Source organism: Dioscorea cayenensis, chromosome 10 (assembly GCF_009730915.1).
Source record: "Dioscorea cayenensis subsp. rotundata cultivar TDr96_F1 chromosome 10, TDr96_F1_v2_PseudoChromosome.rev07_lg8_w22 25.fasta, whole genome shotgun sequence".
Taxonomy (NCBI): Eukaryota; Viridiplantae; Streptophyta; class Magnoliopsida; order Dioscoreales; family Dioscoreaceae; genus Dioscorea; species Dioscorea cayenensis.
This window is the reverse complement of record NC_052480.1, coordinates 3,058,292-3,130,380: the sequence shown is the minus strand read 5'-3', so window position 1 is coordinate 3,130,380 and position 72,089 is coordinate 3,058,292. Positions and strand designations below refer to the sequence as shown.

Here is a 72,089-nt window from a genome sequence, read left to right as displayed (position 1 = left end):
ATACGGTGACCTTCCCAAATTTTTACCCCAAATAAATCAATAGTTCATTGACATAAAATAACACATTTTTGTGTTCATGTACATACATACATATCTAACTATTTTAATCTAATAAAAAAATAAATTTAAATGATTCTCTTTTATTATTTTGTAATGTTAAAATATTACTCTTCAGCTCCTTTTACTAATCCATTTGAACCGATTCACACCAATTAAAAAAATCCATTAAAATTAGTTGATATATTAAATTTATAAAAAATTATATCAACTTTTGAAAATTACCCCCATTTAAAACTCATCAAGATTTCATTAATTACTCTTTATAATTTAATGATATTTTTTATTCTCTCTCAACATAGTGGTTTAGTTTTCAAAAAGTATTAAAAATTATAGTAATATATTAAAAATAAAATTTTAAATTAAAAAAAAAACACTATTTAATGATGGGTAAAAATTTTAGGAGGCCACCGTACTATGACCATTTTTCACTTTGCTCACTGAATTTCAATTTGTTTCTTTTTAGTCATCCTACACTGATTTTCTTTCACCGGGAGGTCACCCATAAGAATTCAATCAAAAAAGCTGAGCTTGCCGCCGGAATTGGCTGAGTTGGCTTGGTGACGTGTCCAAGCCAACTCAGCCAATTCCGGTGGTCAGCTCAGCTTTTTTGACCGGATACTTATAGGTGATCTTCCGGTGAAAGAAAATCAGTGTAGGGTGACTAAAAAGAAACAAATTGAAATTCAGTGAGCAAAGTGGAAAATGGTTATAGTACAGTGACCTTCTAAATTTTTTACCCATTTAATGCTTGATAAGTTTTTTTAAATGGATGTATAAAAAAGACACTAGCTACAACAAATTGTGTTTTTAGTGATAACAAAAGTTATCACTAAAAGCAATAATTTTTGTCACAATTAGTAATAGCGGCAAATTTTATAAGTCGTCATCTTTCGTAACAAATACTTCCGATGCTAATACAAGAATGACCATTTCAGACAAATGGTCACAATTACTCCATATATTTGTGACCAATTTTATTACACTAATAAATTTAATATTTGTGACAAAATGATATGGCTACAATAACCTTATTTATTTATGTCAATTTTGTTGTCACAAAAAAATTTAATTGTGACCAGTTGTCTCGATTTTGTTAACACAAGAAAAATGCTAAATTGTGATGAAGAAGCCGTCACAATAATCTATTTTATTGTGACAAAATTGTTGACTTTGAAAAAAAATTTAATAGTGACAAAACTTTTTTGTAAATAGTAATATTTTTATTGGTGACCAATACTTCATCACTAATGTTACTTTGAGATATAGTTATGTGTTTGGGTAAATTTTTTAGTAGGTCACTAAGCTTTGACTAATTTTCACTTTGATCATTGAACTTCAATTTGTATCAATTTGATCACTCAATTTTAATTTGATTTCAGTAGGTAGTAAATCATGGGATTCCAACCCTCAAATGAATGATGTGGCTCTTTTTCAATAACATAGACACCTCCAATAGACTTAAAAATGTGTCATGGGGAAGACTAATTCGGATTTTCAGACAACCATATAATCAATTGGGGGTTGAAATCCTTGATTTATAGTCCGGTGAAATCAAATTAAAGTTTAGTGATTAAATTGATACAAATTGAAATTCAGTAATCAAAGTGAAAATGAGCCAAAGTTTAGTCATCTAGTAAAAAATTTACCCTTATGTGTTTATATTGTCACAAATAAAATTATTAATTTAAAAATAATATAGTCACTAAAATAAAAATTATGTTACGCTAATTTTTCACTAATATAATTAATTATTTTTTATCAATATAAAGTTATATTTTAGATACTTTTTTAAGACAAATTTTAGTAGTAAAAATATTGTCATACAAGCAAACAAAGTATTTAATATATTATGAAAATAAATAAAGAATATAATCAAAATATACAAATTTGGAAATTTTGATATCCAAAATACAATTATAAAATTATCCTTTAATAAAATTATAAAATTATCCTAAATTTAAAGATGAAGTACTCCTTTACGTATTTGAATCTTCTCTTTTACTTTTCAGCTTCAACTTTTGCTAAAATTTGACTCATTTGTTGGGACTTTAATGTTATTACCTTTCCTTGATGCTTATTCTGCACATTTAAGAAAAAAAAATAGAATCTAATGAAATAATTTTAAAAATTATAATTTAATTACAGCTTTCATATCAATATTATTTCTTCCCAATTGAGACAAGTTACATGTTGCATTTGGCTTTTGTGAATTCAATAGAAAAATCATCAAAAAAAGAAAAATCACATAATCAAAATTTAAATAACATATTCCTATGATGAACCTAAACCTAAGATTCAAAGTATCGAAAAGAAACACTAACAAACAATCATCATTGAAAAAATTAAATAAACTTAACTTTGAAGATTAAAAAAGATAAAACAAAAAATAATTATCTCGTATCTATTGTATAAAATAAGCAAAAGAATTTAAGAAAAATAAAAATAAGCAAATATTGTGGCTATCAATAATATGTGCCTTTACATCAAGGTCTAGTTGAGTTACTTTAATTCTCCGAATCAAATGAAGCCGAACCCTTGCCATCAATCCCTATAGACACATAATTACTCGAGACATCACTTTTTTTTATGTTAAATTAATTGAGGATATATATCTTTTTAAATTTTATTTTTTTAAAATTATATTATCTAGATTTTATTTTGTGAGATTTGGTAAATCTCTATTTAATTTTAATTTTTAAAATCTTTCTCTAATACTATAAATCCAAGGTATGATTAAAATTAAAAACTTGTTTTTTATCTCTTTAAATATCAATTTTGAAGATTGGGTAAACAATAACAACTTGCAAAACAATGAATTCGGAGAATATTTTTTTACATCTATTTTTATTTTAAATATAGACACACACATATCAAATTTGATCCTAAAATATATTAAACATACTTTAGATTTTTTTTGTGACAATATTTAGTAGATATTAATAGTTGAATTTTTTGTGACAAAAATGAGATCACAAAAAAATAAAATGACCATTGGCGAAGAACATTTTTATCACAACAAATGAAAATATAATTTACGACACTATAGGTATATTAATAGTTAATTGTAAGAGATCCTAAATCGTTACAAAATATAATAGTTTTAGGGACAAAAAAATCATCACAATTAACTTAAACAATAGTGTTAATTAATTTTTTTATCACAAAAAACTTCATATTTGTGACAAAATGATTGATAGTTAAAAAAAATAATAATCATGATGACGTAATTTTTGTAGTACAAGAATAATTTACTTGGTATATTAAACTAGATTGGAGAATGCCAGGCCTATTTTTATACTATTTTTTAATATTTTTTTGTTACTTTTAGTATTTTTATGTGAAAAATAGTTGTTTATTTGGTAAATGATTGATATATATATATATATATATATATATATATATATATATATCGAATATTTTTCTTTGCATTGTAGATACGTCGGGGACTACACCAATGCGATGATGATGATTTAGTATTTGGGCATTGTTTCTTTTAAATGTTTTAATACATTAATATTTTGGCTTAATAGAACAAAATTTTTTAGTATCTTATAGGTTATTTTGAAGTAAATAATAATTTTGTTTGATAAAATTATCTTAAAATTTAATTTTAAAAACCTTTTAAATTTTATCAATACCTAAATTATCAACACAAAAGGTAAGATTTATAATTGTGATGGATACTAAATTGTAATAGTGATAAAATAATTAGATGTCACAACTAATTCAAACTATTGTGTCGGTTAACTTTTTAAGCATAAAAAAACCAATAACATTGTTAAGAAATTTAATTTTAGTGACAATATTTAGTGGGCACTAAATGATTGAATTTTTTGTGATAAAATTGTTGTAACAAAAAATATATGTTGAGTGATGGAGAATACTTTCGTCACAACAAATAAAAAATTATAGTGATAACAATATTTTTTTTATCACAATTACACATCATTCTCATTAAAAAATTTGTGACATCAAATCTTGTATGCTTTTAGTAACGAACGTTGGACACAAAAAAAAATTGCGACAAAAACATAAGTTATCACAATTAAGTTAAATAATAGTGTTTGTTATCTTTTTTGACACAAAAACCTAATATTTGTGGTAAAATAACTGAGTGACACAAAAAAGTTGTCACTAAAAATCTTAATTATTATAGAACTAATAGAATGGGAGGGAGAATTTTTACAAATGATAATTGTTTAATACATTAAAAAAAATCAATTTTTACACAAGCAACTATGTAATCTATTTTCTCTGAAAAAATTATTAAAAGATAATTTTTTTATTCTACAAAGTAAAAATATTAATATTTTTATAAGTTACTTATATAATATACAGACAATACATCCTCTATGAATGTCCATAAATAAAAAATTACTGTTTATCAATATTTGCCGTTGGATAGAGATTTAATGTCTGATAATGGACGTCTATATATTTCTTATCTATGGACGTACATAGATGAATGGTTTTCTAATAAATATATATAAATTTTTTTATAGCAACAAGGATGACTTATAACCAGAATTCGAACCCGGATCTCTAAGTTCAAAGGAGATGAGATAATAAACTACCTTATATGTAAAAGAAAAAAAAATTATACCGTATATGTACCTACATAATATTTAGTATATATAATATAAAGATATTAATAATTTTTTTTTGGGAAAATTACTTGCTCACCCTCGTAATTTTCAAAACTTCCCAAAAACCCCCTCCTACTTTTTACACACCACTGACATTTGCTTCCAGTTAGTGTTTAACTTCCCTTTTACCCCCTACCGCTCACTTCAAATGGGTCCATGTTGTGAAATCCCATTTTTGGCCCCGAAAATGGTGGGAAAGGAAAGCGCCAAATCACATCATGTTCAACCTTTTTGAAGGGCTTTCTGCTTGGTTTCGATAGACAACGCCAAGGAGTTGCATTACATCTTGTTGTTCTCCCTCATTATCATACCCGAAATATATAAATCGGTTTCTAACGAAAAATGAAATTGATTTCCATCGGATCGGGTCAAGTGCACTTCATCTTCAAATGAGTCGTGAGTCGATTTTATTGTCGAGCGCAGCATGCGCCATTGTCGTCTTCTCATTTATGGTTGTAAAGTTGTATTACGACGAGAAGAACAGTAATTACGACGAGTTCATTTCGTTGTAAAGTTCTTCTCATTTATGGTTATCTATTTGTATATTTTTAAATAATGTTTAACTATTTTGCTATTATCCGCTTAAATATTTTTACTAATATGTTTAATAATTGTCATATCCGCTTTAATACTTCCCATCTCCGCTTTAACATTATCTTTACATGTATAACTATTCATAAACGTAAATTCTCAAAGTCTCACGTAAAACGGTGATCTTTTTCGCTTTGATCCGAATTGTTGGCATGTGGCACGTGGCGTGGCAGAGATAGGGTATCCCGCTGCGTAAGAATTAATGACGCATTAATTCTTATGCACGTAACTATCAAATTTCCGAACACCCGCTCGTTCTCATCGACCAATGTCGACCATCGCATGCGTTTAACTTTTTTCTCGGATACTGAAGAGTCGACCGCTTGTGGACTTCACACCATAAATAACTGTGAAGAACCCTCCCCATGGACAACCACCTCGTCGTCCTCATCATCCTCCTCCTCCTCCTCCCTCTTCCTCCTCTTCCCATCGGACAACCACTCTATCTCGAAAGGATGTTTCGTGAGCCTTCTTCCCTTATCTTGAGAATCGATTAGCCGTAATCATCGAACTAGTTAAACTATCTTTTTCTCGCTTGCCGAAATCCTCTCATAATCGCCCGAATGCGCAGGATTCTCCAAATGATGGATAATGGAAAGCAATTAAGAGAGCATTTCGACTTGGGTAAGAAAAGAAAGTTTTCACGTATTGCGTGATTGCGGAGGATTCTCTAGAGGAGGGAGATCATGAAACATCCTTTAAGACTGGGTTGACATTTACCACTCGAGACTTTCTCATACTCGCTTAAGAAAAATGACGTCGATGTACAAACTCATTACGTCTCGTGTTTAACTATCGGGATCTTCGTTTAAGTCCTACCACGACACATTGATTAATAGTCGCTTTTCATGAATGTGTGTTGTTTAACCTTTTTAATGTTGTACTTTTTGCGGGTTCAGTTGATGCGCTTGTTATGCAAATCACGCGAGCATTCGAATGTCTGACACTTGTTTCGATTATACGAGGGTCGAGTCATGAGTGTCCCAAAGTCCGAGCGGACGTTGTAAATGTTGTAAATGTTGTAAATCTTTGTAAATGTTGTAAATGTTGTAAATCTTTTATAAATAAAACGAAACAATCGATTTGATCGTGAACTTCGGGAAATTTAAAAGCGAGACCTAGTAAAAAACAATGTGGGAAACAAAAAGCGTCATTGTAAACAATAGAAAAAAAGTTAAACAATACTCAAGTTACTCTTTAAACAATGACAACGGTGTTTAAGAAAAATACGTAAATATGTTTAAAGCAGATGACTCGAGAGGTACCCATCTAGCAACGCTGATGTCGTTGAAAGCATTCAATTTAAACAATAACATATTATTTACATGATATAGACTTTAGTTAAAGCAGTTAACCGTTATTTTAAACACTATATGTATCCTGTTTAAACATAAAAAGCTTGACGTTTACATAGAGACTCATGTTGAGTTGAGAACTTTCATTCGAACGATGACAATATGTCTTCCTCGCGACAATGACATATATTTCCCTTTTTCGCCCTTGGGATGGAGGAAAAAAATACCGCCCAATCACATCACGCTCTAGTCTAACCTCTATGCATACAATCGTGCACTTTTTTTGTTTGCCTTTCCTGATCATTGTTTGTTCTTTACATCTTCTACTTCTTCTTCGTCGTCTTCTTTTTTGTTCTTCATTTCATTTTGGTTTGTCATGATTTGGTTTTCAATCGAGTATATTATGGAGAGTTTTTTGTGGTATTGCTAGATTCAACGGGGAGGAAGAGTGCTAATGTTCACGGCTCAGACTTCTTGGGAATTGGTGTTAGCTGAGATATGTGAGCGATGGGGTCTCGAAGCTGTCTCTTATCGAGGGTTAAGTTCATCACACCGAGATGGATATAAAACGGTTTGCCCAATAGAAAAGCGATGTTGACTTCCAGATGATGTGTCACGTCCACTCCATCTTCAAATGTCTCTGTAGTTGATCTTGTCGCCGAGGACGGAAAATGTGCCATCTACGAATCCTAATGAAAAAGCGAGGTTTACTCGTCAGAAGTTCCTTTTCTTTTAATTATTCCAGCTTGTGCGGGTCATTATTGTTTAAATATGTCCGCTCAACTGGTTAACATATCAGTACTAGTCCTTTACGTTATTAGTTAATTGTTTAAGTATTTAATTTAACGCTTTAACTATTGTCATTATCGCTTAAAACATTATATTCTCCGCTTTAACATATTGATCTTTTCATTCGATCGAAGTGTCAGGGCGAGAATTGATTCCTGCAGTGCTCCCATTCATCCCCATGGTGACCACGGGACGGTGTGGATGTCTTCCCTTCCTCGTCCAGATCATTCCGAAGTGTTGTCGCTGGATATTGGACAACGCTTTTGACGGTGTCGAACATTTCAGGGATGTACTTCAAATCATGCAATCAAAAGGAATTTTTGACTTCAAATTCATAAAGAACGAAAAACATCGAAGTGATCGTGGAATGCGTGCCGATGGTTGTCGTTGGCGCCTTCATGCATCAAAAGAGTATAACAAAAATACTTTTAGAATCAAGACAATCAACCCGCCACACACTTGCGGTGGTGGCATAGGTTCGACGTCACATCCGAAAAGCGCCCAAAAATGGGTTAGCGCACGAGTGATTCGAAGCTCAAGGACCGTCCCCTCGTACAAGGCCATCGACATTCAGAAGGACATGCTGCGGGAACATGGTGTCCACATACCATACAAGCGAGCTTGGTTGGGAAAAGAGCATGCCGGGTGGTCCTCGACGAGCCGACATCTCCGCGCATGATCGTTAGCTTTTGGTATGTGGATAAGGTGGCTGAGACAAATCCCGGCGCGTGCGATCGTGGAGAGAGACGTGATCGTTTTTAAACATGCATTCTTTTCTTTCGAGCGTGTATTGCTGGGATTCAAGAGGGCTTGCAGGTCAGCTTCATTTCTCGATGGTACCCACCTCCTTGGAAAAATATCGGGGTACACCACTCGCCACAGGAAAGATGGTAACAATGGTTTTTCCACGTCGCCTTCGGTATAGTCGACAACCCGAGGACCGATGCCAATTGGACTTGGTTCAGTATCTAAGTTAGGGCGATGCCTTATACGAGGGTGGAGATTATCATGAGATAATTACCTTCGTGTCCGGACGGGTCCAAGGGCCTTGTGAGCGCAATTGCAGAGTCTTCCCTCTTCGCCACATGCGCATCGCTCTTCTCGACATTTGGAGGCCAATTTTATGAAAGCCAATGTCGACTTGGGAAGGCATTGAGGGAGGAGTCTTGGTCTATATGCTTCCGCGATTGCGTGGGCATCCACGGCTAAAGATTTCGATGATACTCGTGAATGAACTGCAGCAGCCATATCACCAAGCTCATCACTGGTTGATTAATAAATCGGATATGGCATATCGTCGAATTATCCGACTCGGAGGTGATCGTTGGGGTGAGATGTATTCGAACGTCGGCGAGTCGCTCAATGCTTGGATCAAGGAAGCTCGTCATTTACCGGTGGCGAAAAATGGTGCGACTCCATAAGGTCTCAGAATGTTGATTTACACTTAACATTTAGTATTACCCTTTAAACATTCTCAATCTTTTGTTTAATTACACTTTTCCGACTTTTAAATATTAATCATTTTCGTTTAATTAATTACAATAATGTTTAAACATGTTGACGAATTATTTAACCATCACCGCCTTTGTTTAACCTTATTTGCTGTGTTCAAAGTTGATGCGCATGTTATGTAACCCGGGCGTGAGCAAGCGACCAAATGGGGAGACCCTACTTATGCCCGAGACATACATTCGAGTTAGAGATCATTGTTGAGGACGACCCGAAATCTTCGTGCTGGTCGTTAGTGTCGATGATCGTTACGGGTCGATCGACCAATGCAGACGACTCCGCGGATCTCGCCATCGGAACTCTGTTCATGTCGAAGGTGGCAAGTTTATGGTATCCCTTGCAAACATGCTTGCGCAGACAATAATGCATGACACCAACGTATAGTCGATTTATTAGCGGGTACTTCACCGTCGACAATTACAAACTGGCATACAAGGAAGCTATATTCTCATACCCGACGATGACGGGCCTTCGACGGAAATCGCGAGCTTCGCTATGCGACCGTTTTCGTGATTAGAAAGGCGCCCTGGGCGGCCTAGACGAAAAAGAGGATCGAGTCGCAAGCGTTTGATGTCCGCTGAGTTACATTGCGTCCGCGCCAAGGATCCGGTCACAATCGACGATCTTCAGATGAAAATCGTGACGACTAGGGCATTGTTAATAAACCGAGCGATGACGAGGAAAACATTGTGTATTTACAACGAATTGAATGTATTTACACGGAGACATTGTTATTTTTAAAGCGGATACTATCGTAATTTGAAATATTTCAACCGATGTTTTAAACGATATATGGTATATTTAAACAATGAAACGGAAATGTACACAACTACTAACGTAAATTAAACAATGAAATGAAACTGAATGAAATTTAACCCGCCTTACAATTGAAAAACAAACAAAAATTTACATTGAGATATACAAGTCATGTTCTTCAAAACAAAAACAATGAATTGAATTTAGTGCAGTCGCCTCCCTCCTTACGTATGACGGGTAACATACCTTTAATCGAAATATTCCTAAAGAGAAACATTGTTTCTAAAGAGAAACATTATGTATTGATGGGCAACTTTCCATATTTAGTTAAACAATGAGTGCATTTATTTAAACAGTAGATGTGTTATTTTTAAACGGTACAATCGTAATTTGAAATATTTAAAACCCGATGTTTAAACGATATATACTATATTTAAACAATGAAAGTGAAATGTACACAATTACAACGTAAATTAAACAATGAAATAAAACCGAATGGAATTTAACTCGCTTTTATAATTCAAAACAAACAAAAAATTTTACATTAAGATATACAAGTCATGTTCTTCGAACACGAAAACAATGAATTGAATTTGTCCGATTTACATTTGAAAACAAAATCGATGATCGAGATATCAGGACATGTTATTCAAAAAGCGTAATTTAACCCGCTTGTGACGACCCCCTTTGTCATGGACGCCGGTACGCCTCCCCTCCTTAAGTATGCGGGTAACATACCGTATCCCGGGAGGTAAGGAACGTCTGTCTGCTGGTAGCCGTAACTTCTCACCCCACGGAATTGCTCGATAAACCGTGACGACGTAGACGCGCAGTAATCGACGCTTCCTTGTTTTCGCGTCGGGGTTTACGCTGCGACCCAGCTGTACTTTGTGCCGTCGCCGACTCGCCTAACTCCATATCGACACAAAGGTCGAATAGATTCACGGTCGAGATATGCAAGTCGAGATTAGAATACCGATTTAAATACCAAACGTATATTAATCTGACATAATTAAAGAACTTACCATGTCCAATGCGTCCTTATCGCACTCTGACACGAAGAATAACGCATGTATTCTTGTTTATCATTGTCGGAGACTTACTGACATGGAAGTGGCCATTCATGATTATCGGGAGGATGACAATTTGAACTTCATGCGTCGCGCATGCATCCCCGATCATAGCCATAGTGTGTCGTGTGCGTCGTCCCGCTGACATAAACAGATGCAAGCGGTCCGATGATGGAGGCGCTTCTTGTAAGGATACGGCTCTCTCGCCGACTTTAGTACATGATACGAAAAGTCATTCATCACATCATCGACTGACCATCTCCTTCCCTCAAAGCGCGTGTGTATAACCCGTCATGCGGTAGTCCGACAACGTCATTCTTCCACACGCAGTGCCGAGGTTAAACGATAATGATATTAGAAGACCATATCAGTAAATATTTAAATGATATTATCAATCAGTTACATGATATTATATATAATTAAACGGTAAAGGCGAAAAACTTAAATGATAACATAATGGTATTAAACACTATTAGGTAATAGTTAAACACTATAAGAAACCCTTTAAACAATATCATAAAAAACGTTACACTTACCCGTCCATCAGAGCGCTTGAGAAAGATCCTCATCAACTCCCTCGTCAGATTTGTTAAGACGACTCAGCCAACCCATTTCTTCTTCTTCGAATAAAAAGCTTTCCGAGCCGTCTCGGGTCCAATTTTTGATCGGGCCTTGATCATCTCTCGCTGCTCTGGTCGGGTCTTCATCAAAGATCTTCCTTCGACGCGGACGATGGCGACAAAGATCAACCGCAGCATACATCCTTACATCGTTGTTCTTGTTGTGGGATCGCTGTCTAGCTCACGCGGGACGACAGCGATGCAGATCAACCGCAGTACACTTCTTTACATGGTTCTTGTCTGTGGTGGGATTGTGTCCCTTGGTCCTGGTAGATCGCCGGCACACTGGCCACGGCCACTGCAACGGATCTCGACGATCTTCTCAACCGCGGGCCATGACAACAAGATCATCTGGAGACACACCCTTAACTTGTTCTTGATCTTCGTGGATCGCGGCTCCATCTGACGCCGATATCTCAAGACACGGTTCCACCGGTCGACGATTTCATCGAGAGAGTCAACGACCTTCTCAACCGCAGGAACGGCCATCATCATCTACGATGTCCTCCACATCATCGTAGCCATGTCATCAATCTGAGCACAGACTCAAGAATGTAAAGATCACCACCGATGGTGTCACTATTGTTTCATCGTCACACCCACGGTGGAGACAGAGGCGATTGTTCTCCCTTTTTCGCAAGTCTCTCTCGAATGTGGCCGCCTTGGAACGACCTTCCCGACGATGCCGTCGGCAAATCTCGACGCCTCGCTCGTCCCGGTGCTTGAGCTGGTCGAGGACGGCGCACGGCCACTAACGTCCCTTCCACGGCTCCACACGAGCGATGTCGAGGAAACTCGGTCATCAATATCCGCACGCTCGCGATAAGAGTTGCGGGTCGACATCTCGCCCAATGTCACCGGTGGGCCGCCACGGTCGGAGGGCCGCCATGGTCGGGGACCGTGCGTTGCCGGGTAGGGCTGTCTGCAATCACGGGTAGGGAGGGCTCCTAGGCCGAGGAATGCGTGCGCGTGATGGCTGGAAGTAGAGAACGGGCGCTCCGCCAAGGACGATAGAGGTCGCCTTCTCATCCCGCCCTCGAGCAAGTGAGTTCCCGAGCAACGGCATCCATCCGCTTCTGGCGCCAACAAATATTTCTTCTTCAAAGATTCACGGAATCCAAATTTCGTGAAACTAACATATGTAAACCAAACAATTTCAATGAGATCATTCATTTTAAAACTATAAAAAACTATATTTAAGCAGAGTGTTTATATATTTAAACGTTATAGAATATAATTAAACGGAGAACAAAATATTTAAACCAAGATGTAATAAGAGTTAAACGGTAAATTCTAAAGTTAAACGCTAAATAAAATGTTTACACATTAAAGACTTATGTTAAACATCGTCCATGATTTATTACCTCTTTTCCATCGAGACGACGACAAGCTCGTTTCACCGCTCGCTTGCTTCCTAGTACTTTCACCGTAGCACGCAAGATCCTTGGGATCTCGCCGAACGGACTTTCTTCCCCGCTCCGGTCAACTCAGTAAAACCGGGACGTTAAAGCGCGACCGAGCAACCCCTTAATGCACTCGTGGTTGGTCTCTTCCCTGCAGCATCTATCTTGCACTCGGTCAAACTGGCTGGAATATCCTCCATAAGCCACTTGTGCGGCCGCCTCGCGCCTCACGCAGACGCTCCCATGGGCTCGGGTAGATCATCGACGTAATCAACGATCCGGACTCGGAACCGAGCATGATGTATTTTGGGAAGAGGATCGTCCCCATGAGGTACACCATCGTGAGTTTTGACAAAAATTATCTTCTTCTCCCTCTCGTCGAACAAGTTGCACCGAGTGCTCTCGATGGAGTCTCTGCCTCTCGTAGGGTCTTTGATGAGATACCGCCTTCGAACGCCGACCGGTTTTCTTCTTCTGAAGACCACTCGGCCGCCATCGCAACGCAGACTCAAGAACGAGGGCCACATCTCGAGGTCCCGAAACTCAAAGCAGCTTTCCCCGATCCTCGAATTTATCAGCGACCATCGTATCTTTGCAAAAAGAGAATCAAGAAGGGCCCTCTCTGGTATATGGCTTCCAAACTCAAATGAAGCAGTAAACGGTGTCCTTCGAATAATCTCCCAGGTCGAGGGTCATGTTAACTTTCAATTCGACTAAGGTCTCCACAACCGTGTCAAATAGCAACGCCCTATTAACTAGGTCGACCGCCATAATCACAAGCTCGCGACAATAACAACACATTCAACACGCAGATTGATAAAAAGTTTGCTTTGAAATATAAAGTTTTAAACTAGAAAATCTCGCTTATTAAACAGAGATATAAAATGTTAAACAGAGACCCATTTTTGTTAAACAGTAGACGAGAATACTTTAAACAGAGACAACAAATGTTAAACTCAGAACATCTCATTTCTTAAACGTCAACCCTCATTTGTAAAATCGCAACTATATCAAACGAAACGGAAATGTACATTATACATATTACATAAATCATAACAATCGAAAAACTATTTTCGATAGTGATATACATATGAAAATGCAAAAACAAAAACAAAAACCCTAGCTGAGAAATCTCCCCGCAGACTAACAAAAACCCCACTGAGAAATCCCTGCAGACTTCAATATCTTCCAACAAAAACAGGAGCACAAAACAAAACCGAAAAATCTTTCTTTGTAACAGAACAGTTAACATAAAACCATACTCAATACCTTAGATTGCAAATCGATGAAATGCCAACTAGTTCACAGGGGGACTTCTCCTTCGAGATACCCGAGTGGAAAGGGAAAAGTCGATGAAACGCTAATTACGGAGGCTTCACGTAGAGACAACTCTGGAGACAGCTTTTGAAATGGAAAAAGTCAAGACGCGAGTTGAGAAAAGCAATTAAACGGCTCCAATAAATTGCTCTGGTTACCCTACTGAAAAACCCCCCACTTCCTCCTCAAATCGAGATGGTCAGCAAGTCACTGACTTCCCATGCAAGGGCATTTTTCAGTCCAAAAATTTTGAAACTCACTCCGCTCACATCCGTTCTGAGGTTCGGGGTTCAAAAAAATAGACTTTTAAAAGAGGGAGTTTTTGTGATCGCAAAACTAACGTGTGTTTTTTGCAATTTTACAAACTTAAAGCTCGAATTTACACTTTTTTCATGAAAAAGGTTGTCTCTTGAAAAAGGTGGCCATCAAAGATGCAAGCTTTGCGTCTCACTCTCAATCGACAAGACTCCATTGACCATTGCTTCTCTCTCTCTCTCTCCCAAGCTCTCAAGCTTGAGGGCCACTGCCATTGCCAAGATCTTCACCTCTTCCTCCATTACTCTCAATCTCCACATCTTCCGCTTCTCTTTGATCTTCTTCACTCCCACTACCCTCACTGTTGACCCTCAAGATCCACCATGTTTTTCAGCTAAACCTCCAATCTCTACCCCTTCCACCGCTGCCTCTGCCTTCATTTCCGCCACTTTGAAGCTCTCCAATTGCATCACAACCAGAACACAGCTCCCCTTGTTGTCCCCCGCCGCCGCTCCACTGCTAGCGCACTGTCCGGGCTGTGATTAGCCAGGACGAGAAGGGCGTCGGGACTGCCACTGTTGTGGGTGATAGTGATTCTCTTGCTTTGTCGCCGAAGGATGAATTGGATGTCAGGGTGGTTCTGACCATACGAAAAAAGATGAAGGAGAAGCTGGTGGAGAAGATCGAGGATCAATGGGAGTCTTTTGTTAATGGCATCGGCTGTGGGATCGTTGTTCAGCTCGTCAGTGAGGAGATCGACCCTGGTTTGTTTCTGATCCGTTACTCGTTTCTTGGAATTTCGTTGCTTCTTTGAAAAAAATCCTTGATTTTGATTGATGATTATTTGCTTTGAAGACATATATACTGTTCCGTTCCGTATGTGTTGTTTGTGAGCCATTACTCATTAGGGAAACTTTGTGATTCTTTTTTGTCTTTTTTTTTTCACATCTCTGAACTTCTTTATTCTAAAACTTTAGAAAAGTATGTCTTTGTTTAACTTGAAAGATAGATCATTTTCTTTTTTACTTCTTTACTTTTTATTGTGTGATATATGGATTCATTTATCTTTTTTAGATATTAGACATTTCTATCAAGTATTTTCTTCCTTATGGCGGTGTTCAAGCATCTTATGTTCTTCGTTTTTATATGAAAATTGTGGTATCTTATGAGCATTGTTTATTAATATTAATTTCAATGTCCTGTTTCATCCCTGAGCTTTTCTTCAATGATATAGAGCTGTAACAAAAAGCTGGAACTCTTGAATGAGAAGTCATAGTATTCCTGGGTGGTTAAAAATATTTTGAAAGAATTGTTGTTGCAAGTTGTTTGAAATTCAGTTTATGTTTGGAGTAATGGTTTAAGCATGGATTAGTCTTGTCTATATGGTTATAACACTTTCCATACTTCGCTTGTATTTGTTAATATATAGTTAATTATCAGATTTATACTTGCATGCTTCTCTTTTCCTTCACCTTGGCTAATCAGTCTTTTACATTGTGTTGATCTCATCCAGTCACCAAAACTGGGAAGAGAAGTGCAGAGACTCCAGTGAGGAGTTGGTTACCCCAGGCATCAGGCAATCCATTGCTTGCTGAGTATGTCGCAAATCTCACTGTCCAGTCTGATTTTGGCCTGCCTGGCGCCATTATCATCACAAACCCTCATAGCAAGGAGTTCTACCTGATGGAGATTGTAATTCATGGTTTCAGTGGGGGCCCTGTCATTTTTCCGTCAAATTCATGGATCCATTCTCGCAGTGATAATCCTCAGAGCAGGATTCTCTTCAGCAATCAGGTTAGGAACTCTAATAATTGTTGGGCCATTGTATCTCTGTTGATATTATATGATCAATTTTGGTGCCAGCCAGTTTATCAGCCAATTGTAAGTGACATATTTAGAAGATAGAACATATTCAAATATCTCATGTAATATATATTTGTAAAAGAACTGCATCTAAATAAGATATAAACAACAATGGGTCTAAGAGCTTGTTATTGGTCTGTTCACAGTTCCACTCAGAGCAACTCTAGGATAGTGGAGTTTTGTTTCTCTTTGCCTAGAAGTTTTGCAACTTCAATATCAATAGAATCTACTCGGTATTTGTATTTCTTTGTCATTGGTTTTGTGATTGTATCAAACAGGCATACTTGCCATCTCAAACCCCCAATGGTCTTAAGGACCTTCGACAAGAAGACCTGATTTGCCTTCGTGGTGATGGGCAAGGCGAGAGGAAAATGTTTGAAAGAGTCTATGACTATGCCACATACAATGACTTGGGTAATCCTGACAAGGGTGAAGATCTTGCTAGGCCAAATCTAGGAGGTAATCAGAAACCATATCCTAGGCGTTGTCGTACCGGCCGACCACCAGCTAAGTCAGGTATATTTCTCGAGAATGTATATGATGTTTCATTCTTCATGCTTTATATACCTTATGTAGAAGGAATAACTTCTGTAATCCCTTTGTGTTCTTCAAAATGAACTTCTTAATTATGATGCCCACTTTCGATTATAAAGATCCTAGATCAAATCTGGTTTGTGTTTATCTCTTGTTTCCTGTAACTCTTTAAGGATGTCTGATAAAGACGAGTGTTCATTTGATTCTTTAGTTTTGCACAGATTTTTATTTGATCAAATCCTTCTATTTGTATTTAAAATTCTTTTCTAGTCAGTAGTCGCATATTTGCATTTGTGGTAATCAAAACATGTTTTTTTTTTAACCATTAAATTTCAGATGCTTTTGTTTGTACTTGGTGACCCTCTATCAAGCTTCAATTCAGAAAAGTAATATTTTTGATATATGAATCTAAGTCTTATCAGTGCCATTGTGTTGAACTTCAATCAGATCCAACAGCAGAGGGTCGGGTAGAGAAGCCTCATCCTATATATGTCCCTCGCGATGAGGCATTTGAGGAAGTCAAGCAGACCACATTTTCTTCTGGAGCTTTAAGAGCATTACTTCACAATCTGATACCAGCCCTAAAAGCTGCACTTTCTAGATCTGACAAACAGTTCGAGTGCTTCTCTGACATCGACCAGCTATACAAAGTCGGGGTACTACTCCAACGTGATGAACCTAAAGCAACCACCAAGCTTTTACTCCCATCAATACTGTCAAGTATCATGAATGTCGGTGAAAGATTTCTAAAATATGAGGTTCCATCTATCATATCAAGTAAGTCTTACAGCTACTTTCATATGAGCAAGAGCAAACCTCTTTATCACTGAGATGCTGTAGCATCAGTCTCCCATTTACTGAAGTTGTTGTTAAATTCTCTCCTTGTTTTGTGTACTAAACTCGTCACATATCTATTGGTGATATGTTGTCCACAGGGGACAGTTTTTCTTGGTTGCGGGACAATGAATTTGCCCGCCAGACTTTAGCTGGTGTAAACCCAGTTGATATTGAAAGACTGAGGGTATGGTGTAAATTGACGTCATGAATAAATGTTTGATATAATCTTCATTTGCATACAGTAACGCTTATTTCGAGTTTATCAATGCAGGAGTTCCCTATAATCAGTAAGTTGGATCCTGCAGTTTATGGTCCTCCAGAGTCGGCAATAACTAAGGAGTGTATAGAGCATGATTTGAACGGAATGAGCCTTGAAGAGGTATGCAAAGGTACATGTGAAATAGCATAATCTTATTTGGTGCATTGTTCTTATCTACTTGTTTGTAACTCATGGTGCAGGCAATGGAGAATGATAGATTGTTTATTCTTGATTATCATGATCTCCTTCTTCCATTTGTAAAAAAGATCAACTCCTTGAAGGGAAGGAAAGTTTATGCTTCAAGAACAATATTCTTCCGCACCAGATTTGGCACTCTTAGACCAATCGCTATCGAGCTTAGCTTGCCACCTACTGCTTCCAATCCTCCTAAAAAAAGGGTATATACAAGAGGACATGATGCTACAAGTCATTGGATTTGGAAATTGGCAAAAGCTCATGTCTGTTCAGTTGATGCTGGGGTCCATCAACTAGTGAACCATTGGTAAGGGGATTTCGATCAATTCCTTCTTTTGCACAAGTGCAACGGCAGGCTATTTATGATCCTATGCCACACACATGAACTTTTGAATTCAACATTTGAATGCAAATAAACACTTTTTCTTCGTGTATACTGAGAGAGATGCTTTAGGTAACTAATGTGGTTTTGAATTTCTAGGTTGAGGACTCATGCATGTATGGAGCCCTACATAATTGCTGCTCATAGGCAGCTTAGTTTCATGCACCCAATTTTCAAGCTGCTGCATCCACATATGCGATACACAATGGAAATCAACGCATTGGCACGCCAAAGTTTAATAAATGGTGGTGGCATTATTGAGGCCTGCTTTAGCCCAGGGAAGTACTCATTAGAGCTTAGTTCAGCAGCTTATAAGAGCGTGTGGCGATTTGATATGGAAGCACTGCCGGCTGACCTGATCCGAAGGTAAAGGTTTTGTGTATTCCTTGCAAAATCCTTGGAGCAGTCATCACTTTTCTTTAAAATTCAAATCTTCAAAGGCATTTGCAGTTGTTGTTGTTGTTGTTATTGTTGTTGTTATTATTATTCTTCTTGATGTGGTTGTCTGCATAAGGTGATAACTATTTTGATCACTTTCATTTTCAGAGGCATGGCTGTAGAGGACCCCTCGATGCCTTGTGGCATAAAGCTTGTCATAGAGGACTACCCTTACGCCGCAGATGGTCTGCTCATCTGGTCGGCGATACAAGATTGGGTCCGCGACTATGTGAACCATTTCTACACCAAAGCCGAAGCTGTTACTTCCGACACAGAGCTCCAAGATTGGTGGGATGAGATTAAGAACAAAGGTCATGCGGACAAGAAAGACGAACCATGGTGGCCAAAGTTAAACAACCAAGAAGACCTGATCAACATTCTGACTATCATGATATGGACTGCTTCAGGACAACATGCAGCTGTAAACTTTGGTCAGTACCCATTCGGAGGCTACATGCCGAATCGGCCTACTCTAATGAAGAAACTCATTCCACAAGAAGATGAGCCTGACTACGAGGACTTCATATTGAATCCTCAATACACTTTTCTGTCATCGGTGCCATCTCAACTTCAAGCTACTCAAATAATGGCAGTCCAGGACACCTTATCGACGCATTCTCCTGACGAGGAGTATCTGGGTCAGCTGCACAATTCACACTCTCACTGGATCAAGGATCGGCAAATAGTGAACTATTTTGAAACATTCTCCGCAAAATTGGTCGAGATTGAGGACATCATACACAAGAGAAACAAGAACTTCCATCTCAAGAACAGAAGCGGAGCTGGTGTACCTCCATACGAACTTCTCCTTCCTACCTCCGGTCCCGGTGTGACGGGCCGTGGCGTTCCGAATAGCATATCCATATGAACCATTGGCTGCTTGCATTGTATCTAATTGCGCACTTATTGTTTGAAATTAGCTCCACAGATTGATATTGTTTGCAAGATTTGCACAAGGTTTGGCAACTGGCAAGTCCTATTGTTACAGTATATGTACAAGTAAAAATTTGTGAGGCCTCTAGATTGTGTTGTGTAGTTTATCATTGTTCTTTTCTTCAAATGAAAGGTGTAGTTTATCTTCAAACTTTGTGAAGAATTGGAAGGAGAAGCTTCGGTTGGCTCAATTTGTCGAAGTCATTTCATTGTAATAAAATTTTAGATCAATTATAAATAGGTTGATATCAAGATCTAACTTTTCTGCTCTTTAAATGCATTCTGATCACTTGAAAAATAATAATTAAAACTCTCAAGGACTATGTCAAGTGGTTTCCATGCTTCGCCACTCTCAGCAAATAGTTTTGAAGATAAAATAATAATTTGAAATTTTGGTTTGTGTTAATTTGTTTTTTATGTTTCAATTAAAAACAATTTGTAAAGTTTATTTTAAATAATTTTGTATTCAACCAAAATTTTTAATTGTTAAGCTTTAATTCATATATCAATATCTTATGAGTTGCACTTGGTTCCGTTTTTTTTATTTCATAATTTTAATCAAAACATTCTTCTGCTCAATTATTAATTAATTAATTAATTAACTGTAAGGAATAATTTCCTTGATTTATTTTGAATTTAAAGTTATAAAAATTAATCAAAAGTTTTAACATTTTTTAGAAAATATTTATTCTCTGTTTGGATAGGCCAAAATTATGTCATAATTCGTATAATATGCCATAATTTAATATTTTCTGAGAATTATACCATATTGGTTGTTTGGATATTTATTTAAAATACTAAAATTGTCATAATATAGGTATTATAGCATAAAAAAAACATTCTACTAAGAGTGGAATAGTTTTTTCATTGTAAAAAGTCTCTTTTTTCATTCAGCCACCGGTCCACTAGTGGTCCGCCCGCCTCTGATGACTGCCCACTGGTTCGGCCTGTGGTCCGACCATCAGTCAGTCTGCCACCGGTGATATGCCAACGGTCCACCGGTGGTCCGGTCGCCTACAATTTGGCCTCCGGCAACTGACGACCGGTCCACTGATGGTACGACCATCAGCTGGCTGGCCTCTGGTGACGCGGTGACGGTCCACTGGCGGTTTGATCGGTCTCCGGTGACCGATCATTGGTCCATTAGTGGTTCAATCACTAATCGACTGATTTCCATAATTTTATTTTATTTTATTAACGAAAAACTCATCTTGTAAGAATAAAATATGTTATAGTTTTTTCAATAATCACATACACTTCTTACATAATTCTCATACGAAGTTAATCTCTCAAAACATATACATTTGTCTTATGTGAGAAAAATTTTGAACCCATTTTTTCTGTGAGACACTAATAATATTTTATATAGCAAACTTGATGTAAATATACGAATAGATTACAAGTAATATTTAAATATTTTTATATCCGTATTTATTACTTATTATTTTTATAAAAATATTTAATATGTTAAAAAACGTACCCTTTTTTAAATTTTTTTGTCCTTTGAAACTTGGCCAAGGACTTTGAGATGGCGTTTTCTCTCTGGCATATACATATCAAAGTATGGTCAATTATTGCAAACCATTCTCGTGAAGCCTAAATTATTAGTACTTTTTTCCTTACCTTTAAACAGAAAATTTAAAAAAAATAAATAAATAAGGTGCTGAAAACTGAAAAGCGTCAGATGTTACCTGCCATTAAAAGAGGACAAGCCTTTTTTTATGGGATGTTTATTTGGTAGTATTTAAAATTTTTTGTAGTTGGAATTATAAAGTTTTTTAAAATAATTTGTTTTGTTTGGTGGATTTTAGCTGGAGTTGCAAATCCTCTTTGATTGGATTTTGGTGGATTTGGAGCTACACTCAAATTGGGTGTAGTTCCAAATCCAGCATTTGGAATTCCAATTAAAATTATTTTTTAAAAAACTAAAATATAGTTAGAATACAAACAAATAAAATTATATAATTAATTAATTAATTAATTTGACAAATGATATTTTTGGTGGTATATAATTGATATATTATATTATATTAATTATAAAATAATTAATATATATTATATTTTATTATAATAAATTAAGTATATATTAATTATATTAATTAATCATAATATTTAATATTTAATATTTAAATTCATATTTACTTAAAATAAAAATAATTTATATTAATTATTACATCAAACCAGTTTTCTAAATCCAAATTTACAAATACCTCCAACCAAACATAAAATTTTATGATCCAGTATTACAAGTACATCCAACAAAACATTGGATTTGACTCTCCTGGTTTTTCAAATACAAGGATTTGTAAATACAAATCCACTGTATTTTCAATTACATCCAACCAAACACCGATATCAAGGATAAATTTTCATTGTCAATGCTTTAAAAATGAAAATTTATGATATAGATCTTTTATCTGGTAGTACTGATCTTATTGTATAAAATTTGATTTTTTTTTTTAATTTTTTAAATTTGAAAGTACCGAATATAATGGTACCTAAGATTGATGTCAAAGATCTTGATTATAAGAGCATGCTGACAGCGAACGAGCTACCCATTTGTTCTAAGTTGAGATAGAAAATTTTTATCATCTTGAGTTCAAATTTTTTTTGTTGTAATCGGTGATTTTTAAGTCTTTCACGTGAGCTTAGACTTATCACTCTAGCTTTCCATCTCAAAATGAGAGTACTTGGTTGGATGTCCAATTTCTAATACTATGCATATTCCTACTCATAATTTAATCACTCCATTAGCAAAATAAAAATACATAAATAAATTATTATTTTTCTTATGTGCATACTTCTAAATTGTATATAAATTTTGTTATATTTATAAAAAAAATTAAAATTTATGTATTTGAAATATAATTACTAAACTGTCCTACCATACTTTCAGTTAAAACATTATATCTTTTGAGTTTCGAATTTATTTATTTATTTTAAAATAGATAAATATTAAATTAGACTTACCCACCAATGTATATTACGAGATTTTTACTATTTTCATGAATGTGGTTATTAATATTTTTAGAAAAAAAATAATAATAACAACATCTATTTATTAGTTAAAATGTAAATTTAAATGTTAGATTATTTATTAGGCAAGAAAACGTGTATTGAAGCTTGAAAGCACTCCCCTCAGTTCCTTGCCTTAAATTCTACATGAAATTATTTTTATTAATATTTACAACTCATTTTATTTTACTAATTAAACAAGCGTGTTATTTTACTTTCTAAATTATATAAATTTGTTCATGCTTTAAAATTTATGTGATTAGACATATCACTGTCACGTTAGTAATATATTTTATATAATTTTTTATATATATAAATATATATGAGAGGATCATCTGAGTAGGTTTGTAGATTTTAAAATCTACAAAAGTTGTTATCTTGGATTTTAATTTAATGGTTATATACTGTTTATTTAATAGTTTTTCTGATCTGAACTGTCCAATCAGTTTATGCACAGTATCTAAGTCTTAATCATTCAATCCTATTTCCACTAGCGCTATAGTAACTATAAAAACTAAAACTTAAAACTCATTATAGTTATTTAATTTTTACTGTGCTTAACTACGGATGTTCTACAAATGTCCACGTTGATGTTTCTTCCATCTATACATGAGGAGGCAATTGCCCCTTTTTTAGTTTTGAAAAAAATTTATTTTCTTTTAAAGTTTTTTTATCATATTATATAATATATTTTTTTAATATTTTATTTGCCCTCTTCTATTTTTTTTATAAGTTATGATAGGAATATTTATATTTTCACCCCTATAAAAGTATATAATTTTATATACGCTTTTATAAAATTATATTTACATATTCATCCTCACAAGTCACAAAACATAAATATTTATCAGTTACCCTTTACTTTTCGAATTTTTATCCGGTAGACTCTGGCGTGGTAACTATCACGGAATTAGAAGTGGCTCAATCTTAGCTATGAGTTTATAAATTTTATTTTATTTTTTATTATATAATCTAGGGATATATTGGTAATTATCTTAAAAAATCCATGCCCTTTACTTTAGAAGTTATTAAATCGAGGTAATCCAATGGATGAGGTTGAGCCACATCTCGGTTCTATAGTAACTATTGTGGGACCGTTGGATCATCTCTCTTATTTTTCTCTTTGAGAGTCTTTGGAAGAGAAAGCCAACGAAGTCATGCTCTCGTCTCATCTATAGTAATCTTTGGGCATTTGTTTCTCATCTTCACCTTGATTTCTCACCCTCATCAGTCATTACCACCAAGCTCCCGCTATCGGTCTCCGGGATTTGGTACACTATCTCCCTCATTTTTGACTTCAATTAGGGTTAAGAATAAAGTTATAATCTTCAATTAGTCACGCTATCATCTCATCCATAGGAATCTTTGGGTGTTTGTTTCTCATCTTCACTATGATTACTAGCCTTGATCACTCATCAGTCATCACCACCAAGCTCCGGCCTCTGGGATTTGGTACACTATCTCTCATTCTCTCTTATCTTTGTCTTCAATTAGGGTTAAGAACAATGTTTTTTCTCATTATTTAGATTTTAGGGTTCTCATCATTAGATTCTTTCACACGTTTCTAATTATTCTTTGATCTTGTGTTGGATTTGGGTTAATTGAAATTTAATTATAGGAATTTTGTGTTGAGATATTTCAATACAATGAACTTTACTTTTTTTTTTTATTTATGTAGCGATTTTATGGAGCGGTATTTCAAGAAAAAAACAACAATAGACTTAGAAATGTCTCAAAAAAAAAAATGAAGAATGGCAAGAACAAAAAAAAAAATATATTTTATATCCGTTAGTTTATAGGTTTATAAATCTAGCTCTAATTTTTTCAATTTCAACTGCAACTGTGGAGAGGGTTTTCTTTGCAATGAAAATTGTGAAGACTTGATTGCGAAATAGAATTGGTGATCAATTCTTAGCTGATTGCTTGGTGACGTACATTGAGAAAGATATTTTTGATTGAAACTATGATTCATTGTTTTCAAAATATGAAAACTCGTAGATGTCAATTATGAATTTGTTCTAGTTAATGTTTTGTACTAGTTGTTTATGTAAAAGACTTTAACTAGTTATGATATTTTAACTTGTGTTATTATATAATTTTGATTGTATTCAAAATTTGATTTACAAGATTTTATTTGCCCCTTATAAAAAATTTATAGCTCCGTCATTGTTTTATATATAAATATATATTAAACTGTCAGTCGTGTAAATATCTCAAGAATCCTTTTTTTATTAAAAAAAAGACTATCTAAAAATTATTATTTTTTAAAACCATTATTATTATTATTATTATTATTTCGTGAGGTAAAAAGATATAAGATATCAATCTCCCTAATAATAAAACAATAAATTTATAAAAAATAATTTAATTAATAAAAAAATATTGGATTAAGAGAAAATGTTTTGAAATATATATACCTATAAATTTTGTTTATAATTTTATGTAAACTTAACTTGAAGGTCATTCCTAAATTTCAAAGAAACTTTAATTTTTTTTTATTCTAAACAAATTTTAAAAAAAAACCTCACTCAATATATACAAACGAAGTCATATATAATCTGATAACAACTAACTATACTTAACATTCTCTTAAGGGGCCGTTTGGTTCTCGGTAATGTACAAAAGATTACTATGTGTTACGTGGTAATCTGAAAATATTACCACATTTGGCATTGCACCGGTAGTAATGTGGATGGTAATATCACATTACCAACTTATAAATATTACCAATAAAGTGGTAATCCTATTATCACCAAATTTGGTGTCTATCTTGGATTACCATGGTAATCTTATAACTTTTTATATTTTAACAAATTGATTACCATGACAACCAAACACGGTAATGAACTATTCCCGGTAATAAGAGTTCCTAACCAAACATGTTTATATTAAATTACCGTAATATTCCCAACCATATAACATTCCCACTCATATTACCATGGTAATCTCGTTACGTGGTAATATATCATTACCACGAACCAAACGACCCCTAATAGTGTTAATATACAATAACTAACAATAAATCTATACATTAACTCTACAAATACCGAACTCACTTTGATATGTGTAAATAAGTGTAATAATGGTTCACTCTAGTTTTGCTAAACTATTATTTTGTATTAACTAAATCAAAATTTACTTATTGAAATAAAAGTTTTCTATTAATACAGTATTTTATAAAAGAATTATAATATTGAATTTTTAGCCCCAATTAAACACCAAGAAGGTATAGTGGGCATGTACAACCTTGACAAAAGAATTATAATATTGAATTTTTAGCCCCAATTAAACACCAAGAAGGTATAGTGGGCATCTCCAACCCAGCGTCACATTTGACGCTCTGGGGTTGGATTTGGCGCCCAAATTCTCCAACCAAACATTATTTTGGACGCCAAAATGAGATTCTCCTACAGGATATTGCGCGCCACTGTAGCAACGTTATTTTCATTTTTCATTTTATTTTTTATTTCTGTTTTGATTTTCGGTTTTGATTTTCAGTTTTTTTTAATTCTTTTTTAATTTTATTTTTAATTTTGCTTTTAATTTTTTAAATTTATATGTTTTTATTTTTATTTTTTTATTTTTTTGTTTTGATTTTTCGGTTTTGATTTTTTGTTTTTAATTCTTTTTTAATTTTTGTTTTTTAATTTTACTTTTAATTTTTTTAAATTTATATTTTTTTATTTCTATTTTTGATTTTTCAGTTTTTGATTTTTCTATTTTTTTAATTCTTTTTGAATTTTTAGTTTTTATTTCTTTACAATTTATATTTATAACTTTATAATTTGATTAAATTATAAAGTTATAATTTAATTTTATATTTTTTAATTAATAAAGACATATCAAATTAAAGAAAATAATTTCACTTTAATTACAAATTCATTAAATTAACGAAAAATTACATAAACGATAAGATAAAAAAACATAGAAAAATAATCTTAAAAACATACACTATTAGTGATATATTAAAAAAAACTACAACACCCAAAATAAAGTTTAAAGTAGATGGGGCTAATAGTCCGGCATGTTATCGCCACTTCCACCAATATCATGAAGATGTCATTAAACATATTAGATCCGGAAGGAGGTGGTTGTTGAAAATGCCCTCTTTCGTAAAAATTTCTTGTTGTTGTGCTTGTATACAAAAGCACGAATATTTCGGATCGATGATAGAATTCAAATCTCGCATCAAGATTTTGTCCTCATATTTCATTTGTTGAAAAGCAAGATTTTTATTCTACATTTCTATGAACATTTGTCGATCACCATTAGTCTTCTCTAACATCTCCATAATCTTAGAGTTATCATCTTTTAGACGACTAAGAGAAGTTGCCACTTCATCATCCATTTTTTTCTTCAGTTTGGCTTTCTTCTAACCGATTGGGCGTTCAGAAGGTGAGCCACCAACACTATCATCTAAGTTAAGAGAAAATTGAGAAAGTCCAGGAGATTCCGGTGCATGCGATTCTGGCATGGGATTTTCAGATTGTGACGATAAATAGTCAAATGCATGCTTTCGAGAAATTTGTCTAGATGTCATGACATTATCTTTAAACTTCTCAAATTTCCTCACAATGTGCCACACATGATCAAACTTAAACCCTTTCTTGTAGTTAGGATCATCCAAAAGCATCCTCTTTGCTCGATTCATCTATAAATGATTTCAGAGTTATGTATTTATAAAAATATAAACTTTTGAAGAATAAAATATATAAAATACTTACAATATCTTGGTCTGATGCACCACTTGGATTCAAATTTTCCACCTGTCGAATACATCCGTTCAATTTTTTCACTGCCTTTTCTAATGTTTGCATTTGACATTGTAAAGACCGAGCAGAACGCTCCACCCAAGATTTATCTCTTGTCAGATTGTATTTTTCCTCAACTCGAGCCCATAATTGTTCTAAGGACTGGTTCGTACCAATAATGGGGTCTTGAGTCATTTCCATGTAAATTTCACAAAGGAGGACATCTTCATAAGGAGAGTATCCCGAACTACGAGATTGTTTAAACATTTTTTTCGTGGGTTACAATGAAAGAGAGATTTTTTTATAATAATGGTTGAAATGAGAGATGACATGAAGTTGTTTATATATAGGCAACACAATAATTGAATAATGTGCTAGAATATAAGCAATTTGAATAATGAGACACTTCCCAATGCAAGAAGACAAGCAAACTCAATAATGCACCACCTTATCTTCCTATCAACCGTCGGATGGATTTCATCCACATCAAAACCGTTGGATTTGAGTTCATCATATCAAACCCTATCTTTTTACACTTTCCAATACAATAAGATAAAAAATTTAAATAATGTGGCACTTCCCAATGCAAGAAGATAAACAATTTGAATAATGAGACACTTCCCAATGCAAGAAGACAAGCAAACTCAATAATGCACCACCTTATCTTCCTATCAACCGTCGGATGGATTTCATCCACATCAAAACCGTTGGATTTGAGTTCATCATATCAAACCCTATCTCATTACACTTTCCAATACAAGAAGATAAGCAATTTAAATAATGTGGCACTTCCCAATACAAGAAGATAAACAATTTGAGTTCATCATATCAAACTTTTTCTTATAAATTGACAATTTTATTAGTTTTTCCATCTATAGAACCCATAAATATATACACAAAATGAGTTACAACATTGGAGGACCGTCAAATACTGAAAATAACATATTGTCATCATCATCTTCTGATGATGATGATAATGACAATATGTTATGGATGTATGATCTCTTTTCAATGGAAGAAGATGCAATGCATCGGGTTATTCAAAATAATAGCATGGTATTAGAGTTAACCCTTAGTCATTTGAACAACTGTCGATCCCATGGTGGCTCTATTCCAGGCCATGTTGTTATCAATCGCAATCAAGAAGCGGCAGATCGCAATTTGTGGAATGATTACTTTTCGGAGAACCCACGATATAATGTTGAAATGTTTCGTCGAAGATATCGGATGTCACGAAGTTTATTTCTTCGCATTGTTGGGGCAGTTAAGAACCATGATAGTTACTTTCAACAACGTTGTGATGGTCTTAGTCGAGGTGGGTTATCTACTGCGAAAAATTACTCGCAACTTTTTCGAATGTTGGCATATGGTTTACCCTGCCGATGCTACTGATCTAATATATCAAAAATTGGTGAATCAACTGCAATTGAAAAGCTTGAAAAGATTTTTGTCGAGCAATCGTAGAGATTTTTCACTCGAGCAATATCTTAGATCACCTAATGCTAATGATATCTGCAAGACTCTTATACATTGGAGAACAACGTGGCTTTCCGGGGAATGTTAGGAAGTTTGGACTGTATGCATTGGAAGTGGAAAAATTGTCCCACGGCATGGGCTAGACAATATAGAGGAATGTATGGATGCCCAACCATTATTTTTGAAGCAGTAGCAGATTATGATCTTTGGATATGGCATGCTTATTTTGGTATGCCAGGCACCAACGATGACATAAACGTTTTGGAGTCTTCTAATTTGCTCTCCAACCTAGCACAAGGTATCGCTTCCTCCCGCTCATTATATCATTCAAGGAAATGAATACAATATGGGATATTATTTAGCTGATAACATATATCCAAAAATGGTCTACTATCTGTACAAACTATTCATCAACCACGAACTCGAAGAAAAAAATATTTTTGCGAAATGAGACAAGAAGCTACGCCGAAAAAGATGTTGAGAGAGCATTTGGTGTTCTACAATCTCGTTTTTGCAATCATGGGAGGGCCTCGCACTGGTTTTGGAGGAAAAATGTTTTACACGACATAATGACTGCATGCATTATAATGCACAACATGATAGTCGAGGATGAACGAGATATCAACGCACCAATCGTGGATGTAAGAGAGTGAGCGACCCCAGTGAGTTGAATTGGTACAAGATGAAGATGCTTTCGATTTGAACAATTTCTTGGTCGTTACGTGCAAATTAAGGACAAAAGACGCTCATATCGCGACTCGCAATGCATTGATTGAACATTTATGGTTAGCTTACGCAAATAATCTAAGATAATTAAAAACTTATGTGTTACTCTAGTTTCCAATAATGTGTTGTTTTTACCAATGGTGCTTGTTTGTATGTTATATTTTTATTAAGTAATTAATGTAATATTTGTTTTTGTATTTGCATTTTTTAACCAATTGAATTTTATTTTATATTTAATAAATATTTATAATAATTATAAAAATTAAAATCATATTTTAAATAATTCATTGGTTAAAAGTGCAAAAGATTTAAAGATGATTAAATTTGTGGATAGTATGAATATATAAATTGTGAAATAAAAAAGAATATTCATAGAATATTCTATTTTAGAGTTAAAAATAGAGATGATGGTTGGAGAAACTTTCACTGTAGAAGTTGTATTTTTGAGTACTGAAGCGCTAAATATAGAGTTTTGGGTTGGAGATGGCCTCATGAGTCATGAGCCTTATCTTCTAATATATATATATATATGTTATTTCCGATTTGTTGCACATCTACTTAATCATATAAGGGGATATATTAAATAAAAGAAAGATCAAAATATCAAAATGGTCACTCTATTTTATGTTTTCCGCCCTTTTAGTCTATTTAATATAAAATTCACCTTTTTAGTCCTCGTATTTTCACATTTTTTGTCTTTTTGGTCCCTCTAATTAACGGATTTGTCCTTTTAGTTCTTCCACTTGATGAATTAGAGGGACCAAAAAAGATGAAAATATGTAAATATGAGAATCAAAAAAACAATTTTACAACTAAAAATAAAAATATGTAAATATAAAGACCAAAAAAATAAATTTTATATTAGAGTAATTAAAAAGACGAAAAATAAAAAATAAAGGGATGATTTTGATATTTACACCTAAAACGAATAACTAAGAATTCTTGCGTTCTATTTTTTAATATATTATTATTTGTCTTTTGCACCTACCCCCACCCATATTCACAGACACTGTTATTTATGAAAGGAAATAAGTACTAAAAAAAACTGTGCATGAGATCTCGTTTTCCAAAAAAAGAGGTGCGTACTTTTTTTTTTTATTGCACGTGATACTATCCACTTGTTCAAAATTGAAAATTCTAATCCAATACATCATAATTTATTCTAAACAAAAAATTACACATCATTTAAATAATTAAAAAAAATAAAAAAGTTACGTTTTTTGAAGTTTATGTTTTACTATGAGCTCTTGAAGTGCACTTGGGAAGAAGTGGTCAAAAGTGAAAAGAAGTGGTCAAAAGTGAAAAAGTAATGAAAAATAACCCTTAACTGTAGAAAAAAAAAGTTAATATTATTTGTGGCAGTTCTGGTGTTAACTTTGCAGAAATAAAAAAAAAAACTTTTGAATTTATATATATATTTTTCCTTTATTTCATTGAAAAATATTTAAACGAGTGGAAAAATCAGTTATCTACTTCAGTGATTTTCTTACCACTGCTGAACGTCTGATATTGTAATATATAAACTATCATACACTCATAAAAATTTATAATTTATAATTTTTATTTTTTCTAATAAATGGCTTCATGCAGTTACAACACTGAACTTTTAGAATTCAAAGACATTGAAGTATTGACCACGATACTCATTTTTAAAAAAAATCACATATAAATTATTTATCTTAAAATATACTGGTATGTGTCAAATATTATCTAATACATGTAGTATAATGCATTGAATCCATGCAAAAAAAATTATATTAAAATTGAGCTGAAATAATTTACAACCTCGGAAATACGGTTAATATTTTATAATTTAATATTTGAAAGAATTTATTCATTTTCACCATTCATATTTGAATGGCAAGTGAGACGTTTCTTTGGCTACATTATTTGCAAAATTAATGTTTTTGTTTTATATACATTTGTTAAAAAAATAAATTTATTTAGTTACAAAATATTTATATTTATTCAATATATATATATATACTTTTTATATATATAAAATGACTATTTTTTGGCTTATGTTTGGTAAACAGTCCATGATTTCAACCAATCACTAAATTTATCTCTTACAGATTTTTTATAATTTTTGTATTAATTATTTTAAATAAATCTATTTAATTATCAATTTAAAAAATATCAATATTGATAAATAAATATAATTAATTTAATAATTAATATTAATTAAGTGTAAAAATATTATAAAATCTGTGATAATTGGAATCTTTCCTCATGCTCCCGGCATCTCATTAATATATTTAATAAAATAATAACATTGCTTCTAATATTATATATTTAATTTGTCAAATAATGATATTTGATTCTTTTTGTTGTTTTTATTTTATTTATATTGTATAATTATATAGATCTAAAACTTAGATAAAAGTCTATCCAAGATTCAGATTAGTATTTGGATATTATATGTAATTTCTGAAATTTTAAGGATATTTATAATTCACTAACTGATGATCATTAAAGGCTTTGGTTTTTTTTCATCATTTTAATTTTTTTAAATTTAACCGCATATAAAGAACAGCTAATATTTTAAATGATATACATAATTGTTTTTTATTAAAATACATAAAATTAAACGATCTTTTAAGGATGCACACATATACAAAACCTAAAAAAGTTTTATAAAAATAAAATAAAATTATACAAAATCATGTGCATAAAAAATAAAAAATTAATTTCATAAAAATATAATCAAATTAAAAAATATTGAATTTAAAAGGGGATGCTTTAAAAACATACAGACCTATTTAATTTGGTCCCCTTTTTCTTAATTTTACATAAAATCAAACAATCAGCTGATTTCTTTCATGGTTTTAATTATATTATATTATATTATATTATTTATTCATTTATGATTATGATTATGATTATTATTATTTCTGATAAATAAATAAAGGTGTGGATAAGATCTCGTTTTTCAAGAATAAGTCCTTTTCTTGGCACTGTAAAGTTGATTGATATATGCCAATTTTATAAAATTAGTTTTTCCAAAAAAAAAATATGGTTCATGGATATGCCTTTTTTTAAAAAATATGTCCTTTTCTTGGCACTGTAAAGTTGAGGGTTTTTTTTAAATATTGTATTTTTTAAAATTATTTATCCAAAATAAATATTTTTAAAATTAATTATTAAAAACGCTGCAAAAATACTATCATCGACGATCTTGTAGAAATTTTATTTTTTTAAATATTACATTTTTAATTGTATCACAGAAAATAAGTATTTTTTAGATTAATTACAAAAAGTCATGAAAAAAATAACGTACGATGTCATTGCGTGATCTTTTTTCGCACTGAGTTTATATTTAAATTTTCTTTTTAATTTTTATAATAGTTTTTTATATGAAATTTTACATTTACAACTTTACAAATTCTTTAAATTATTTTTTTTTTTTCACAAATCTATTTAAATTTTACAATGGATTATTTTTATATAATATTTTACATTTTAGTCCTATAATTTTTTTAAAATTAATTTTTCTCACAACCCTATTTAAAATTCTACATGGTTTTTAATATAATATTTTTACGTTTAAGTCCTTATATATATATATATATATTTTAATTTAAATTCTTTTCTAACATATATCATTTGTAATAAAAAGTCGATATTATACTTTCTAAAGCGGATGAAAATGATAATATATATTAATTTTTTCTCTGCACTTTCGAGTTTATCATGATCATTAGTCGGAATTGTCCCAGTACTGCACCCTGGCACAAGTAGTCGTTAAGTAATATGTGATTATCGTAATTTTTTATATTATATATTATCCTTTTTCATCCGTTTAGAATATGATATGTCTTTTTTATTCTAGAATGATATATATTGAGAAGAATTTAAATTAAAAAAATATAAGGACTTAAACGCAAAATATTATATAAAAAACCATTGTAATTTTTAAATAGGGTTGTGAGAAAAAAATTTTAATTTTAAAAAAATTATAAGCATTAAAACATAAAATATTATATAAAAAAACCATGGTAAAATTTAATTTAAAAATTTATGAGGTTGTAAATGTAAAAGTATTATATATTAAACTATTATAAAATTAAAAAGAAAATTTAATAATAACCCATGTGCAAAAAAGTACCATGCAAGTATCATTCATGGTACTTTTTGCGCATTTTGGTAATTAATTTAAAAAATACTTATTTTAGTAAATAATTTTAAAAAATACAATATTTAAAAAAAAGCCTAAAGTTGATTGACAGATGGATATGCAATTTATAATATTATTTTTTTCCCAAAAAAAAAATATGGTCCATGGATATGCCTTTTTTAAATATATATATATATATATATATATATATATATTTATCAAAAATAGGTCCTTTTATAATGTTATTATGGATTTTAATGTTGAAATGTTTATTTTAATTATAATTAATTAAATTTAAAAACTTTCATGTATATCTCTAATAATTGGAATTTTTTCTCATTAACATATTCAATAAAATAACATTGTTTCTAATCAATATTTAAAACATATTTTTAATTTGTTTTTAATTATTTAAGATTTTGTTTTTGTCTTCTTATATAATTTTATTTATGTTTTATAAGAAATTATGAAAAAAAAACCTTATAAAAATAGTTTTTAGATATTATATAGAACTTTTGAAATTTAAGAATGTGTAAAACTCTAACCAATGATCATCATAGGCTTAGGTTTCTTTTTAAGAAATGTTTTGTTTAGGGCTTAGGATGTGAAAGAACATGATAGATGTTAAGATAAAAATAAAATCATAATTCTACAATAAATAATTATTAAAAAAAATGCATTACAAGGGCTTGTGGTTGTTTGAAAAGGTCAAAGTGGTCATTCACAACTTGGGTCCTCTTACTATTTTTTTTGTTTGGGACATATAGTATAGAACCCTAAAAAAAGAAGATTTAAAAAAAATAATATAATTTTAATTATAACAGTACAAATTAGTGTAAAACACAGATGTCAACTTTCGGAGAGATGGTTATAAAATTCTATTTTACTACAACTTGTAAATAATATTTGATATTTTATTTAATTTTAATTATTTATAACATGTAAAGCTATGAAATAATACAAACCATTTCTTTCTATCCTTGACTTTATCTTATTGACAACAACGTGCACATTAATTCACACCCAACCAAAAGCCATGTGCGTACTCTTTTTAGAATTTTTACAAAAACAGAGCTGGCCATTGTATTTTAGGAAGGAGGAAAAGCCATGTGCGTACTTTTTTTTTTTTTAAAAAGGGAAAAAAATTTTACAAAACAGAGCCGGGGTTGGGGGCCATAAAACAATAAGACAAAAGCTACAAGACAAAAGTGGGCGTTCAATCACCATCCTCTTGTTTTTTGGGGATGGAGGAGGAAAAAGGGAACTAAATTTTTGCTTTTTCAAATGGAGGAGAAAAAGAGGTACGGGGATTTTTTGTTTTTTTAAAACTATACACCATCAGCATCAGCTGTTAGATGGCCATCTAATTATTGATATGGGGATATCCCTAGAAACGAATTCTAGAGACGTCCCCAGGAAATGAATTCTCTATATATAATGTGGGGTTAAAATAAATTTTAAAAAATGAAAACATAAGTGGCCGTTCAATCACCATCCTCTTTTTGGTGATGGAGGAGAAAAAGGGGGACTGAATTTTTGCTTTTTCAAATGGAGGAGGAAAAGAGGGACGGGATCTTTGCTTTTTCAAAACTATACATCATCAGCATCAGCTATTAGATGTCCATCTAACTACTGATGCGGGGACATCCCTAGAAATGAATTCTACGGTCGTCCTCAGGAGATGAATTCCCTATATATAATGTGGAGTTAAAATAAATTTTAAAAAATGAAAACATAGTATTACCTCATATTTATGTTTTTTTTTAAGTTAGAAAGACTGTGGGGATCCTTGCATGACTAAGAGTGAGGTTTCCCTCTCCCAGTTGCCCAATCAGGGTGGATGGGGATGGAGAATCCCATTCCGGAGCAAAGGAATAAATGGGAAGTGACTCCCCATCCTCGCCTCATCTAGGACTCACCATAAGTCACTTAATCTATCAACAACGAAGAAAGGTTAACATGAAAGAATATCACTTATGGAACTTTTAAGATTGACCATTTTAGCTAGAACACAACAAAATTATTACTATTTATTATTATTATTATTATAAAATAAAATAAAATAAAATAAAATAAATCACTCATCTCAACTAATGCCGTGAGTTTGAGCTAAATAGTTGGGAGCTCAAACTCGACTAAAAATTTGGTGCTTGATACTCGGCTCAATTCGATCGTATATTTATTTTATATCTCGAGCTCGATTTGATATACTAAACGAGCTACTCGAGCTCACTCGCTCGAGTAAGCTCGAAAAAACTGAAAAATCACTATAGCCATTCTTATACTTGAGATCGAGCTCGAGTTGAGGTCAAAAGGTTAAAATAGTAATTTTATAATAAATCTAATATTATATATACTATATTAGGCTCACGAGTACCCGAGTCAAGTATCAAAATGATTGAACTTAGACCGCTCACTACTCAAGGTCGAAATCGACTAGATCATGACCGAGCTAAATTTGAGTTTTTCACGAATTGAGCCCGAATATTTTACAAGTAGAGGTGTATCATTTACACCTCTAAGCCATGGGCTACTCACGTTTCATTTGGGTTGTAATTAAAATTTTTTTTTTAAATTCCAATAATTAATGACCACAAGCTCCCTCACACATGTTGCGCCTATAAAAGACCACCCACAGACCCTGCTTTAAGTGCACCAAACTCACTTGAAAAAAAATTAACAATGGCCTCAATCTTTCAACCAATTTCCATGTCTCCCACCACTGTGTCCCTATTTAGTTCCAGTACTTCATTATTAGCCACAGGAAAACCAGCATTGCTTTCCTTTTCCTTTAATAAACACTCATCCCTACCAAGCAGCAAAAACAAGCACTCAAGAAGAACAAGTGGTAGAGGTGGCAACATTGTGTGCTTGAGAGGAGGAAATATCACAGTCCAAACTAGTGCTCCTCAAACCACTACTGATGCAGCTGTGGCTTTTGGCAGGCAGAGCTTCCCTCCTGGCTTTACTTTTGGTGCTGCCACTTCTGCTTATCAGGTTATTTTCTCATGATATATAAATATTTAAAAAAACAAGGGAAAATTTTTGTTGAAGAGCTCATAGTAATCAAGTAATAACATTTTTTTTAAAAAATTAAAACAAGGGAGAAAAGAATCATCATAAACACAAGCATGGTGGTAATGGATTTTTACTTTTATTTTTTAGGAGTTATGAACAATATATATGAACTTTGAGTTTTTAGTCAAGAGGATGTTTTTTTTTTTTTTTGGGTAAATTGGCGACAAACAATTTTGGCATTGTGTTTGAGAGGAGTCAAACTTGAGAGACCTCCCAAACATAAATAATGTGGGAAACCACTAAACTATGCCTTGGTTCCTATTTTTTTTTTTTCGGTTTTCCCTTTATTGATCTTGCACTAAAAAATAGTAATACACACATATATATATATATATATATATATATATATATATATATAATGGCTGCGTTTTTCACAGATGTTTTCAGATTTTAAACATATGCAAGTTGATTATCAACCGTCAAATCATCAATCGTTACTATTTATAATACTGTTTATGCACCAATGCCTATCATTTTTATCCTTATTCTCACTCATACTTTTTCAAATCGGAATGTCTATGTGTATATTCCCATATGATCTTTACTTATATATATATATATGTATATATATATGGAAAAAAGGTCATCTAGGTAAGTTCTTAGATCTTGAAATCTAGAAATGTTTTAAGTCTAAATCATTGGATAATCATCTAACGGTTGCTTGTTTATATAAGCACTGCACAACTTTTTTTATACTGTTTATGGTTACTGTACAACACTGTAGAGCGTGGCTTCTACTGTTTATAATGATAATAACCATCAGATTACCATCCGATGACTATTGTGGACGTCTTTAGATTTGAAATCTAAGAATGTTCTTTGATGATAAGTTCTCTATATATATAATGTGTGTGTATATTTTTGTTGCAGATAGAAGGAGCTTGGAATGAAGGAGGGAGAGGGCCAAGCATTTGGGACACTTTCACCCAACAGCACCCTGGTATATATATATATATCTTGCAATGAATAATGAACACCTCTTCTTCTTAATGCAGTAGTTAATATAAGAATAAATAAGATTGAACATATTACTTAACAAGAAAATATTTGTAATAATCACTGGGTTTGATTTTTCTATAATAACTAAAAAAGAAAGGTAATCTAATTATATATGTCAGTATATATATATATATATATATATATATATATAAACAGAAGCCCACATTAAAAGATCAACCTATATTTTACAATTTCTTTTTTTTTTCCCTTAAAAAATTTCAAGTTGATTTGTAATCAAAGAAATATAAATAAATCTATATGTAAATGAATGAAAATAAATGAATAAATAAAAGTGCTTTACTGGGTTAATCTAATTTTTTAAACTAGTTCTTAAACTAGTTTCAGTGGCAATATATATATATATATATATATATATATATATATATATATATATATTAATATAATTCAATACAACATAAAATACCAAAACAAAAACTCCTTTTTATTTATAACAACATTTATTAAATTTATTATGAGCATGTTTAATTATTTTTTAAAATATTTTGCAGAAAAAATTGCAGACGGGAGCAATGGAAATATTGCTGCGGATTCATATCATCGATACAAAGTATTTCCTACTTACAAATAATAAATATATATATATTTCAGGTCTTACAAAAAATAATCTTCAAAATTTATAGTTTTGCCCATTTTTATTTAATTTTTAAATTCTAACTATTTACAGGAAGACGTGAAGCTGTTGAAGAACATGAACGTAGATTCCTATAGATTCTCCATTTCATGGTCAAGGATTCTACCAAGTAGGTATTTATTTAATCTCTAAAATCATATTTCCCCAACTTAAATCATTTTTTAAAAAAATTTGTTTCTGTTAATTTTTATCAGAGGGATCACTTAAAGGTGGCATTAATCAAGAAGGAATCAACTACTACAACAATCTCATCAATGAATTAATCAAAAATGGTTTGCAGCTTATCACATTTTTGTTTTTTAAAAGCCTTAATTCCTTAATTAATTACATATTTAATCCATTTAATTTATGACTAAACAGGCATCACACCTTATGTCACACTGTTCCATTGGGATGTACCTCAAGCTCTTGAGGATGAATATGGAGGCTTTCTCAATAAAAAGATAATGTAGATCATATTATAAAATTCATGATTAATTGCAAAAAAAAAGTGTTTAACATCACTAATCAAAGGCTTTAATCAGGTTTGATTTTAAGGACTATTGTGAAATTTGTTTCAAAGAGTTCGGAGACAGAGTTAAGCATTGGATCACATTGAATGAGCCGTGGAGTCTCAGTAGCATGGGATACGGTCTTGGACGGCACGCGCCCGGACGGTGCTCGCAGATCCTTGGTTGCTCAGTCGGTAACTCAATCATCGAGCCTTATATTGTGACACATAATTTACTGCTTGCTCACGGAGCTGCAGCTCGACTCTATAAAGATAAGTATCAGGTAATGTAGCAGTATAAATAGTCTCACAATTAGTTAATTTGGTAAATATAAATACGAATTTCTCATTCTAGACAACCCAAGGAGGACAAGTCGGGATCACTTTGGTTTGTCTGTGGTATGCTCCTTACGACCAGTCACACAGACATGTCGAGGCGTCAACCCGAGCTTTGGATTTCATGCTTGCATGGTTAGTTCTACATGTAATGTATGTATGTATATACAATAAATAAAAACTAAGAACTTTATGTTTGATGATTATTGATGATATTTTGTTAAGGTACTTGGATCCATTGTTGCATGGAGATTATCCATTTAACATGAAAGCTATAGTGAGGGATAGACTGCCTACATTCAGTAAAGAAGAAGCAGATATGATAAAAGGATCATATGATTTCATCGGTATCAATTACTATACGGCGAGATATGCTCGTGGAGTTCCGTTTTCTCATGATCAACCTCCTTTCCTCCACATCAATGAATCATTTGCAGAACATTTAGGTAAGTTCTTTCAAAAATTGAAAGAGTTTTATTTGGATAATTTTTTCTAACTAGCACATTTTAACTTTTACTGCAGAGGCCAAAGATGGGGTTCCTATCGGTGAATCGGTGAGTAATGTTTATCATTAAAAGTAGAGAATGTATATACAGTTTCATTTATGTTATGCATTTTCAATAAGCAGAATGGAAGCTGGATTTATGTGTATCCGAGAGGACTCAGAGACCTACTGTTATATATAAAGAGGCGATATGAAAACCCGGCAATCTACATTACTGAGAATGGTAGAGCATTAACCAAATATAATAGAAAAATATAAGAATTAGTATTCTAGTATGTCTAACATTAAAATCTTGTATGGTAACAGGAATTAGCAATGTTGACAAGTCTGACATTCCGAAGGAGGAAGCTCTGGCTGATGAAATGAGAAAGAACTACCTTGCAGTTCATCTAGCTGAACTTTGTGATGCCATAAGGTAATTGCCAATGTTTTTTTCAGCTAAATTTATCTTTGTTTCCTTATTCTGTTTTAGTAAATATAAGAAAACAATACTAAATAATCATCTTCGAAATGATGTTTATCTGTTTCTGTAATATATATGTCTTATATATTCTTCATTCAAGCAAAGAGTAGGAACTTTAAAACATAAATAAGAAGTTCTACTGAAACAATGTTCATCTGCTGATCTATCTCTATTTTCTTCTGTTTTTAAGGAAATACAAGAAATTAAACATCAATAGATTCAGGAGCCACACTAAACCAAGTATTCAAAGAAGCTATATTTGTCTGCTGACTTGTCTTGTTAATTATCATCTGGATTTGATGAAATACAAGCAATTAATCAATACAAATATATTCAAGGACAACACTAAACAAGTACTGCAGAAACATCATTCAATAAAATACAAGAAATTAAAACAGGCAGAGCTAAGAACAGTAGTAATCAACCAAGTATTCACATATCTTCTTATTTTCTTCATTGAAAACAAAGACAAAGAATTTAATTAAACTACTATTCATTGTTCATGTTAATATAAACACTTGGTGATTAATGATTTCAGGGAGGGAGCAAATGTGAAGGGATACTTTGCATGGTCTCTAATAGACAACTTTGAATGGGAGAAAGGTTACACGGAGAGGTTTGGGCTCAATTATGTGGACTTTAACACCTTGGAACGCACACCAAAAGACTCTGCAAAATGGTACTCTAAATTCCTGCAGCCAAAACCTCAAAACTAGCCTCCATTAGTTACCACTAATGTAATAATGGATGCATGTTGTACTATCTTTGTCTCTCTTAATGCACTGGTTATGTTGTTTGTTTCTCGAAAATGAGTGGACTATGCTTGTATCGGTTATGGATGGCAGCCATGTCCGTACTGTCACATGGTGAATTATAATAGGTGCATTTAAATTAAAGGTCCCGTCTTTCTTTCTTTCTGAGAATTTGAATGCCTGTGGGTTCCACTCCGAATAAAATAATATGTAAATATGAGAGAATCAATTAAGGGGCTGTTTGGTTACCCGCAAGTTGATGTAATGTAATTTAATTTACAGGAAAAATACTAACATGGACTGTTTGGTTTGCTGTGAAGGGATATATGCAGTAAATTAAATTACGGATTTTGGGTATTAAGCTGCATTTGAACTTACGGCCAATTTGGCCGTAAGTCAAAATGCAGCATTTGGGTTGGAATAAAATAACCCCTCTTCTATCGGCTTCGGTCATCACGGGCAAAACAAACAATCTCTTCTCCATTTCCTGCGATCTCTTCTCCCTTGGCTCCGGTCATCACTGGCTGATCTATTGCTGCCCGTCGTCCCCCCTTCACCCGATTTTGGCCAAGTTTCCAACAAAGAAGCTTTGCCCTCTCTCCTCTATCGTAGCTTCACCGAGCTCTCGCAGCCCCATTCGATCTCCGGCCAAGTTTCCTATAACGCAACCCCGTTCTAGTGTCGGTGAGGATGCTTCCTGGGGCGATGTGATTCTCACCACCAGCAGTGTCGTTGAAGCCTCACCAGATTCTAGTTATCCCTCAGTTGGTCCTCTTTTCTAGTTTGTACTGATTTTGAAACCGTAATTGATGACTTGGCTTAGCATTTTTCAGTCTTCTTCCATTCCATTCAGCCAAATCTTTAGCTTTTAGGGTTTTTGGGATGATGATTTAACCACATGATCCAGTTTGGTTTTTGGGATGATGATTTAACCACATGATCCTGTTTGGTTTTTGATTTTTTGTGTTAATATTGCCTTACTTGGTGATTGGATCATTGTTTATCTTCTTAGTAAATTTTGATTTCGGATTTTAAACTATTTTGTTTAATTATCTATGGAATTTGGGGTGAATTTTTTGCTTTTAAGGTGATTGAATGCACAGTTACTTGATTTTTTTAATTCATTCTTAAATGTAAATTGTTTTTGTAGTGGATAAGTAAATAGAGGAAAAGTTTCTACTAAATTTTGATTTTTCTCATTTGTTTTCACCAAATCAAGCACTACATTAAGGCCGGATTTCACGGAAATTAAGTTACAACTTGGATCTATTAAAATCAAGTATATTGAATGACATTTAAATAAATAAAATATATTTTAAATAAATAAAATCCATTAATTTAAATCTATTTAAGTAAATAAATTACATTAACTTAAATAAATAAAATAGATTTTAAATGAAATATTAAATAAAATTATAAAATATATAAAATAAAAAAAAATAATCTCACCACTTATTTTACATGGTGATTTTACCTCACAACTTACATCAAACCAAACACTTGAAAAGTAAATGCAGTATTTTCATTTACAGGCAACCAAACAACCATGATGTAAGTTAAAATACAGTAATTTCAATTACATGTAATTTGACTTACACTGTAATTTGAAATACGGGCAACCAAACAACCCCTAAGTGGGGAGCAAGGTTCAGCATATTCTAGAAAGTGAGACCCCATGTGATATTAAATATAGTGAAAATGACAGGTTGCCCGCTGTCGATTTTTAACTTTGAGAAGTGTAGATGAGAAGAATATTAAGTGTAGACATTAAGGATATTAAGTATTTATAACCACGATGAGAAGGAAATGAGTAAACAAGATACAGAAGGAAGAGACAATGACAGTGTATTTATTATTCTTCAGATATGACCCAATCGATCTCATTAAATGTATTCACGGTATACATATTGCAGAAGCCATAGAAGAGAATACTCAGCCGTTGTAGGAGTATGTCAACGCACTACATAAACATGAAGAAGTCATTTAACGTATGTTACGAGTAGCCACAACGACAAGTAAAGAAATACCACAGAAGCTTTATATGGTCATTGAAACAGATGGCATAAAAAAAAATGAAACTTGAGGTCCTGGGTAATATAGGTACCTCAAAAGGAGTTGTATCAACCGGTTGGTGATGTGTAAATCAGGTGTATTATACGTATCCAGTATAAAATATGTATCCAAGTGTTGTACTCCAAATAATATAAGGTTTTCCTATTATGTACTAACTATATTTATCAATATTAAAAAAACATATGTTTTATCGGATGATATTGTTCTGGACCAGTATACATGTAAAGGAAATGTATAAACAGCAAAAAACGACCCTTAAAAAAAATTAATACAAATGAAACTGAACATGGGCCAAATTCTCTACATTAAGGATATAACGATCAAATCGGCCCACAAAATGTTGAACAGCTCTAATTACAAAATTAATAGAGATTAAATTGAAATTACGTAGAAAGTTTATAACATTACATTTGAATACATGGAGAAAACTCTCACTCCGAGGTCGGAAGTTTGTCGATATGGTAAAGAACAGCCAGCATTTGTGAACCCTTGAAGCTCTCCTCAGATTGTAGTTGAACCGTATCTCCATGGTTATGCGGTCCCAGTTGTTGAAGAAGGGTCTATCTATGTGTTCTTTAACACTGAAATACAGGGGATTATGCAGCTCCCAGAAAAATACTCCCGTATTAGCCTGTGTCTTTGTGATGATTTCACCTGTCCTGTTATCCATGATGAACGAAGGAAACTAATCAAGAAGAAGCATCAAGAAGAATTAGGTAGCAAAAAGAAGGCCGTCATGGTCACCGTTGTTATCCGTGGTGTAGAGTGGATTATCTAGGAATTCAAACTCAGCATTCTTCAATGTCTAGTCAAGTAGAGCTATATTAATTCTCGGACTTATCAAGATATTCTCTATAGCTCGAATCATGACCTAGGTTACATAGAAACATAGATGGGATTCCACCTTTAATTCCAATGGGTTTGCCATACTTACAGTTCATCTGCCAATCTCACTGAGTACCAATCAACTCTCGCCAATGTTTCATCCATAGATAGTTTGGTGCCATATCATCAATGACATTGTACAATACATCTTGGTGAAACGTGACATGATTGAAGTCCAAATGTCCACAAATGTAGTTATGCTTATCTAGAGAACGTGCCCAAGCAGTCTTCCCGATGCGGCTTGGTCCTTCAATGATGATACTTATCGGCCGCAAACAACCTTCCTTATGTATTATTATATCTTCCTCTGGCCACACAACGCCATTAATCAGAAAATTATGCTCAAGTCATTCTTGCATACGTGGCGTAATACTGAACGTTGAATAATCCTAATACGAGATGTAAGGATCCAATGGTTTGGCAAATATAAGTTCATAATTAGACTTAAGATAATGATATTGTAAAGTAAATGCTCTGGGATCCTTTTCTCTAATAATCTGTAATGCAGTATATGTTGATCCGGAGCTCAATGCATCGGTATAAACAGATGACAAGTCATGTCTTCCGTTCCGAGAGGATCTGCTGTCAACCTGGAACTGACCCAAGTCAATGTAGTCACCCCCTTTCTCGATATACTCCTTTACATCCGAGTTTTACTTTGCACATTGTATATTCGGATGGAATACGATAGATGAACTACTGGAACGAAGATCTAACAATCTAGGATTAGTAACCTGTGCTCGGCCTTCGAGTTGTATTAAAATATGTAACTGTGGACTGCCATCTTCTTGTACTTCCCTGGTAACTCGAACAAATTTTCTGTTGCTCGGAAGAGATATAGCCAACAGTTGTTCCAGTGTTGTTTTCTTTGTAAGATGACAACGAGGATATGTAAGAAAAAAATTCTTGGCATTAAAACGAAATCTCTTTGGCTAGAGTGGCATATTTGTAATTAATGAGTTTACACTCTTATGAACAGTCAGAGCTTTAGAAGTGGTTTCAATGGGTGTAAAGGTGTACAATATATAGAAGGCTCACTTCCTCGGTTATCCGCTTAATATTACACAGATGACCACCCCGTCCGTATGGTCACATGGCGAATTATGATAGGTTCATTCAGATTAAAGGTCTCGCCTCTCTCCCTTTCGGAGAATTTGAATGCCTGTGGGTCTCATTCTGAATAAAAAATATATAAGTACGAGGGAATCAATTAAGTGGGGAGAAAGGTTCAACATGTTCTAGAATGTGGGGCCCATGTGTTATTAAATATAATAGAAACGACATGTTGCTCGTTGTTGACATTTTAACCGTTGGGATGTATAGACCATATCAATAGTAAGTGTAGACCCAAAGGATAATAAGTATTTATACCCCTGATGAGAATGAAATGAGTAAACAAGATGGAGACGGAAGAGATAATGGCAGTGTATTTGTTATTTCTCAGATACGACCCAACTGTTCTCATTAAATGTATTCACGATATATGTATTGCAGAAGTCATAAAAGAGAACCTTCAACCGTTGTTGGAGTGCATCAACGCACTCCATAAACATGAAGAAGTTGTCTACCGTATGTTACGAGTAGCCGCAATGATAAGTAAAGAAGAGGAAGATGTCCACAAATGTGACTGGCGGTTTTTTCTTATCATTTCAAGGGCAACGATGTAATTTCACAACATGAACCTAGTCGGAGTGACCTACAGGGGGCAAAAAAGAAGTGAAACAATAACGGAAGGGTTGTTCGGGGTATTCATAACTTACAGGGGTTGTTTGGGAAGTTTTGAAATTTCTAGGGGTAAACAATAATTTCCCCTAAAAGATATTGGATTAAGAGAAAATATTTTGAAATATATATCCCTATAATTTTTTTTTTGTAATTTTATGTAAAATAAACTTGAAGGTCATTCCCAAATTTCAAAAAAAAATCATTTAAATTTCTTATTCTAAACAAATCCTTAAAAAAAAGACCTCACTCATTATATATATATACATGAAGTAACATAATAGGATAACTAACTATACTTAACATTCTCCTAATACTAATAGTGCTAATATACATTAATTAATGATAAATCTGCACAACACCTCTATAAATACCGAACTCACTTTGATATTTGTAATTATGGGTCCCTCTAGTTTTGCTAAACTATACTCTCTTCATTTTTTTATCTGTCACGAATTCATTTTTTTTATTTGTCAATTTTTAACATAAAGAAACTTTTAATATATATATTTTTTTAATTACCTATAACACTTTATTCAACTCTTTTGTTGAAATTAAATATAAAAAAATATATGAAGATATAGGTTGTAGGGTAGTTTTTAGAAAAAAATAATTAATTTTTTTATAAAAATTTTATGAAATTATTTTTATATTTTTGTCACGTGAAATTTAGTTAATTATGACAGATACAAAAAGAAGTATTATTTTGTAATATCTGAATCAAAATTTAGTTAACTGAAATAAAAAATTTCCATTAATCCAGTATTTTATAAAATAAAAAAATTATAATATTGAATTTTTAGCCCCAATTATACACCAAAAAGGTATAGTGGGCATGCATAACTTTGACAATGACTCATGTGTCATGAGCCTCATCTTCTAATATATTATTATTTTCCATTTATTGCACACTAATTAGTAGACCTGTCCAAGGGCCGGGCTATCCGTCCAAGCCCAAAGACCCACCTGAAATTTGGGTTAATTTGGACAAATATATAAGGCTCGATGTCCGGGCTTTGGACAAAAAAAGAAGCCCGTTTAAAAAATAGGCCGGGTTTGAGTTTTGTTGTTAAAAGCCCAACATGGCCCGGCCCGGTCCGTATTATAAAATATATTTATTAATTAGGTTGGTATATACGTATACAATATATATATATATATATATATATTTGATTGCCATTAATTATAATGATTTGAATTTTAGTTATTTTAATTAAATAAAGATTTATATTTAGTATTTTAACTTTTAAGTATTTTGTAGAATAATATTTGGTCATATCCACATATTAGTAATATTGTTAAATTTTTTTTTTATAATTTATATATTATTTAATAAAAATTATTTGGGCGGGCTTGGGTAGACCTTGGGTAGAGGTCATTAAATTTGGGCGGGCTTGGACAAATATTAAGGCCTGAATTTTCGGGCCGGGCCGGGCTTGGGCAAGGTTGAATTTTAGTAATTTTGATTCAACTCCGGCCCGAACCCGGCCCGGTCCGGTCCGACTCATGGACAGATCTACTAATCAGTAATCATATCAGCGGATATATTATATAAAAGGAAATAACTAAGGGTGTGTTTGTTTGGGTGTATTTGGTTTTACATGTAAAACCAAATACTTTACTTTATGAAATTCATTGTTTGTTTGAGTGTATTTGCAAATCCTGAAGTAATTGAGATTACATCAGATAGTTTTTGGTGTATTTTGGTTTTTCGCCCAAATTGGGCGTAAAAACCAAATCTAGTGAGTTGAAAAACCAGTGTATATATATAAATACATGCATACATACACATACATATACACATACATATATATTTATATATTTATATAAACATATACAGGTACTTTTACACATATACATATACATACTCGTATACATATACGTATATATACACATACATATATATATATATATACTCATATACATATTTTTACACATATACATATATATCCATATATGTATATGTATATATGCACATACATATATGTATACATATACTTATACATATATATATATACTTGTATACATATATGTATATGTATATACATATACTTATACAACTATATATATACTTATACATATATATATACATATATGTATATGTATATACATATACTTATACAACTATATATATACTTATTTATGTATATGTATATACATATATATACATACATATACATGTACTTATACCGATATATATTTATATACATATATGTATATACATATATACACACACACATATACATGTACTTATACAAATATATATATACTCATATACATATATGTATATACACACACACACACATATATATATATATATATGTATATTTATACATATATATACTCATATACATATATACATATATGCATATATACACACATATACACATGCATTTTCCAATTACAGATTTACAAATCCTTTCAAACAAACATAAAATTTTATAATACAGTAATTTCAGTTACATCTAACCAAACACAAGATTTGATTGCACTGTATTTTGAAAACCAAGTATTTCTAATTACATTGTAATTAGAAATCCACTATATTATTATTTTTTTCTTTTGCACCGTACAACCCATATTCACGGACACTATTATTTAGAAATAAGTACTAATTAAAGCTGTGCAGGAGATCTCGTTTACCAAAAACGGGTGGATACTTTTATTTTTTTTTATTACACGTGGTACTGATCCACTAGTTCAAAATTGTAATCCAATAGGACCAATACATCATAATTTATTCTAAACAAAAAATTATACATCATGTAAATAAAAATTTATTTATATGAAGTTTATGTTTTATGGGTTGTTTGGTTATCTGCAACTAGCTGTAAATAGCTGTAAAATAACTAGTTTTACATGTAAAATTTTTTTGTAATTTTGTATACTTTTACAACATTTCAATTAATAACAAATTTTGCTGTACGTTGAAAAAATGCAACAAAATATTTGGGTTAAAATTATCATTCTTCACTCTCCACATTATGTATTAAAAAAAACATTTAGGTTAAAATCACCATTCTTCACTCTCCATATTATGCATTAAAAAAAAATTGAAAACTTACAGATAATCAATTATTAACATAATTAAACTTATACTTATTTATGTTTTATTAGATTTAATCTTTTATTTAAAATTTACCAATTTTTATTTAATTTTAATTATATAAATATTTTTTAAGTAGAAAATTAAAGAATGTTATATATTTTCAATTTAATAAAATTATCATTAATTTAATTAATTAATTATTTTTTTATATTAGTGTTAAGTATATAGGGAGAGTTCAATTAATTATTTTGAGTTAGTGCTTAATTATGTAAGTTATTGATTATTATTTGGCTTAGTTATTTAAGTATATGATTATTATTTTTAAATGTATAACTACTTTATTAAATCAATTAATTAATTTAAAACTTAAATTAAATTAAATTAATTATTTTAGTATAAATTATTTTTTAAAATGTATTAAATAATTAATAATATTGGATAATGGGGGTAATCTCACCCTCTACAATTATATGGTAACCAAATCTTCTAACTTATATCAAATCAAATAAATAAAAACTAATGCAGCATTTCCGGTTATAGCAAACCAAACATCACTGATATAAATTGAAATGCAGTAATTTCACTTACAGACAATTAAACAACCCCTGAGTGTGAGCTCTTGAAGTGCACTTAGGAAGAATTGGTCAAAGTTGAAAAAAGTAATGGAAAGTAACCCTTGACAGAGCGAAAAAAACCAAAAGTTAACATCAGTAGTTCTAGTTTCCATTTTTAAAAATAAAATAAAAATATATTTATATAAAATTTTATTTCTTTTATTTCACTGAAAAAATCTTTAAATGAGTGAATTTCAAAATTAATAAATAAAAAAGAAGTTAAAACAAAAGAAATACCAATTATTCCTTTTTCTCATTTTAGAGTAATTGCAGTGGGAAAGTCAGTCCTCTACTTCTGTTATTTGACTTATTTCCTCACCATTGCTGTTAAGAGAACATCCGGTATTGTGATATATAAACTATTAATACACTTGCGAAAATTTATAATTTTTTATTTGTATTTTTGCTGATAAAATAGCTTTATGTAGTTACACCACTGAACTTTTAGAATTATTTACATTAAAATATACTTGTTATGTGCCAAATATCTAATACGTGTAGTATAATGCATTGAATCCATGCAAAAAAAAAAATTCTATTAAAATTGAGCAGAAATAATTTCCAAACTCGGAAATACGGTTCATAAAAAAATATTAATTTTAATATTTGAAAGAATTTGTAAGGTAATGTGAGAGAAGAAACATAATTCTCATTATGGTAACAACCCAATTAATAAATATATGAATATGTAAGAGTATATATGAACAGGAACATACAAAATAGGCGGAATCAGGGAATTAATAAATACATGAGTGTATATAAGAGTATGTATGAACAGGAAGATACAACATAGGCGGAATCAGGGGGGCGGGGGCAAGGGTGTGCTTGAGCACTCCCTTGCCCATAACAAGGAATATATATATATATATATATATGTATATCATATTATTAAAATATTAATAACTATAATTTATATATGAAAAGTGATATTCTTTATTTATTTATTTTAACATTCTATCATACTATTTAAAATAAATTAAATGAAAACAATAAAATCGAAAAGTGATAATAACAACTAATATCGCTAGCCAGATCTTCAAATATTTTTGCTTTTAAATTTTATATTTAAATATGTTTTTATTGAACTTATTAATATATAATTATCTATTTTCAAGATATTAATGTAAAAATAGTAATAATAAATAAAATAATAATAAAACCTTACAAAAATATAATTGCTTCCATAAAATTTCTTGAACAAATTATTATAGGTCGTGTTGATTAGTGAGTTTTCTCTTTGTGCAATCTCTTCTGGGCTTATATTTTATTTTTCATCCAGATTTATCTTATTTATTTTATATTTAACTTAATTTGTTTAATTTTTTGTGTTATTATCTATCAAATATTGTTTGATTATTTGTTGTGAAGATCGTTAGATATTTATTATGATTAATTGTTATAAAATTTTGATTATCTATTAGATTATTTGTTTAACAATTATTGTATTTAATAATTGAACTAGATTTTGAATTTATGTTAAATTGTTTTTTTAATTTTATAGTATGTTAATTTAGTGTTAATTGTTAATTATGTAGATATGATAGGTTTTTAAGTGTAAATAAAATTTTTTGGATCTATGTATATTTTATATTATTGAATAATTGATTTCAAGTTTGAATTAATAAAATTGTTCAATATTAATGAACCATTTAAATTTAAATTTAGCACCCTCTTAATTTTTGTTCTAGTTCCCCACTAAGATACAAGGTACATACATATCTACATTATATATAAATGTATATTACTCTAATTAATACGGGCTCTTAAACTCACGGTGTGTCATAAACCGAGAGTTTGTCAACTAGAAATTGAAATTGAGCGACAATATTTGTTTTAGTGAAAAAATCAGCAAACTACTGCGTAGAGGCAACATACGGAAGAAGAATACTGCCAACAAGATAATGATAACGAACAAAGTGAAGGGAGAATTCAAGATGCTTCGTGTGCTCATGAAACACAGGATTTGCAACAATTTTGATGGCACTCTGGTTGTCACCATAGACAGAAGTGGGGGCAGATGTGGTGACACCAAAGTCCATCAAAATCTGATGCAACCAAAGAACTTCTTTAGCAGTGGACGACATAGCACCATACTTAGACTCAGCAATGGAAAGGGTAACAGTGGATTGTTTCTTGCTTTTTCAAGGGATAAGTGAATCTCCAAGAAAAATGCATAAACCAGCAGTAAATCTCCGATCAATAGCATCACCTGCCCAATCAACATCACAATATGCGTGCAACTTAAGTGAGGACGTGGCAGAAAAAAATAGATCGATTTCATAGTGCCACGGAGGTACCGAATAACCTGTAGAAGTGCATCATATTTAGTATGTCGGGGAGCACTAATAAACTGGCTAAAGACCCGAACAACATACGCAATATCGGGCCGAGTGATGGTCAAATAAACAAAAGCACCCACAAGTGCTCGATAGCGGGTAGGATCAGTTAACAGCTCACCGTCAGACGAGGAGAGACGATGATGCAACCCAATAGGAAAGTGGAGGTAGTGCGGAGATTAGTAATGCCAGCTCGTCAAAAAATATCAGAAATGTACTTCTATTGAGTAACCAAGTAACCTCGACAATAATAAGTGACATCAAGACCTAGAAAGTAACAAATAGGTCCAATGTCTTTCATCTGAAACTCGGTGTGCAGCCGCTGTTTCAGAGAAAGAATAGTATCAGCATCATCACCAGAAATGACCATATCGTCAATATAAAGAAGAAAAATAGTGAGGCCTCGAGGAGTTTGCAGAGTAAAGAGGTCAGAATCATGAAATCTCTCAGTAAAACCACGAGCAAGAATGACACTGTGGAAACGGTCAAACTAGGCGCGAGGAGTATGTTTGAGTCCATAAATAACCTAACGAAGATGACAAACATGCTGAGGAGGATGAGAGAAACCAGAAGGAGGAGTCATGTAAACATCCTCAGAAAGATCTCTATTTAAGAAGGCATTGGTGACATCTAACTGATGAAGTGGCCAATGACGAGCAGCTGCAATAACGAAAACAAGAAGAATAGTAGTCAACTTGACCACAGGAACATGTCTCCTCATAGTCAATGCCATACTCCTGAGTGAAACCACGAGCAATAAGACACTTATGGAGTTCAATATTATAAGAATCAATGTAGCTGTCACTGTGTGTTGTGTTGTTACTATATATCACTGTAGATATTACTGTGCACAAAAAGAAGAATTTGTCTTGGGACTAGAGTGTCAAAGAATATACATTATATAATAATAATAATAATAATAATAATAATAATAATAATAAGAATGAGTAAATTGCGGATATGGTCTCTTGCATCGAATAGAATAATGATAATGGGATGAAATTTGAGGATTTTGTCCGATGGAGAAGGAGAAAGCTGGTCGGTGGGTTTGGAGGGGATGGATGTGAGGATATCCGACGGCAGTCAACAAGGAGTTGATCGGCGGCAGCAAAGATCGTGGGTTTGGATGTGGGGATGTTCGGCGGGGAGGACGACAGCAACAATAATCTGGGCGGCAGCAACTTTGGGGCGACGCCGGAGGCGGTAACGAAGGAGGAAGGGCTGAGTTCGTTGGTGGGCGAGAGAGTCTTGAAGCTTCACCTCCGGTGAACAAAAGATAGATCCTGTGGAAAAATATACAAAGCCGGTAAAGGATAGAAGGATCTGGAGAAGAAAGACGAAACCAGCAAAGGGTGGACAAATCCGACCAACAAAGATAAATCCTGTGAGGTGAAGAGATAAGCGGAGTTTATCGAAAAGAAATCACCACTTGTCTTGATACTATGTAAGGAAGTGTGAGATAAGAAGCATGATTCTCATTAGGTAACAACTAAGAATATGTATGAACATGAAGATATAAAGTATATACATATACGTTATATATAAATAAATGTATATTACTCTAACAGAATTTGTTCATTTTCACCATTCATATTTTAATGTCAAGTGAGACGTTTCTTTGCCTACATTATTTGCGAAATTAATGTTTTTTTGTTTTATATACATTTGTAAAAAGTAACTTTTATTTAGTTACAAAAATATTTATATTTACCTAATATATATGCTTTTTAATATAATGACTATTTTTTAGCTTACGTTTGGTAAACAGTCCATGATTTCAACCTATCACTAAACTTGATCTCTTACAGATTTCTTGTAATTTTTTATTAATTATTTTAAATAAATCTATTTAATTATCAATTTAAAAAATATTGATAAATAAATATCATTAATTTAATAATTAATATTAATTAAGTGCAAAAATATTATAAATAATTGGAATCTTTCCTCATGCTCCCGGCATCTCATTAATATATTTAATAAAAATACTAACATTGCTTTCTAACATTATATATTTAATTTGTCACACAATGATACTTGATTCTTTTTTGTCGTTTTTTATTTTATTTATATTTTTATAATTATATAGATTTAAAACTTAGATAAAAGTCTACCCAAGGTTCAGATTAGTATTTGGATATTATACATAATTTCTGAAAGTTTAAGGATATTTATAATTTCACTAAATGATGATCATTTTGGTTTTTTTTCATCATTTTATTTTTTTTAATTCTTTTAGCAGCATATAAAGAGCAGCTAATTTTTTAATTTTTATAGGGATACATAAAATTAATGATCTTTTAAGGATGCACATAGTATACAAACCCTAAAAAAGTTTTATAAAAATAAAAATATAATTAAAATTAAAAATTGTTGAATTTAAAAGGGATACTTTAAATACATACAGACCTATCGGTCCTTTTTTTTAAAAAAAAAAATTTACATAAAATCAAACAATCAGCTGATCTCTTTCATGGTTCCAACGGTTCTGTATTATTGCATGAACAATAATATTGTGCTTATGAATAGTTACACAGTGAAACGTGGGATGCATAGTATTTTAATCTAAATCATTCAATCAATTTGAGCACAGTAACTGAAACAATCACAGCAGTCAAAATTCTTTTCTACTAGACCTACAGTGGAGAACACAAAGATTAAAATAACACCATAGAACACCACACCAACCCAGTTGAAACTAGTACTATGGTCGGTCACTGTTCATCTACAAAATCATTCCTATCTCTCTCCTCTCAACCCTTTCTCTTGCTTTAAATTCTCTGGGGACATTCTGTAAATGTCCCCAGAGAACACTTTCTCTATTACTAATAATTGCCAAAAACTCTTGAAAGTTTTAGTAATGCACACATGGTCCTCCCTAATTTCGGTATAAAAAAAAAACTCTCATTTTTCCTTCACTTATTTTTAGACCCTTCAAACCGTTAAAAGGACAAAAACAGAATAAGCTATGGATTTTTTGGACAATAATGCCCTTACCTTGGGAGTTGTAGACAACCAACACATAGTGAGAAATGACCATCATGGCCATTATGTAACCACTTTGGCATGTGAAAACTGAAAAAGAAAGAACCATAAGAAAAAGTGGTTTTCCTTTGGGTAACAAGGGCGGCTTAACTGAACTTGCGGCCTAAAGCAGAATTTTAAAATAAATTTTCTAATTTATTTAATTAAATTACATTTTATTTAAATTTTATTTTAATAAATACTTGTTTGTTTGTCTTTCTCCATAATGAAGAGATATATTTAAAATTTATAAGCAAAACTCATAAAACTATAAATGTAACAATATATAAATTACAAAAACTCTTATTTACAATTAAAAGAAATAAAATATTATATTAATTTTGGAGAAATAAATATGAAAAAAGCCAATAGGATTAAAATAAAATTTTGAAAAGTTTGTTAGAGATAATATGAGATTGATTAAGTATCGAGATAAAAAAATATTTAATATTTTTACGTGTGTTATTTTTAAATTTTAAAAAGTTAGCTAAGATTATATAACATTGGCTAAATATTAAATTAAAAATATTTTTTTGTAGTACAATAATTATCGGGAGTTCTTCAAAATTTTAAGTTTTCAAAATTATTATTAAAATATCTAAAGATGAGATTTTAAAATTAAAATTACTATTAAAAAAATCTAAAGATGAGGCCTAAAAATTAAAATTATTATCTAAAAATGAGGCCTTAAAAACCATTCGGCCTAAAGCGATTGCTTTATTGGCCTTACCCTTGAACCGGCCCTGTTGTGTAATCTTGAGAGAACTCCATCATTACTAGCTCAGTCATTTTTCTTTCTTCGGCCCTTCATCTACTTGCAAGAAAGCTCCCAAAATATTTTCCCTTCTTCGCCAAAGGTTTGATTTTTGAACACCATCTATTCAGATGGTTGTTCGTTCGGCCTCATCTGTACAAGAGAACTCCCGCCTCACACCATTACAACTTTGAAGACTCATCTCTGATCATATAAGCCAATAGTTGTGCTCCAAAGTAGGGAGGTAAGTTGGGAACATATGAAGAGATATGCATTAGTTATTTATTTTATTTTTTTTGTTTAATAGATGGCTTTTCCGCTTAATAATACAACTTCTAATTTAAGCAGGCTGAATACTGCGTAATATCTTGTTCTTTTCGTAGGCTTTTTCCTATAGTTGTCAACCTTGTTAATGAGAGGTCCTACTTAGTACCGATAGCGGAAACTATGGGTGACTTGAAGGCTCACATTAGCGGAAGACACTGAGAAATTATTCAACGAACACCGTTTATAGCCTTACTGACATAAAACTAGTATTGCAAGAGAGGGGATTGCTTGCCGCCCTGTTACAAAGGTATGACGAACGCGCCAAGAAATTTAGGATTGGTGAAAGCCTACTGAGTTTCAGGGCAGAAGATGTGGCTATCATTCTATGGCAAATAGTTTCCTGAACCATGCATCTTTAGGATTGATGTTGTCATCAATTGAAGACAAGGAGGTAATAAGTCATTGAGAAGTTATGTAATAGTTTTAAATGCCATGGTAAAACTTTCCTCTTAAGATCATTTGTTTGTATTTAGTATCTGCCTTTTGTGTGTAGAAAGAACCAATCACGTGTATTTATAACTGTTTATGATTAGTTATTTGGTTTCCCGTTTAAATTATATCCCTTTTCATTTAAATTAACTCATTTTCGTTTAGTCATATACATTAACATGTATTTGGTTTATATTTTCTTGTACTGGGTTTCACTCATACTGCCTTATTTCTGTGTGTCAGTTTTTGGAGCTCATTTCTGCTAACAAAGATAAGAAGATTTTGTTAGGGCTACCAGCCGCGGAGATCACATTGCTCCTACCCTACCATCTTGCGGTAAGGATACTCATGGAAGGTATCACCCACGGTGGTGACCAAGCAGAAATTTCCAAGAATGAGCCAACTGGAGACCCTAACAATGTTTGATTGAAAAAAAAATTAATTCTCGTTTAGTTGGTCATGTTACCAGTTATCAACATTCTTTCTCCCTTAGCTAGACTTACGACCAGTTATATGTATACGTTTATGTTTAAGTATAGTTGTTACCGTGTACTAGCATATGTTCTTACCTATTCTTAGCTGTTGTTGTTGTTTAACATATTTGAAATATCCTTAAATGTTTCTACTTAATGAGAATATACGCAATAGGTGTAATACATAAAGAAGAAAGTACGCAAACAACATTGTTTTCATTAATTGCGGATAACATATTCTTTCGACTATGATTGTAACCAGCTAGGTGCATTGTCTTGATCCTAAAAGTCTCTTTATCGTATTCCTTTAAGGCATGGAGACACTATTGACAACCGTCACTGATGCATTGGATAGTCACTATGTGCTTATCATTATTTATGAATGTGAAGTTAAAATTATGCTTGATTACAAAATTGTGAAGTGATTCTCTTAAGTGGTCAGCGTTTGCAAACCATTATACAATATCCAACGATAAAAGTTTAAATTGCTCAGGTAAGGTTGGAAGTCCTAGTACACCGTCAGCGCCATCTTGATCCCTGGTGGAGAGTGTTAAACATGAGAACATATGAAAATAACTTAGCGTGATCGAGTAAGTGGTAAATCAATAAATTAAACAATAACGTTGCATAATAAGTGGAAACCATTTAATGTAAATGAAAAACAATATTGCTAAGCATGTAATATATTAAACACACGAAACACGAATAGGTTAAATGAAAAACATACTGACCAAGTGGAAACCATACTAACTAAGCAAAAACAATACTCTTTAAGTAGAAAACATATTTACTAAGTTGAAAAGTTGTTATGCTTCAGTTACTAACTATATGTACTAATAGAATCAATATTTACAATGGGAGAGATGTGTACACAGGGACGACCAATAGGCTTTCATTTGTGTCAATTATGAGGTCGACGGTAGCACAATTGAACATGTGGCATATGCACTGGAAGTCCACCTTGAATTCTATTGGACAAACCGTCCTATGTGCATTGGGCGTGACAAATTTCACCCTTGCACGGGAAACTTCGAGGTCCCATTGTTCACATATCTCCGCTTGAACTGATTCCCAAGAGATCAGGATAGTGAACAACAACATACGTTATTCCCTTATATCTAGAAACTACACAAAAGCCCTCAATTAAAAACCTGGATAAAAAAAATCTAGTAACACTATCATTGATATGGTATTAAACTACATATTATATGAAAAATTTTGCAAAACACCAACTAAGGAACTCACCGGCCTTCTTTAGTTCCACTTGGGAACAAGGGTGTGTACTTGGCAAAAAAAAGATTCTTGCACCGGTCGCAGGGATGGTAAAAAAAACGATAAACCATAATGCACCAAATGAGAACCAGAGTAGATCACAACCTGGGCTAGATAAAAAGACAAAAAGGGTTTAAGAAGAAGCATTTCATTTGGTATAAAATGCTCAAAGACTTCCAAAAAGTGTTTGAAAAAATTGCAGAAAGATGGGTGATTTGATAGTTCAAAGTATGTTTTTGAAAACAATGATATGACTGGGCGGTTTTTTCCCACCATTTACAGGGGTAAAGATGGAATACAAAGAAAAAAAAGTTGACGGAATGAGCTTAGGGGCAACAAGGAAGTGAAACAAAAAAAGAGGAGCTATCTTGCAATATCAAAAGTCAGAGGGGTTATTTGAGAAGTTTTGAAACTTTCATGGGCGAAAAATAATTTTCGCTTATTATTATTATTATTATTATTTCTGATAAATAAATAAAGGTGTGGATAAGATCTCGTTTTTCAAGAACAGGTCTTTCTCCTGGCAAGTTGATTGACAGATGGATATGCAAATTTTATAATATTATTTTTTACCAAAAAAACATATGCTTCATGAATCAAGGATATGCCTTTTTTCTAAAAAAAATATTTACCAAAAATAGGTCCTTTTATAATGTTATTAGGGATTTTAATGTTGAAATGTTTATTTTAATTAGAATTAATTAAATCAAAAAACTTTCATGTAGAGCTCTAATAATTGGAATTTTTTCTCATTAACATATTCAATAAAATAACATTGTTTCTAATCAATATTTAAAACATATTTTTATTTTGTTTTTAATTATTTAAGATTTTTTTTATCTTCATACATTATTTTATTTATGTTCTATAAGAAATTGATAGTTCCGGTGGGTAGTGTGGTAAGATGAGTCACTCAAAAACTCACTTGAAGATTGGACACACACACAATCAAACAAGAGAAAGGAGGCACACAAATTGGTAACGCAGTTTGGCACAATCTTGCCTACATCTGGGGGGCCAATCTCGGAGAAATAATCCACTAAAAGAGATTATAGAATAAAGATTACAACACTCTCTTACTTTCTCAAGACAAAGAATACCCTCTTAAGATTGACCGATGCCCACTCTCCTCAACTCTCACCGAAGGGTCTATCACTCTGTGGCTCAGCCTAAATCTTAAGGGAAGATATCTTATAGACACACTGACATCCAAATAAACCTTCCTCTTTTAGAATTCTCCGTGGCTTCTTAACTTGTACACCTTCCAAAGTTAGATGTTACAACACCCAGTTGCAACATTGACTACCTTACTGAACATGATTGAGTTCTAGCCAGTTGCACCCGAATCTGCGACCTTCAACCTTCCTGGTTCCTTCAGTCTGCCTCGTAGCAGTTAACTTGACCCGAGCTCTTCCTGCCTGCAGCTACTTCCTTTCTCACGTCACTTTAGCAGGTCTCCTCTCCTGAGGAATGCGCCTACCAAGGCACACACAAGCATCTCATCAAAGATGGTCACCGAAGATCTCCCGATCTTCTTTCCAAACTTGACCCAAGTTTGGTCTTCTCGAAAGATCTTCGTTTGACTCATGAAAATATTGTTACTAAACTTGATTTCATCTCATCCAAGTTTAGCCTTCAACATCTTCAAGCATGATCTCCAATCATCCATGTTTGGATCTTCAAATCTTCAATTATATCTCAGGTAATCTTCAATCAATCTTCCATACACGATTTGTCTTCTTGAATAGCTCCGCCCATAATTATCTCTTAGATCTTCCTTCAAATTGTGTTGCTAAACATGGTCTTGATAATCTCATTGGCTTGTCCTTAGTTTGCGCCTTCAAATAGCTTCACACTCATGCAATCTTCATAATCTTTAATTCTTGCCAATAATAGAATATCCCTCTCTCTTCTTTTAGGTAGATCTTTCCAAAAAAGGAGTTTTACCAAAGATATGATCTATCATCCCAAATCATACCAAGGATAGATAAACATACCTAAAATAAAACTTACCTTCTTGAAAAGATCCTTTTAACTTGATGCACTTTCCAAAAATAGTTGATCATCACATGACTCTATTGAGAGGAATTTCTTCTAAACATGATCTTCTAGACCTTGTATCTTCACATGTCATGACACCAAGATTCATCCACATCATCATCCTACTCACTCCTCTTTTTGCCAAGTCGTTATTGTCACGTCATCTTTATTTGGCCATGTCATCTCTTGGCTTGTCATATAATGCCAATCCATGTTGTCAGACTTAACAATATCCCCTTTTGGCATTATTTGACACAACCTTCTTGATTCTGCTTCGGTCAAACTGATGCCAGTTACAACACCCTGTTACAATATATACTGACAACTGGACATGACCTTATGACTATTACAGGACTAATTTTATGACTTATACAATATCTAGTTGATAACAGATAGCACATTAACAATGAACAGCCAACTAGAGATTAACATAACATGAACAAGAAACATAAATCAGTCCAGATAGATACATCATAAAGAAACATAAAAATTAAAAGCTGCAGAGCTACAATCTCCCCTTTGTGTCTAATTATGGCAAAGAGACGGCTTGAACTTCCCCTAGGTTACTGGAGTACTGCAGGAAGCTCTCCCTTCGTGGAAGATAATGGCAAAAACATAAAGACACTGCCACATGCGCTCCCCCTGAAGGATGGACTTGTTGTAAGATTTTAAAGAGAAACTGGAGCACAGACACGATCATTTACATAGCCCGTCGCCCAACAATTACATTTGATAGAGACCTAAGGCACCCCACAGATATTTATATCATGGGGCTTCAAGGGGTTTCGTAAAGATGTCAGCTAGTTATTTTTCAGTTGCAACATGATCTAGCACTATAGTCTTGCTTCCCACTAAGTCACGTATGGAATGATGTCAAATATCAATATGCTTTGTGCGAGAATGTTGAACAGGATCTTTGGAAATATCAATCGCACTTTTGTTGTCACAAAAAAAGTCAACTATCCTTGTTGTAGACCATAATCCTCAACCATTTGCTTTATCCAAATTAACTGTATGCAACAACTCCCTGGTGCTATATACTTGGCTTCTAGAGTGGAGAGAGAGATTGAACTTTTTTTCTTACTATACCAAAGTAACTAGATTGTTAATCTCCTGAAGTGCTATTCCGATCTATATTTTCTGCCCAATCAACATCACTGTAACCTGCTAAGTGTGTATTTGAATCACCGAATGAACCGATCACCATCAATTACACCGAATCTCCTTTACTTACTTCTTCTTATCTTTCTTCTTCTCTATATCAAAATACATAAATGTAGGGGGTATTTATAGGCTTACATGAGTTGAATGAACGGTCAGGATTAATTCGATCGAACGGTCCAAAATATCCTAGTAGGTTGATAGTAACAGTACTGGCGGCTGCTACAGTATTGCGTCTGCTATAGTCGACACCCACTATTTATTATAATATTTATAACACTCACCTTGGATGTCTATTACTAAAGGATATGCCTCGTTTAAACCTTGCTAGGAAAAACCCAGTGGGATAAAACCCTCAACAAGAGAAAAGAGTACAATATCCTTTATGTTTTGAGGGTCACTACCTCGTTAAAAACATTGCCTTAGAAAACCCATTGGGATAAAAACCACGGTGAAGGGAAAAAGAGTACAGTCTCCTCCTCAAATAAATAATTTTAAAAATTTTGAGAGTACTTACATCATTAAGTCTTCTCATCTCGATTTTATGTGTAAGTCTAAGTCTTTGGTGAATGCACTTGGGAAATGATTTTATGAATAAATATGCTTGATTCTTATTAGATTGAATCTTTTGAACTTCTATAACACCTTCTTTCTGGAGGTCATGAGTGTACAAAAAGTTTGGTAATATATGCTTCATTCTATCACCTTTAATGTAACCTCCTCGTATTTGAGAAATACAAGCACTGTTGTCTTCATAAATTATTGTAGCATTTGTTGTAGCAGTTGGTAATCTGCATGACGACTATATGTAACCAATCATAGATCGCAACAACTTGCATTCTCGACTTGTTTCACGTAGAGCTAGAATTTTAGTATGATTTGATGAAGTAGCTGTAAGAGTTTGTTTTATGGAATGTCATGAGATAGTTGTACCATTGTAAGAAAATATGTATCCAGTCTGACATCACCCTTTGTGAGGATCATACAGATACCCAGCATCAACAAAGTCTATGAGGTTGGATGAAGATTGTTGTGGATAAAATAAGCTATGATCTGTAGTTCTTCGTAAGTAACGTAGCACATCTTTTACTCCTTTTCAGTGCCTTTGTGTCGGTATAGAGCTGTATCTTGCTAGAAGATTTACTTCAAAGGCATATCAGGTCTTGTATTATTTGCAAGATAAATTAATCCACCAATTAAACTTAGATACCGAGTTTCTGTACCAAGAATGATTTCTCCTTCTTTAGGTGGACGAAATGTATCTTTCTAAACTTCAAGTGCTGGGATAATCATTGGAGTACTCAATGGATAAGCCTTTTTTCATATCGAATATCTTTAGCACCTTTTTAGTATAGGTTGATTGATGTATAAATATTCCCGAGGGTAAGTGCTCAATTTGTATACCAAGATAAAATCTGGTCTTTCCCAGATCTTTCATTTCAGATTCCTTTCTCAGATATGATGCTGCAATTGCAATTTCTGAAGGAGTGCCTAAAAGATTTAAATCATCCACATATACTGCTATCACAACAAAACTGTTAGTATAACTTTTAACAAACGCACATGGACACATACTATTATTTTGGTACTTTTCTTTTATAAGATATTCACTAAGACAGTTATCCATAGAGAGATCTCTATAATTTAATTGAGTATAAATGATGATGATTTGTAATGTATGTTATTATGTATCCTTTAGGGATTTTCATATATATGTCATTTTCAAGTAATCCGTACAGATATGCTGTGACAACTTCCATAAACTGTATATCTAATTTATTACTTGCTGCCATGGAAATTAAAAATCGAAAAGAAATTCCATCCATTACAAGAGAATATGTTTCTTCATAAGTAATACCAGGCATTTGAGAAAAACCTTGAGCAACCAGTCTTGTTTTGTATCTCATAATTTCATTATTTTCATTTCTTTTTCTCACAAACACCCATTTATAACCTACTGGTTTATCCCTTCTAGCGTTGGCACTATCGGCCCAAACACCTCACGTTTTGATAGGGAATTTAGCTCATCTTGGATAGCTTTTTTCCATTTTGTCCAATTATTTCTTTGTCGACATTCATTAATAGATCGTGGCTCTGGATCATTATCAGTATTTATTTCTATATCTATAGCCACATTATAGATGAATATATCATTTATTTCGGTCTCATGCCGATTCATTCTTTAATAATCATCTACATAGCAAATTGAATTTTTAATATTTTCAGAAATATCATTCCCCATTGATTCTTTATTAACTTGTTCTGAGGGTTTTATAACTCCTCTCCCTATTTACATGGGAGATCCCTCTCTTTATTTTTCTACTTCCTTTTTCTAGGAGCTGAGTCTTTGGCGCCAATTGGTTTTCGATGTTTTTTCGTGGTTTATTTTCTACTTGATTTTCTTTCAATGGAGTCTTAGGAATCTCAATTCTTGCAGGAGCATTGGCAGCTGATATATATGATTTGGTTACCATTTTAGTATCAGTGAATGCATCAGATATTGCATTTGTAATATTTTGTAATTTAATGATCTTTTAAACTTCAAGTTCACATGCATTGGTGTGAGGATACATTCCAATCAATTTCTTTTGGCTTGTTTTGAGTAATCATTTCTCCCTCTAATAAAGGGAACATTGATTCATCAAAATGGCAATTTCTCCCGTTAATGGCTCTAAATATCGTATAATTGAAGGAGAATCGTACCCAACATATATACCAAGTCTGCGTTGTGGACCCATTCTTGTACTATTTGGTGGTTCTATTGGCTTTATATCTTACGATAAATATTCTCATGTATGAAAATATCAAGTTCTTCTCATAACAGACTGGTGGCGGTGAATATTGATCACAGTCATCAGTGGGTCGAATGCCATGGTTGCAGTGAGGATCAAAAGCAAAAGCGTTAATGATCGGTGAAGAGACGCTGGGCGATATATCAAATCACAAATGTTATTTATGTTATTTTATTTTTATCTTTGTGTATCTTCCTCTAATGAGGCGGGCCTCCGTTATTAGTACCCAGCTGAAATCTTGGGAACCTCCGATTAAGAGCTCAAGTACAAGAAAAGGCAAAAAAAATTTGCGAATTATAAATTTTGTTATTATATATATATATATTCATTACATCATTTATATGTCAACATATAAGTTTATATATATATATATATATTATATCATTGCCACTACCCGTGTCATGTCACAGCGTTGCATCCCTTGTTGTCGTCTGAGATATACATCTCATTATCGCCTTGATGGTCATTGGGCGCATCATTAGCATAGCCGCGCTTTGATGGCCTCTTCCTTTGTGTCGTTACTATTTAAGAGATGCGGGTAACCTCCAAAACTATCATGATGTCTGCTTCCACTCGAGCCCAGGACGTGATGATGAGGATAGTCATCGAGGAAAATTAACAGACATTATAGCCTTGCATCATGAGTGAGCGTGGGCCCATGGGATTTGTGATAGCCTGACAATCTCGAGGACGCTGCCTACTCGACCCTCGGGGTCTTGTGCTGACCAACAACTCGGAAACAACAATATTTACACCGGTACGAGACATGCTGGATACGCATACATGAAATAGCAACACTGCTATCAATGATAAGCGATTAGAAGTTCACAAAATGTGCGGGAGGCTGACAACAATAGCACTACGGTGATACCGAGGGTTCGTAGTTGTTTAGATACAAAACTATGCAATAAGGTTTACTACCCCTAGTGGATCCATAAGTCAAACAACCTGTCCATGTCCAAAAAGTAACATACATGAATTGAAAAGATACACCGAATATAGAACAATAGTAAATGCTCAGCACACTATCACACCACTGCACCTACTACCTACAAAAGGCTGGGAAGAGGAAAGAGGGGTGAGCAACTAGCGTTACTCAGTGAGGGGAGAATAGCACAACTGTAATAGAAATATACCACAATAATTACGTAAATCTCCAAATATGTTACTTTACAAATAAAATAACTAATTTAGCGCGTGAATATATATAATAGCAAACTTTAATACAAAATAGCAAGAAAGACAGAATAAGAGGACATTCTACCTCAATTAACGTTTTAGAGTATCAAAGTGTAAAAATACTGAATATAGAGTTCCAAATTATAGGAATAAGCCAATCATGAAGCAAATCTTAGATAATAAACATGTAGTTCAAAATAGTTTCCAATTATAATTATACTAAAGTAAATAATGTGAGTTTCACAATAACTAAACATAATACTAGTGTCAAATCAAATTTATAAGAGACTACCCTCCAAAAAGCAACACCTGGACTTCGCCCGCTCACAACAAATTCAAGATAACACTACAAAAGAAATAATGGGAATAAATCTCAACCCAGAATAAAGCAACACCCAACACTCACCCCACATAAAGTGGTCTAGAAACCTCCCTAAATCTTCATCGCGCCCGCAAGTAGGTTTAGAGCCGTCAAAGTACTTATACCTTTGACGTTGATCCATCGGTTCACTACATGGTGACAATGGCTATTCAATGAATATCCAGTCAGGACTCTATACTCGTACCTGAATTGGCCCTTGTACTAATCAGCCGGTTTACCATGCCATCTCAAAAGGCTGGCCGTGGAGACCGCCTACTACAGTAGGGTATCACCATATAAACTCAACAACAAGCACAACTTCACACAGAGTACAATAGCCAACACAATAACCAACAACAAAAATACCTTAGCCATTTCTATAAGAAAATGATAAAAAGCACAAAGCAAATTCAAGCTTTTTAACACAAATAAATTTACATAATCGACATAACAAACAACACGGAAATTCTTTCCTTTGAACACAAATGTGTATAAAAAGAAGCACCAAAGCAATAAACTCCTTCACACTTAAAAACTTCTCAAAGTAATCCTAATAATCCACGAAAAACTCATTAAGTAAGATAGATTATATAAACATATAAATATGGGTAATCTTCTAATAGAGTAATGCTTAATAGTCCCACTCACAAGTGAGGCGATTTCTCTTCCTACTTAAGCTAATCCTCGGCTAACTCTTTTGCTTGAGATAACGCCTCACCTCCTTGCCAATCACAACAAATAACATCAAATATTAGTACAAAAATCTAAGCAAAGAAATCCTAGGTTCCTTCTACCAAACAACCCTAAATTGATCCTAATATTGGCTCAAAGATAGGTCTAAATGTTACCAATGAAGTCCTAAGAGTTAGAGCTTTACTCTAATCCAAAGAAATCAAAGAAACAAGTAAAACTTGCAGGTACTATAGTAAACTCGGGTTACTCTTTGTAACAAGAAATTGCTACAATAACCTGGCCATAAACCAATGGTTTTCTCACGATTTACAACACCTAAACAAGAAATTTCTTTACAAACATTCACACAAATGAATAACAAAGACCATGGCTTCAATTTGAGCCCTAAAATCAACCTAAACCAAGATGTATTTGTGGGTTTTCAAAAAAATTTTCAAAAAAACAAAGTAAATGTCTGAGAAATCTGAAAGAAAAACCTTGGATCGAGAAGCCTAACGCTCAAGAGGATGAGAGGAGGAGAATGGATGCTTTAATTCGAAAGAAAGGTCGCCGAATTTTTTCTCAATTTTAGGTGTTCGGGTGAATGAGAAACAAATGAGAAGCAGAAAGAAAGAAGAAGAAGAAGAAGGGAAAGAAAGATGTAGAAAATTACGGATACTACTTGCAGAAATTTGGTACAATAACGGTGGTATAGTAACAAACTACTACGATAATAAAGCTGCTATATAGTAAAATATGGCTATGTATTTTGCGATCTATAGCTACGAGAGCTTCTATAGTACATGTTTCTACGAGTGGAGCTGGTTATAACACTTGCTATACAAATCCTTGTCTTGACATTCACCATGGATATTATAACAAGCAGGGATAGTATGCATCACCTACTCCTTCTCGAGATAAATGTGGCACCCATCGATTTAAAAACTCATTTAGCTGAAAAAGTGCACTGAAAAAACTAAAACGTCGGACTTACAGGGGCACAATACCAACTTTACGCGGTTACAAGGTTCAAATACATTGATACAATTTTCGATTAATCTAACATGTGAGGTGCAACAGCTACACAATTCGACAGCGGCAAAAGAGGGATCCTTGTAACCCTTAACTTTCGACTTGACTTGCTCTATACTACTTGACAAGCAACCTAGTGAGGGTCTTGTTCACTGATTCGCGGCACATTCGATTGGTTGATAGTTGCTTTCGATAATTCCAAATAATTAAATATAGCATATATAAAAGTACATAAAGGTCAATTTTTCCCCAAATAACTTTTTAAACTTTCACGAAGACCCGAAATTTGGCAAAAATACCACTTTAAAGAGCTTTCGGAACATAAATTCATCAGAAATCAAAATCAAATCAATTCCTCGAAATCACACATTTTATGAGAGTCGTCCTCCTAAGAGCGATAGGTGGGCTTCGCCCGCTCATTATAATCCAAATAACATAAAGTTTTGTGAGAGACTGCTCTCCTAAGAGAGGCAACTGGGCTTCGCCCCCTCATCACAATAAAAAATAACATTCCCTAGAAAAATATAAATTTTTGTGAGAGACTACCCTCTTGAGGAGGCGGCAGTGGGCTTAGCCCCTCAGTCGTAATCCAAAAATTATATCAATATTTTAGCTTGAGTTTGAGCAGATAAAACCAATCTCAAGTCATTGGCCCGAAAAACACTCTCCGACTTAGCCGCCGTCGCAACTAGGTTGAGAGCCATTAAGGTATTCATAACCTTGGCGTTGGCTGCGATATCCCGATGTGGTGACCCGGGTTTCTCACATAAAAAGAACCCCCATCGATGGCTCCAGTGCACCTCTTGACGGGTTAAACTCGAGGGTTAAACTCAGGGAAACTGCAGTGGCGGACTAAAGTCCATGTCACCATCAAAAATCCAATTCGAGGAATCAAGCATACGATGTTTAAATACGGAAATATACATCAAACCATATTCCATTGGATGTAAATGCATATCTGAGTAAACATAGCTTCTTCCAGAGATAAATACATGTATAAGTATACTAGAATCATTTTGCCGAATAACTCATTGCTCAAAATATCTCTCTCTATATATATATCGAATGAAATCTGATCCATCATCAAATTTATGTTATAAAACACATAAAAAAAATACTCTAATACTCTTATTAAATCTATGTAATTAACAAGTAAACCACTCACAAAACCAGACGTCTCGCAACAAGGAGTCCATAACTAGGACAAAAAAATCAATATCCAAAATATCTGTCATTTCCCCACGGAAATGATAAACACAAGCTTGTCCAAAGATTTTAACACAAATCAACGTACAACTTTCAAATCAAGTAACAATCCAAAAATCATCTCCTTTGAACAATAATGCTTTTCAAATATGAAGCATACGCAAATAACTCATTTCAAATCCAATAAAATCTCAATGCCAGAATAAGAACCAATAAAACTTTACATTAAGCAATATAGAATAATCATAGACATTCTCTTAGAAGATTTGTGCTTAATTTAATTGTTAAAACCAGATATACTCATACGATTGCTAAAGCATAGCGAACTACAAATAAATATAAGTAACCTTTAAAAATATAAATCATTACATAATATAAAAATGGAATAATTAAACAATTATCTCCAAATAGTAGCCATTAAATAATTATTTCAAAAATAGTATCAATTAACCAATTATCGAAAAATAATACCTACTACCAACTCACTGGTCTCGCTTGGGTTTTTAGCTAGACACTGGAACTCCCCTCCCAAGCACTGAACAACACCCTATGAGGAAGAATGAAATAAAAAGTAAATGAAATGCAACCTATTGATGAAATTAACCCCAAAAATACAAGAAATAAATAATTGACTCTCTAATTGGGCCCACTCACTCCAACCGGTTAAAACCTGACCTTGCATAATCAAATCGGACTCCAATTGCACTCAAACCAACTCAATTTAGGCTAAACCATCCTGAGCAAATCTCAATTCCAATGAACCAAGTTCAATTGTTATACAAAGTCTCTTGAACCAGCTTGGTTAAACTAAACCCAATTCTCCTTGAATTGGTTCATCACAAAGTCATTGGTCCAAAATCTCAACCAAGTCCAAATCAACCTCAACCAACTTAACCTAGCCAAAACAATTCAAGCCCAACCACAATTCATTTTGATTTGATCAAACCTAGACCAAATCGATTCGATTAAACCCAATCACAACAATTCTCATCCAACCCATCTTCAAATTCAACCAAATCAATTAAACCAACAACTAATTCCCAACCAATTTAACTTGATTTGATCAAACCAGCTCAACTAAACCAATTTAACTCAACCAACACATTCCAACCATTATCATCATTATCTTAATAATTATCATCAACTTAACCATCATTACCATCAACTTAACCACTATCATCATCCTCAATTCCATACAAAAATCCATCTCCAATACAAATATTTTTCACATAAAATCATCTAATATCCATTCTTCATCCTCTCCATCAACCTTTCTTCCAAACCCTCATCTTTTTCATCAACTAACCACGCATACAAACATCTTCTTCTTCATCAACCAACAACCAACAACACCTACAAACATCTTCTTCTCCATCAACCAACCACACATACAAACATACAAACCAACACTCATGCATCTCAAAACAAAATTATTTAAAACCCTTACCAATCAAACACCAAGTTCCTTCTTCTCTCAAACCTCCAAACTCCATCTTCTTTCTTCTTCTTTCTCTTTCTTTTTTCATTCCTTCTTCAAGAAGAAGAAGAAGAAGAAGAAGAAGAAGAATAAGAAGAAAACCACAAAAACCAGAAGATTCCAACCTTATCTCTTTATTTAAAAAGTCGTGAAATTCACGGCCCGAGTCCCTAAAAATAAAATTTCTTATAAAAGGTCCTGAAAAGTCACCAATGGTCACCGAGTCCCTAAAAAAATAATATTTCAAAAAGGTCCTCACACTGCTGTCCACGGTCCCTCTATTATAACGACTAGATACAAAAATATCCTGCTAGCCTTCCCTTCTAGTCCTTGCTTTTCCAAAAACATTTCCTATCAATCCTTTTTCATTACTCATGAATTCAAAATCTTCTAGAAATTTCCACACTTAGGTCCTTGTTCTTTCCACTTGGGGTTTTTCAACAAAATTGCTCTGCAAAAAAATCTTATTCCAACTATGATAATACCACGAATATAATTTTACATAAGTATCCAAAGGTTCGAGGGTATTATAATGACTCACTTTGTCTTAGCCATACATGAACACCAATTTCTCCATCTTTGAGAACCTTATGTCTTCCTCCAAAAGAGCTTTGATCTCGGAGGTTTTACGCCATACCTCAACGTTTTTATCATGGTGAGGTATCGTCCGTCCACGAAATCACAAGGCGTGGAGCAATTCCTAGCGAGGGATGGTGTCGCTCTTCTCTTTGTTGAGCAAAACAACACTCTCGATGAATATGTCCTCAGGCGGCGGCGTTGGGGTGTCCTTTTGCTGCTACATGGGCGATGACTTCTCAAGTTCTTTCATCTTCACTTCTTCTTCATGCCTCGAATCCTCCCGTCTTCACGGTCGGTTCATCTTTTTAACTCCTTCCCTTCGTAGCCTCTTCCAGTTTCTCAGACTACTCCGTCTTCATGGGCTCCTAGTCAAGGATGCAACAGGTAGCGAGCAACGATAGCGGCAACATAATGAACAGCGGCGGCAACTGGCTTTAACAGCGTCGGCGAGGGCAGCGGTGACATCCAGCGATGGCGTTAGGGCAGCGGCGACAACAACAACATCAAGCAACAATGGCGACACCAGCGACGGCATCAGCAACGTTGGCGGAACCAGCGGTGATAGCAAAAAAATGGCGTCGGCGACGGCAGCGCGATAACATCAAAGCAGCAGCCGGCGACGCCGGCGATGCGAGGCGAGAGCGAGGCAACAACGGCGTGAGCGGCAACCTTGCTTCTTTTCTTTATATATATTATACATAGATGTTTGGTAGGGAGAGAATGGAAATACCTTTTCTTTTTTTTTTCTTCGCCTTCTTCTTTCTTTCTCGCTCTCATTCCTCCTTTCTTTTCCTCCTTTCTCTTACGTCATCTCCCCGCCTCCCCTCTCCACCCTTTTTTTAAACCCTCACGGGCGAGTTATATAAATGGTGGGTGGTCGTGTAAAGCTCATTGTGTTGATAAAGTAGGGAGGCCGTGGCCTTTCGCGTTGATTTTTATTTATTTATTTTTTAATTATTATTATATTATTATTATTTATTTTAATTAATTAATTAAAATTTTATATTATTTTATTTATCATTATATTATATATATATATAATATTATATATATATATATTAATTTTTTATTTTAAATATATTTATATTTTATTATATATTTTTTCTATCAATTATCTTATTATATCTAAATTTTTATCATTATATATATTACTGATTAGATTTATTTTATTTATTTATTATATATATTATTTGATTATTTATTTATTTTTTAAATACTATTTATTTATTTATTATATATATTTTATTATTTTTTATATATTATATATTATATATTTGATTTATCATTTAATTTTAAATCTGTATTTATTTGATTTACTTTGATCTATTATATATATTTATATATATATATTATCTTTATCGTTTGATCTTTTAATTTGTATTATTTTTTATTTTATTTTAATTTATTATGTATATATAAATTTGCCTCGTGATTTGATATTGATAGTTGACCTTAGGATTTGGGATTGCCTCGAGATATATGATGTCGGTGATTTTCAAATTTAAACATTTAAAAATTGC

The 72,089-nt window shown here is 32.9% G+C and overlaps 4 protein-coding genes across 5 annotated transcripts; 3 read left to right on the top strand and 1 right to left on the bottom strand.

Annotated features, from left to right (window-relative positions):
* The first annotated feature begins 14,841 nt into the window (after positions 1 to 14,841).
* On the top strand, positions 14,842 to 20,004 carry LOC120270510 (lipoxygenase 6, chloroplastic-like). 2 transcript variants are annotated; one of them, XR_005539608.1, is made up of 10 exons: positions 14,842 to 15,075; positions 15,825 to 16,105; positions 16,453 to 16,690; positions 17,156 to 17,485; positions 17,644 to 17,729; positions 17,817 to 17,924; positions 18,005 to 18,306; positions 18,481 to 18,747; positions 18,928 to 19,849; positions 19,886 to 20,004. XR_005539608.1 is itself a non-coding variant. In XM_039277545.1 (9 exons), exons 1-9 carry the CDS (start codon positions 14,970 to 14,972, stop codon positions 19,685 to 19,687), a joined length of 2,478 nt encoding a protein of 825 aa, XP_039133479.1. In that variant the 5' UTR covers positions 14,842 to 14,969; the 3' UTR covers positions 19,688 to 19,943. The 2 variants fall into 2 exon arrangements, 1 of the variants encoding a protein (XP_039133479.1); XM_039277545.1 differs by having other exon boundaries at positions 18,928 to 19,943.
* Positions 20,005 to 27,139: 7,135 nt separating this feature from the next.
* On the bottom strand, positions 27,140 to 27,713 carry LOC120270817. The gene is made up of 2 exons (XM_039277883.1): positions 27,492 to 27,713; positions 27,140 to 27,418 (listed from the first exon to the last, which is right to left on the bottom strand). Exons 1-2 carry the CDS (start codon positions 27,711 to 27,713, stop codon positions 27,140 to 27,142), a joined length of 501 nt encoding a protein of 166 aa, XP_039133817.1.
* A 705-nt stretch (positions 27,714 to 28,418) lies between these two features.
* Positions 28,419 to 28,910, top strand: LOC120270816. The gene has a single exon (XM_039277882.1). The coding sequence runs from the start codon at positions 28,419 to 28,421 to the stop codon at positions 28,908 to 28,910; it is 492 nt and encodes a 163-aa protein (XP_039133816.1).
* Positions 28,911 to 36,473: 7,563 nt separating this feature from the next.
* Positions 36,474 to 41,256, top strand: LOC120270565 (furostanol glycoside 26-O-beta-glucosidase-like). The gene is made up of 13 exons (XM_039277610.1): positions 36,474 to 36,834; positions 37,786 to 37,855; positions 38,424 to 38,482; positions 38,600 to 38,675; positions 38,761 to 38,838; positions 38,927 to 39,014; positions 39,091 to 39,340; positions 39,412 to 39,527; positions 39,618 to 39,838; positions 39,915 to 39,946; positions 40,021 to 40,120; positions 40,204 to 40,312; positions 40,899 to 41,256. Exons 1-13 carry the CDS (start codon positions 36,520 to 36,522, stop codon positions 41,074 to 41,076), a joined length of 1,692 nt encoding a protein of 563 aa, XP_039133544.1. The 5' UTR covers positions 36,474 to 36,519; the 3' UTR covers positions 41,077 to 41,256.
* The last annotated feature ends 30,833 nt before the right edge of the window (positions 41,257 to 72,089 follow it).

What these genes read in the sequence shown, in the direction of transcription:
- LOC120270817 (XM_039277883.1), bottom strand. Translation starts at nt 27,713, where the DNA reads ATGACTCAAGACCCCATTATTGGTACGAACCAGTCCTTAGAACAATTA. An exon ending in GTGCATCAGACCAAGATATT is followed by an intron (nt 27,419 to 27,491) that starts GTAAGTATTTTA and finishes AATCATTTATAG; the next exon opens with ATGAATCGAGCAAAGAGGAT.
- LOC120270510 (XM_039277545.1), top strand. Translation starts at nt 14,970, where the DNA reads ATGAAGGAGAAGCTGGTGGAGAAGATCGAGGATCAATGGGAGTCTTTT. An exon ending in CAGTGAGGAGATCGACCCTG is followed by an intron (nt 15,076 to 15,824) that starts GTTTGTTTCTGA and finishes GATCTCATCCAG; the next exon opens with TCACCAAAACTGGGAAGAGA. An exon ending in CATCAACTAGTGAACCATTG is followed by an intron (nt 18,307 to 18,480) that starts GTAAGGGGATTT and finishes TTGAATTTCTAG; the next exon opens with GTTGAGGACTCATGCATGTA.
- LOC120270816 (XM_039277882.1), top strand. Translation starts at nt 28,419, where the DNA reads ATGAGTTACAACATTGGAGGACCGTCAAATACTGAAAATAACATATTG.
- LOC120270565 (XM_039277610.1), top strand. Translation starts at nt 36,520, where the DNA reads ATGGCCTCAATCTTTCAACCAATTTCCATGTCTCCCACCACTGTGTCC. An exon ending in TTGGATTTCATGCTTGCATG is followed by an intron (nt 39,528 to 39,617) that starts GTTAGTTCTACA and finishes TATTTTGTTAAG; the next exon opens with GTACTTGGATCCATTGTTGC. An exon ending in GGGTTCCTATCGGTGAATCG is followed by an intron (nt 39,947 to 40,020) that starts GTGAGTAATGTT and finishes TTCAATAAGCAG; the next exon opens with AATGGAAGCTGGATTTATGT.